At 37.2% G+C, this 72,089-nt stretch overlaps 1 long non-coding RNA gene across 1 annotated transcript; it reads left to right on the top strand.

Moving 5' to 3' along the window:
* The first annotated feature begins 22,632 nt into the window (after positions 1-22,632).
* On the top strand, positions 22,633-70,152 carry LOC309658607. The gene is made up of 2 exons (XR_014262312.1): positions 22,633-40,377; positions 40,688-70,152. It is a non-coding gene; the product is annotated as an uncharacterized lncRNA (long non-coding RNA).
* Positions 70,153-72,089: the final 1,937 nt, after the last annotated feature.

The raw sequence follows: 72,089 nt of genomic DNA, 5'->3' as shown, positions 1-72,089 counted from the left end.
GCATTTAATATTGTCCCAGAGGTCTTTTAGGCTGTCTTCATTTCTTTTCATTCTTTTCTCTTTATACTGTTCCTTAGCAGAGAGCTCCACCATTCTGTCTTCCAGGTCCCTTATCTGTTCTTCTGCCTCAGTTATTCTGCTATTGATTCCTTCTAGTGTATTTTTCACTTCAGTTATTGTTTTGTTCATCTCTGTTTGTTTGTTCTTTAATTCTTCTAGGTCCTTGTTAAACATTTCTTGCATCTTCTCAGTCTTTGCCTCCATTCTTTTTCTGAGGTCCTGGATCATCTTCACTATCATTATTCTGAATTATTTTTCTGGAAGGTTGCCTATCTCCACTTCATTTAGTTGTTTTTCTGGGGTTTTATCTTTTTCCTTCATCTGGTACATAGCCCTCTGCCTTTTCATCTTGTCTATCGTTATGTGACTGTGGTTTTTGTTCCACAGGCTGCAGGATTGTAGTTCTTCTTGTTTCTGCTGTCTGCCCTCTGGTGGATGAGGCTATCTAAGAGGCTTGTACACATTTCCTGATGGAAGGGACTGGTGGTGGGTAGAGTTGCCTGTTGCTATGGTGGGCAGAGCTCAGTCAAACTTTAATTATCTTGTCTGCTGATGGGTGGGGCTGGGTTCCCTCCCTGTTGGTTTTTTGGCCTGAGGCAACCCAGCACTGGAGCCTACCCAGGCTCTTTGGTGAGGCTAATGGCAGACTCTGGGAGGGCTCACACCAAGGAGTATTTCCCAGAACTTCTGTTGCCAATGTCCTTGTCCTCACGGTGAGACACAGCCACCCCCCGCCTGTGCAGGAGACCCTCCAACACTGGCAGGTAGGTCTGGTTCTGTCTCCTATGGGGTCACTGCTCCTTCCCCTGGGTCCCGATGCACACACTACTTTGTGTGTGCCCTCCAAGAGTGGAGTCTCTGTTTCCCCCAGTCCTGTCAAAGTCCTGAATCAAATCCCGCTAGCCTTCAAAGTCTGATTCTCTAGGAATTCCTCCTCCCATTGCTGTACCCTCAGGTTGGGAAGCATGACGTGGGGCTCAGAACCTTCACTCCAGTGGGTGGACTTCTGTGGTATAAGTGTTCTCCAGTTTGTGAGTCACCCACCCAGCAGTTATGGGATTTGATTTTATTGTGATTGTGCCCCTCCTACCATCTCTTTGTCACTTCTCCTTTGTCTTTGTGTGTGGGGTATCTTTTCTGGTGAGTTCCAGGGTCTTCCTGTTGATGATTGTTCAGCAGTTACTTGTGATTCCAGGGCTCTCGCAAGAGGGAGTGAGCACACGTCCTTCTACTCCGCCATCTTGAACCAATCTCTAGTTTTGTTTTCTTGTAATATCTATCATGTTTTGGTATCAGGTAATTCTGGCTTCATAGAATGAGTTTGGAATTATTTACTTCTCTTCACTTTTCTGGAAGAGTTGATGAAAATTGATGGTATTTATTCCTCAAGTGTTCGGTAGAATTCACTAATGAATCCATATAAACCAGGAATTTTCTTTGTGGGAAGGTTCCTAAGAAGTTTCTTTAGCTGATATATAGCTATTGATATTCTTGATTTCTTTTTGAGTGTGCCTTGATATTTAGCATCTTTCAGGGAATTTGATCATTTCATATAGTTGTCAAATTTATTGGCATAAAGTATTTTTTATAATTGTCCCTTATTATTCTTTTAATATCTGCAGAATTTGTAATGATGTCAGTTTCACATTTCTGATATTGGCAGTTTGTATCTTTTCTCTTATTTTTTTTCTTGATTAGTAGTCTAGAGGGTTAGCAATCTTATTGATTTTCCTTAAAGAATCAGCTTTTGAGTTCATCGATATGGTATTTTTCTTCTATTTCATTGATTTCTGCTCTGATCTATATTATGTCATTTTCTCTACTTTATTTGTGTTTAATATACTCCCTTCTTTTCTGTTCAAAATACTTTCTAGCTTCCCTTTTAATTTTTCATTTGACCCATGGGTTATTTAGAAATGTGTTATTTAGTTGGTACATATTTGGGTATTCTGGGTAGCTTTCTGTTATTGATCTCTAATTCACTTCCTTTGTGGTCAAAGTACATATTATGTACATCTTGAATCCTTTTCAATTTATTTAGAGTTGTTTTGTGGCACAAATTAATGTATATAATGTTAAATATGTTGTGTATACTTGAAAAGACTGTATATTTGCTCATGTTGAATGGAGTGTTCTATAAGTATTCATCAGGTTGATAGTGTTGAATCTTTTATATTCTTACTGATTTTCTGTCTACTTGTATTATTTACTGAGAAGGAGGGTATTGAAATATCTAATTTCATTTGTGGATTTGTCTGTTTATCTTGGCAATCTATCAGGTTTTGCTTTGTGTATTTTGAAACTATATTAACAAGAAAGGAAAAGTATCAGAAAGGATACATATGTGGGTGAACATAAAAGTCAGTTAAAAAAAAGATATACAACAAAATAACAATTCTTTGTGATTTTTATAACATGTAGAAGTAATATATATGACAACAATACCAAAAGGTAGAGCGGGTGGTAAAAACGTTTGTGATATCATAAAATATCCAAGGTAAATTATAATCAGTTAGGTGTGCATATTCTAACCTCTAGTGTAATCATTAAAAATAATACAGGGGCTTCCCTGGTGGCGCAGTGGTCGAGGGTCTGCCTGCCGGTGCGGGGAGCACGGGTTCGGGCCCTGGTCTGGGAGGATCCCGCATGCCGCGGAGCGGCTGGGCCCGTGGGCCGCAATTGCTGAGCCTGCGCGTCTGGAGCCTGTGCTCCGCAACAAGAGAGGCCGCAGTGGTGAGAGCCCCGTGCACCGCGATGAGGAGTGGCCCCCGCTTGCCGCGGCTGGAGGAAGCCCTCGCACAGAGATGAAGACCCAACACAGCCATAAATAAATAAAAATTAAAAAAATAAAAATAAAAATAATACAAAAGATATAGCTAAAAAGCCAATGGAAGAAATATAATGAATAATAAAAATATTTGCTTAATTTGAAGAAAGTTAGGAAGAGAAGAATAAAAGACCAAAGAACAGATTAGATAATTTGAAAACAGATAACAAAATTGTAGAGCTAATCCCAACTTTATCAATTATTACATTTGCTGTAAGTGATCTAAACATTCCAATTAAAAGAGATTATTAGAATAGATTAAAACACACCTGTGTTCACACATGCATGACCCAAATATATACTGTTAACAAGAGACACACTTCAAATATAAAGACATAGGTTGTTTGAAAGCAAAAGAATGGGAAATGATATGTCATGCAAACACTACAACCTCAGAGATTTTTTGACTACTTCCTTTTCAAAAGTGGGATTTTCTTGTAGGAAGAGAGGGAGAGGAGAGAACAAAAAATAGAGAAGATGGAAGAGAGAGAGAGAGGGTTTGCAAATTTAGAGGAGAAAATAATGGAGACAGGAGAAGGGAAAGGAATAGGAGGTAGAAAAGAATAGTGAAGGACAGTGGAATATTACTCAGCCATAAAAAGAAATGAAATCGAGTTATTTGTAGTGAGGTGGATTTACCTAGAGTCTGTCATACAGAGTGAAGTAAGTCAGAAAGAGAAAAACAAATACCGTATGCTAACACATATATATGGAATCTAAAAAAAAAAAAAAAAGGTTCTGAAGAACCTAGGGGCAGGACAGGAATAAAGACGCAGACGTAGAGAATGGATTTGAGGACACAAGGAGGGGGAAGGGTAAGCTGGGACGAAGTGAGAGAGTGGCATGGACATATATACACTAGCAAATGTAAAATAGATAGCTAGTGGGAAGCAGCCACATAGCACAGGGAGATCAGCTCAGTGCTTTGTGACCACCTAGAGGGGTGGGATAGGGAGGGTGGGAGAGAGACGCAAGAGGGAGGAGATATGGGGATATATGTATATGTATAGCTGATTCACTTTGTTATACAGCAGAAACTAACACCACTGTAAAGCAATTATACTCCAATAAAGATGTTAAAAAAAAAAAGGATAGTGAAGGATATAATAAGATGGAGAAAGTGACTGCTATAAATTTCACAAGTACTTTCTCTTTGGGCCTCAAGTGTCTGGAAACCCCAGGTCCCACTTCCCGACAGTTCTTCCAGTATCGACCACTCCCTAACTGTACCTTTCCATTTTTCTATGTATTACATTTTCAAATGCCCAACTTTTTTTTTTTTTTTTTAAATCAGCAAGAGGACCTCTGCTTGGTCAGGAAATGTAGTAAAATGCTTTCAAATGTGCAAGTGCCACGAATTACTTCAATTACCTGCCTTCTCCTTAGCTACTCCTTGCTAAGTACTCCATTCCAGACCACATGGCCGACACCCTATCTGCTGAGGGGGTGATTTAATAGGTGACTTCTCCACTACAAGGATTTTGAAACGAACTTCATGAGAAGGTTTTATATTTGAAATGACTGTGAGACTTCTATCACTGGCAGCACAAAGCCACAAAAATATGTGACAAGATTGGGAGCAGTTTATGCAAAAACAAGGCAGTCTCAATTTAAGGCCTTAGATGAGATTTTTTTAAAAACTGAAAAACATTTCTATGGAAAATGAGAAATTGTTTCACATTGTTGTTCCTGGATTGGCCTCAAAATAAAGAAGCATTTTGTAGGGTTTTAAAAGTATCCTTACAATGGAATTAGCTGCATGAATTTTGCTTATATAATGTTTGGCAATAGTTAGTGGACTTAAAAGAAATTAGCATTTTTTTATGATGATTGAACCATAATGTAGCTCATTAGTCCCCCCCGCCCCAACAAATATGTAAATATTGCCCATCAGTGTTGGAGTTGGGAATAGCATATACGTAGCACACATCCCTGTATTTTCCCCCCACGTATGGCCAACATTGATAACTAAGGAGGCCCTCTTTCCCTAGCTCCTTCGAATCCTTCTTCATATATCACCAGGGCTGCACCACCAATCATGTAGACTTGGTATGTGATTTCTTAGCTTTCGTGTGTCTGTGTGCCACCATCTCCTTCAGCAGTCTGGCAATGCCTGTGGACTCTCTCTCTCAGAATAATGCTAATTTGTTTTACTTTTCAGAAAAAAATTAAATGCATAAAGTAAAATGCATAGGATTATTGTGACATGCAATTACCAAAATTTTTAAAGATCTGTAATATGGTGATAAATTTGCCCTTTTATAAATAAGCTAAAAACAATAGCTATCAGTGAGTTTTTATAAAAATTACCTGATTTGAACACAGCAATGAGCATAAATAATTCCTCTGTATGTACAGTTTTTACATGATATAAAAAATCTGTAATTTATACTGTTAAAGTCACTGATACCACTACAAATTTTTTTTCCCCATCCAAGTAAACCCCAAGTTAAGAATCCTAGGAGGGTAATGTGACTGAAGGGTCATGAACTTTAGAAACTACTGATTTTTAGCAAAAAAAAAAAAAGCAATTAATATCCTAGGTAGAAGCAAAGAGAATTAAGTGATTGTTTATGGCATAAGAATTTCCCATAATAAGAAGTAGGTGAAAAAATAATTGAAGCTCAATATTAAAGATCAGTAGTAATGATTAGTAAGATCAGTATAAATAGATACATTTGAGGCCTCTATTCTTTCTCTCTCCTGCTTCTATGAAAGGAGGCAGGCCTTTCTGTTCCAAAGTTGTGGTCTTAATAGCAGCCAAAATCTCAATATGGAACACACTTTGGGATTTGTGGGTATACGGAATATGACAATAAAAATGACATATACCCTAAATGTTGGCCAGATAGTTCTATATTAAAAAAAAAAACTATTTTCCTTCCTGGCCCTGGAAGATGGTTTCTATATTTAAATTTCTGTGTAGACCAACAAGGAGTGGGATGCAACAAGCATTGTTTCATGAAGTCCTTTCTGTCTGCTGGGCATAAACAATAACGTCTCAGGAGGATGGACCGGTGGCCCTTTGGTTTGTATCTCATTTGACCCTTTTAAGAGAAACCAAGGGGGTAAAAGCCTCCAACTAAAATGCAGAGCCTCGGTCAGACCTGCTCTGACACCAGATTCCCTTTCCTTCTCTAGTAAATTGTTTTTAAGGCAACACCTTCTGATTGTGAAATTGGCCTTTACCATATACCATTCAGATGTGAAAATTAACCAGTGGGGATAGATGGAGCTGTGAAGTATATTGAGAACATCTGACTATTAAGAAAGCTGTGCAAAGCAAGGATAATATCCCTTTAAGAAAGAAAGAAAACCTTTCAGAAGGAAGAAATTTGGAAGAGGATATAATTCAGTAACCAAACAAGTCTTGTCAAGTTTTAAAAAGTACAATTTCGCAAATGAATGGTTAGAAATTCAGTGGGGCATGTTCATCAGCAAAATGCTATAACGTGCTATAACGTTTGATACGGTATCCGCTGTTGAAGCCAGGCAGGGGCCTATCATGACCGGTCTAGAAGGGCATACTTTCTTAACTATATTAATTCTCTTAAAACAAAATAATTTGTTTTCCACTTCTGCTTTTCTTTCCCCATTGAAACTGAAAAGATAGTAGATGGAAGATGAGTGGATTAAATTAATTTTCTTTATCTGGGAGAAAAGTTATTAGATGTTGTATAGTTAGAGCCATAGTAAAAAGCATATATGATATGGGGGATTTTGTGTGGTTTTTGGTATACCTTATAGTCTTCCAAGAGAAAGCTGACTCTTGAAATGCAAAATGTTGAGCATGTACTGTTATAAACCATTTGGGAAATTCTGCTGGAAGTATTTTTTGAATTGAGTGGAGTGACACTTATGTTGATTCCTATGCAGAGAAGCCTTGCCAAATCGACCACAGTTTACCACACCACAGAAGTTTTCACGAGCCTGTTCACTCTGCCAGCGCAGTGTATCCCCAGGGAGGCCCATGTGTAGACCACAGAGGCTCCCTCAGCTCACAGATCCCAGGCTTCCCACAGACACACAGGATGCTCGAGGGAGTGGGCACAATTCTTTGCAAGGCAGCACCAGCCGCTGACCCCGTGCATACTGACATTGGACGGCTTGCTCTGGTCCACACACCCGGCAAGGCAGGAGGAGGAAGGGCCATCACTAGGACATGGGTTCTCCAACACAGCGGCAGCTCTCTCCACCTAAAGCACTTTCCCTCAAGCCAGCGCCCGGACACTATGTTCCGGACACTCACTGCCAGTCTCCTGGGGTGGGGGTGGGCATTCTCCTGACTGTCTCATTTTCTATAGAGCAGCTGAAACTTTCTCTGTAACAGGAAAAGGAGAAACAGGGTTTTTGCCAGTCCAGGCTCCACTTTGCCTCCAGTGACACCCAGCACATAGATCTGGAAGTCCTACTGCAGAAGCCGTTCCCAGCTGGTGTTGTTTTGGTCCCGCTGTCTGCAGTGGCAGGCCAGCTCTTAATCATTCACACCTGGGTTCGACACCACGGCCTAGAGCCTGCCCAGCTGTCAAGGTAACCTAGGAGGGGCATTCAGTGTCATGTGTGGGATCTATAAGCAGAGAGGACAGGCCAAGCGTGTGTGCACAAAGTCTTTAATGAGTCACCCTTCTGTATTGTGCCTCTTGGACCTTGCCTTGCTAAGCGCCACTTAGAGCTTTTGTTGGGGAGCCCGGTTGCCTTCAGTTGATCCACATGATGTGCTTAAGGATCACTTATCCAAGCAACATGGCCTCTCTTCACTGAGGTCACAGAACCTCTTACATCTCAGTAACCCTTCCACCACTGAAACACGAGCCCTTCCGCAGGGCAAGTGTCCTTAGAGCGGAGAGCCCCACCGCTCTGCGGGCTCTGCTGAGTCCATGGAGGGGACGAATAGGGTCCAGGCAGCATTGTCCCTAGCCTTGGCACAGGCCTTGGGGTAATGTGATAACCCAGCAGGCCAGCCTGGGGAGGAGGCCCCCGCATACATTACTCAGAAATCAACTTCTGACCTCCTGGCTCCCAGCCCCCATCTCCCAAATGATTTTGTTTAAAACACTAGCAGCTGTGCCATAAATTATTCTTTAGTTAAGGGGTTTGGCTCCTGTGTGAGTTACTGTGGTTTGAGAAGAAAAAGGAAAAAAAAAAATCAGAATATCTTCTTTAGCCAAGATTCAATGCCTAACCAAGGAGACGTGGAAAGAGGTTGGAAACAGCTAATAGAGGAGTGGGGAGGAGAAGTTTCTGCACGTGCTCTTTCACGCTGCACAGCTCATTACTTGTTGGTAGTCAAATTGTTTAGAAGTGTTTTTTCTGTGCCTGAATTTCTCTGGGAGTGGGTTAAGAAGAATATACGTTCTGATGGTAGTTAGCATCGTCTTCTTTGGGTTCTTCTTCAAACCCCTGAAGGTGGTTCTTAGTGAGCCCTGGAGCTGCTTCTCTGAAAATCCAGAAACAGACCAGGGAGCAGAGCTGCCCAGGCAGAGGTTGAACGTGCACTGCCACGTGGTTTTGCAGTGAAAGTTAACTACTTTTGTTTGTGATTTAGCCGACATTTCCCTCTGCCCTCACTGGCTGTTTAGCAGGAAAACAAAAATTAACTGAGGGCCTAAAGCGGTTTAAAGTTTTACTTTTGTCCCAATCATTTACTTACTCTTTTCAGGTAGAACAAAGACTTTTAAACAAAAACGCTCAGTCTTTGGAAAGTCTCTTCCTCCCCAGGTTTCTCTCCTTTCAATGGCGTCTGGCTTTGTGGGTCACTGGGAGGAAATGGCCCTGGCCTCTGGCTCACCCGTGCAGTGGCTTGTAGCAGCCAGCTCCTTGGCACTGTCCTTTGGCCCCCTGGGTACTCTTTCCTTACTGGCTTCATATCTGCAGCTGGAAAGTGCATGGCTTCTTTTGGCTTAGAATGTCCCCACAGAGCCTGGGCCACCTTCCTCTTGCTGATTTGGCCTTCCCATAGCTCTCACGGGCTGTGAAACATCCCCCTCCTGCCCTACCCTCCTCTGCCTTTGCAAGGTCACCTAGCCGTGTCCCATAAGGTCCCTGGCAGCCCACTCTCCCAGCTCAGTGTGTGGGCCACCTGGGGGCTGAGATCAGCTCAGGAGTAAAGCCCGGGGCTTCTCTGTTATATTACCTCGATGCCGTGTCCTTTTGGGGTCCAGCTCAGGTGGCTGTCTGGCAACCTAAGAGGAGCAGCTTGACTTCTGCGTTACCTCGCGTGCCTCCCACCCTTGGGAACAAAGCCTAGAGGGGCAGTCAGGAAACACGTGTTCCATTGCTACTTTCTCCCACCTAGGTTTCCCTTTGTCTTCCTCAGGAAGGAGATGAAGGAATAGGATTTTCCTTTAACCACTTCTTCCTCTTGACTCTAGCTAAGCCTTAAACAAGGGTACTGGGGATATCATCTCTATACTACAGAAGGCCACTACCTGGGCCCTCCAGGATTGCTCTCGATACGCTAAAGAAGGAGACAAAGGAATTTAGCAAAGCTTCTCTTTCCACAAAACCTGGTTTTTAAGCCTAAAATCTCCCTAAGAAATGAAATTTCACCCTCTCCTGCTATGGGGTAATATTTCTCATAGCTTGACCTCCAGGATGAAAAACTGCAGTGAAAGATGCATTAAAGGAAAAGGTAAAAATCATCAGTTCCATATTTGCTGATTTTCATTTTCAGTATTTAAACCTCACATGGCCAGGATTGCCACAATGCACACCTCTAGGGGGATGAGATTGGTGATCTCTGGAACATCTGGTTTAGAGCCATTGAAAAGAGAGGATTCCTGGAGGTAGAAAATCTTTCTAGAATGAGGTGTCAATCAAATTCTTAGCCATGGTCTTCTAATATTGTTTGTTCCTGCAATGGGGGAGTAATCAGGAAAAGGAGAGTTTCATTTAGGTTAAATGACAAGAAGCTCCAGGTGAAATATATTTTGACTATCCTGTTGTTTGACCTTCTTCACCAAGAATGTTTCTACGTGGCACCAGTAACCACAGATGTTTAGTGTTTCATCTTTCAACTGTGCCTTTACTTTAAGGATAAGCTTCTGATGCTTCTGTGTTTCTATCCTCTGCTTGAGTAAACAGTCATTCTGCACTCCAGGTTTCCTTTGGTAGTTTTCCATGAAAGTTTAAAATAAAAATAAAAATAAATGGCTTGCTTAATTGTACGCTTTGAAAGGGTGACTTATGTTCAAGCTCCATTTATGAAATGAACTACCTCTTCCCACTTATTGAAATATCACCTTAGTTACATATTAAACTCCAGTTTATATTAGGATTTATTTCTCTTCACTGTTTTTTATTCCACTAACTTATCTGTCTATTCCAAGACCATAGTCTTTTATTAGCAGTACCTTTCTAGAATATTTTTGTGTCTGATAAGGCAAGTCCTCCCTTCAGTAGTTTCAATGACCAGGGAGAAATGTAGGGGAGAATACCTACTAGGTTGTCTATTTTAGTTCATGAGAAGCAAGATGAGGAGGTGCTGGAGAGGTAGTAAAGGATAAAGATGGAAAGGGCAGAGAGAAGGCAATGGGGAAAAAAAATGGGGACTGCAGGATAAGAGCTGTCCATGAAAAAAATGATATGTAAGATAAAATACCACCCAACTCCTTTTCTTCCTCCTACTCCATAGAGGATGATGGTATGAATATTAGCAGTGAAATACATTACCAACATCACGATCATGTCCAAAAGAGCATCATTGTGTTACTACCACCTGCTGTGGTTGGTAAGGCCCATGAGAAAGTGGCTGAGATCTCTGGCCTACTAGCTATAAAGTGAGTTTGAGCTCTGAATTCAGAGATGAGTGTAATTGGTACAAAATGGTCCTCTAAAAGGAGACTCTTCTTTTCTCCAAGAAATGGACCATACTAAATTATTAACTGTGGAGCTGGACACTGTTTTGGAAGGTTGAATATCCTGATGGACCCAACTCCTTGTTGCCCATTTGTATTGCACTCTAAGTGCACAAAGAGAAAACTGTTTCAGGGAAAAGATTGGATTTTTCCCTTGAGTGAAAGGATCCTTTCTGCCTCAGGAGTTTTTATTTACACCAGCTCTCCCAAGGGTCTCTCCATCTGCTCCTTCTTTCTCACGGCCTCAGTTAACGTTCTATGTTAAGAGTACAGATTTACATAATTGGCTATTCTTGATTGGAATGGATGTATTTTAACCCACTTTGGGGAGCATATAGTAGAAGACCCACACTGTAGATTTTTGTTAGCTTCATTATTTATCTTTTTCTTTCATATCCTCTCTTTTTAAAAAAAAATTCTGGTGTTTCTTTGGTCTTTATGATTTTTTTCCTTGTTTACTTAACTTGATTATATTCTCTATGAAACATTATAGACACACCCTTTATCCTATATAATTAGAATCCTTCATTTAGTGTATAGATTTTGTGTTAAAGGAATTGCATGGGAAAATTTAATGAAGTCATTTTAGTGAAGCAATTAGCAGTTGTTTTTGTATGTGAACCTTAATTTGAAGCTGGGAGATATTTGTAGAAATAAGATGATGTAGGAAAGTCCAAATGCTCATTTTCTTTTTTTCTTTTTTACATCACCTATGAATATAGAATATTTAAATTGCTCCTACTAGGGTATTTTCTGTATAGTTTTCCTCGAACAAAAGTGGATATCGTAGACTATATCTCTTTATATTGATCTTTTGAATGTTTCAATTAGAATCATCAGATTTGCATGAACCAGAGTTCTGGATTGTTAATGCAAAAAACTGTTGAGAATGATGTATGGGACAAAGGTTTCAAATTGTATACCTTTAGTTTTTAAGTAGAGCTGCCACTACCCTCTGAAACTACATCAGAAGATATATTTCAAGCCCTCTTGTTCAGCTCTTCTGAGTTTTTACATAAAGGCTTCTTAACTGGCCATCAGTGAGTAACACCTAGGTCTCTTCCTAAGGTCTTCTCCTAGGTTTTTTACTGTAAGATGTGGGAGAAACAAGAGAAGCATATACTCAACAATGTAATTGTCTTATAGACACAGGCTTTGATTCCACATCTGTAGATTTGATACTAAGGAAAAAGATTCTCCTCCCCTTCCTTTCTCTATTTTTCTAAAGCTGGTTTCAATTCAAGATAAAAAGAAAGTTCTAAAATTTAAGATTATTTTACTATCAAAGGGACACAATAAAACTGCATTTTCATCAAAATTATAGGCTTATATTTTCTTTTTAAATTAAGCTTAAAAAGCCAACCCCCAAATTTTAGCACAGAAGCTCACAAAGGTTAGGGGCATTGTTTATATAGCCAGGAGGGTTAATAAGTGCTGTGTCAATCTGACCTTGTTCATATGTTTTTTTATTTCAAAATTAAATTTTTATTTATTTATTTTTTAACATCTTTATTGGAGCATAATTGCTTTACAATGGTGTGTTAGTTTCTGCTTTATAACAAAGTGAATCAGTTATACATATACATATATCCCATATCACCTACCTCTTGCATCTTCCTCCCACCATCCCTATCCCACCCCTCTAGGTGGTCACAAAGCACCGAGCTGATCTCCCTGTGCTATGCGGCTGCTTCCCACTAGCTATCTATTTTACATTTGGTAGTGTATATATGTCAATGCTACTCTCTCACTTTGTCCCAGCTTACCCTTCCCCCTCCCCGTGGCCTCAAGTCCATTCTCTATGTCTGCATCTTTATTCCTGTCCTGCCCCTAGGTTCATCAGAACCTTTTTTTTTTTTAAGATTCCATATATATGTGTTAGCATACGGTATTTGTTTTTCTCTTTCTGACTTACTTCACTCTGTATGACAGTCGCGAGATGCATCCACGTCTCTACAAATGACCCAATCTCGTTCCTTTTTAGGGCTGAGTAATATTCCATTGTATATATGTACCACAACTTCTTTATCCATTCGTCTGTCAATGGGCATTTAGGTTGCTTCCATGACCTGGCTATTGTAAATAGTGCTGCAATGAACATTGGGGTGCATATTTCTTTTTGAATTATGGTTTTCTCTGGGTATGTGCCCAGTAGTGGGATTGCTGGGTCATATGGTAGTTCTATTTTTAGTTCCTTAAGGAACCTCCATACTGTTCTCCATAGTGGCTGTATCAGTTTATATTCCCACCAACAGTGCAAGAGGGTTCCCTTTTCTCCACACCCTCTCCAGCATTTGTTGTTTGTAGATTTTCTGATGATGCCCATTCGAACTGGTGTGAGGTGATACCTCATTGTAGTTTTGATTTGCATTTCTCTAATAATTAGTGACATTGAGCAGCTTTTCATATGCCTCTTGGCCATCTGTATGTCTTCTTTGGAGAAATGTCTGTTTAGGTCTTCTGCCCATTTACTGATTGGGTTGTTTGTTTTTTAAATATTGAGCTGCATGAGCTGTTTTTATATTTTGGAGATTAATCCTTTGTCCGTTGATTCGTTTGCAAATATTTTCTCCCATTCTGAGGGTTGTCTTTTCATCTTGTTTACGGTTTCCTTTGCTGTGCAAAAGCTTTTAAGTTTCATTAGGTTCCATTTGTTTATTTTTGTTTGTATTTCCATTACTCTAGGAGGTGGATCAAAAAAGATCTTGCTGTGATTTATGTCAAAGAGTGTCCTTCCTATGTTTTCCTCTAAAGAGTTTTATAGTGCCCGGTCTTACATTAAGGTCTCTAATCCATTTTGAGTTTATTTTTGTGTATGGTGTTAGGGAGTGTTCTGATTTCATTCTTTTGCATGTAGCTGTCCGGTTTTCCCAGCACCACTTATTGAAGAGGCTGTGTCTTTTCTCCATTGTATATCCTTGCCTCCTTTGTCATAGATTAGTTGACCATAGGTGCGTGGGTTTATCTCTGGGCTTTCTATCTTGTTCCATTGATCTATATTTCTGTTTTTGTGCCAGTACCATAGTGTCTGGATTACTGTAGCTTTGCAGTATAGTCTGAAGTCAGGGAGTCTCATTCCTCCAGCTCCATTTTTTCCCTTAAGACTGCTTTGGCTATTCGGGGTCTTTTGTGTCTCCATACAAATTTTAAGATTTTTTGTTCTAGTTCTGTAAAAAAATGCCATTGGTAATTTGATAGAGATTTCATTGAATCTGTAGATTGCTTTGGGTAGTATAGTCATTTTCACAATATTGATTCTTCCAATCCAAGAACATGGTATATCTCTCCATCTGTTGGTATCATCTTTAATTTCTTTCATCAGTGTCTTATAGTTTTCTGCATACAGGTCTTTTGTCTCCCTAGGTAGGTTTATTCCTAGGTATTTTATTCTTTTTGTTGCAATGGTAAATGGGAGTGGTTCCTTAATTTCTCTTTCAGATTTCTCATCATTAGTGTACAGGAATGCAAGAGATTTCTGTGCATTAATTTTGTATCCTGCAACTTTACCAATATTCATTGATTAGCTCTAGTACTTTTCTGGTGGCATCTTTAGGAGTCTCTGTGTATAGCATCATGTCATCTGCAAACAGTGACAGCTTTACTTCTTCTTTTCCAATTTGTATTCCTTTTACTTCTTTTTCTTCTCTGATTGCCATGGCTAGGACTTCCAGAACTATGTTGAATAATAGTGGTGAGAGTGGACATCCTTGTCTTGTTCCTGATCTTAGAGGAAATGCTTTCAGTTTTTCACCATTGAGAATGATGTTTGCTGTGGGTTTGTCATATATGGCCTTTATTATGTTTAAGTAGTTTCCCTCTATGCCCACTTTGTGGAGAGTTTTTATCATAAATGGGTGTTGAATTTTGTCAAAAGCTTTTTCTGCATCTATTGAGATGATCGTATGGTTTTTCATCTTCAGTTTGTTAATATAGTGTATCACGTTGATTGATTTGCCTATATTGATGACTCCTTGCATCTCTGGGATAAATCCCACTTGATCATGGTGTATGATCCTGTTCATATGCTGCTGGATTCTGTTTGCTAGTATTTTGTTAAGGATTTTTGCATCTATGTTTATCAATGATATTGGCCTGTAGTTTTATTTTTTTATATAGTTTTGGTGTCAGGGTGATGGTGGCCTCATGGAATGAGTTTGGGAGAGTTCCTTCCTCTGCAAAGTTTTGGAAGAGTTTGAGAAGGATGGATGTTAGCTATTCTCTAAATGTTTGATAGAATTCACCTGTGAAGCCATCTGGTCCTGGACTTTTGTTTGTTGGAAGATTTTTAATAACAGTTTCAATTTCATTACTTGTATTTTTGGTCTGTTCATATTTTTTATTTCTTCCTGGTTCAGTCTTGGAAGGTTATACCTTTCTAAGAATTTGTCCATTTCTTCCAGGTTGTCCATTTTATTGGCATAGAGTTGCCTGTAGTAGTCTCTTAGGATGCTTTGTATTTCTGCAGTGTCTGTTTTAACGTCTCCTTTTTCATTTCTAATTTTATTGATTTGAGTCCTCTCCCTCTTTTTCTTGATGAGTCTGGCTAATCGTTTATCAATTTTGTTTATCTTCTCAAAGAACAGCTTTTAGATTTATTGATCTTTGCTATTGTTTTCTTTGTTTCTATTTCATTTATTTCTGCTCTGATCTTTATGATTTCTTTCCTTCTGCCAACTTTGAGTTTTGTTTGTTCTTCTTTGTCTGGTTCCTTTAGGTGGAACGTTAGATTGTTTATTTGAGATTTTTCTTGTTTCTTGAGGTAGGCTTATATAGCTATAAACTTCCCTCTTAGAACTGCTTTTGCTGCATCTCATAGGTTTTGGATCATCGTGTTTTCATTGTCATTTGTCTCTAGGTATTTTTTGACTTCCTCTTTGATTTCTTCAGTAATCTCTTAGTTATTTAGTAGAATATTGTTTAGCCTCCATGTGTTTGTGTTTTTTACATTTTTTTCCCTGTAATTGATTTCTACTCTCATGGCGTTGTGGTCAGAAAAGATGCTTGATATAATTTCAATTTTCTTAAATTTACTGAGGCTTGATTTGTGACCCAGGATGTGATCTATCCTGGAGAATGTTCCATGCACACTTGAGAAGAAAGTGTAATCTGCTGTTTTCGGATGGAATGTCCTATAAATATCAATTAAATCTATCTGGTCTACTGTGTCATTTAAAGCTTCTGTTTCCTTATTAATTTTCTGTTTGGCTGATCTGCTCATTGCTGTAAGTGAGGTGTTAAAGTCTCCCACTATTATTGTGTTGCTGTCGATTTCCTCTTTTAGAGCTGTTAGCAGTTGCCTTATGTATTGAGGTGCTCCTATGTTGGCTGCATATATATTTATAGTTGTCATATCTTCTTCTTGGATTGATCCCTTGATCATTACATGTGTCCTTCCTTGTTTCTTGTAACATTCTTTATTTTAAAGTCTATTTTATCTGATATGAGTATTGCTACTCCAGCTTTCTTTTGATTTCCATTTGCATGGAATATCTTTTTCAATCCCCTCACTTTCAGTCTGAATGTGTCCCTAGGTCTGAAGTGGGTCTCTTGCAGACAGCATATATATGGCTCTTGTTTTTGTATCCATTCAGTGAGCCTGTGTCTTTTGGTTGGAGCATTTAATCCATTCATGTTTAAGGTAATTATCGATATGTATGTTCCTATTACCATTTTCTTAATTGTTTTGGGTTTGTTTTTGTAGGTCCTTTTCTTCTCTTGTGTTTCCCACTTAGAGAAGTTCCTTTAGCATTTGTTGTAGAGCTGGTTTGGTGGTGCTGAATTCTCTTAGCTTTTGCTTGTGTGTTTAGCTTTTGATTTCTCCATCGAATCTGAATGAGATCCTTGCTGGGTAGAGTAATCTTGGTTCTTCCCTTTCATCACTTGAAATATGTTATGCCACTTCCTTCTGGCTTATAGAGTTTCTGCTGAGAAATCACTCTTAGCCTTATGGGAGTTCCGTTGTATGTTGTTTGTCGTTTTTCCCTTGTTGCTTTTAGTAACTTTTCTTTGTCTTTAATTTTTGTCAGTTTGATTACTATGTGTCGTGGCGTGTTTCTCCTTGGGTTTAACCTGCCTGGGACTCTCTGCACTTCCTAGACTTGGGTGGCTATTTCCTTTCCCATGTTAGGGAAGATTTCAACTATAGTCTCTTCAAATATTTTCTCGGGTCCTTTCTCTCTCTTCTTCTGGGACCACTCTAATGCGAATATTGTTGTGTTTAATGTTGTCCCAGAGGTCTCTTAGGCTGTCTTCATTTCTTTTCATTCTTTTTTCTTTATTCTGTTCCACAGCAGTGAATTCCACCATTCTGTCTTCCAGGTCACTTATCCATTCTTCTGTCTCAGTTATTCTGCTATTGATTCCTTCTAGTGTATTTTTCACTTCAATTATTGTATTGTTCATCTCTGTTTGTTTGTTCTTTAATTCTTCTAGATCTTTATTAAACAGTTCTTGCATCTTCTCGATCTTTGCCTCCATTGTTTTTCTGAGGTCCTGGATCATCTTCACTATCATTATTCTGAATTCTTTTTCTGGAAGGTTGTCTATCTCCACTTCATTTAGTTGTTTTTCTGGGGTTTTATCTTGTTCCTTCATCTGGTACATAGCCCTCTGCCTTTTCATCTTGTCTATCTTTCTGTGAATGTGGTTTTTGTTCCACATGCTGCAAGATTGTAATTCTTCTTGCTTCTGCTCTAAATTTATTTTTAATTTACTTGCTTTTATTAACTTCTCTTGTAATCTTTTTCTCCTCTCTGTTTTTGTGTTTTTGAATATATTGTGTTTTTACCCTATATCTTAAATACTGTTTTTGCTACCTTATATAATTTTTCTCTCTAAGATGTTTTATCTTGCTACTTATTTGTAAGTTTTCTTCATCTTAAGATTTAATTCTCTTAGTCCTCTACCTTTTCTTTATATGCTTTATCTTTACTGCCTTTATCTTAAAGGAACTATGACTTAGTTTCTAAATTGCAAACAAAAAACAGGGTTCTAAACATGGAGAAAACCTGCATACAAAACAGAGAATACTGGCATGTTAAAGTTGAAAGGAGTTAATATTAATATAATATTTATTCAAGTTAAAATTATTGTAGCCATGGCTTGAGATTTCGGATTTTTCAAGTGACAGGTTGTCTGTCTGTGCTTGAATGGAGCAACCCTCAAACTGATTTTTGAGGAAAATCTGGGAGCTGTTCATGGGTTGACCTTTGACTCACTTTCATTCTGCAACAGGGAGCACTATATACTTCTTGGGCTTTCCAATTCTCAGAAAAGAGTAGCAGTGCTAGTCTGAGTCTGTAAGAACTTAGATCTTTCTTATAGCCTCTTTGAAAAGCAATTTGAAAATTTACGCCAGAATTTGAAGTATGCACAGAACAATTCAACATTTAGGAATGAAAAAATATATTTTATGAAGATACTCATAGAAGTATTCAAGGATGTTGTTAAAACACTGTAAGTCATAGCCTAAACTGAAAACAATCTAAATGCTCACTTAGTGCATTTCATTTTATTTAAGGACACACTTTGTATATGTTAAAAAGGATAAGTTGGTCCTCTGGTTCCAGCAACATGAGAGACTGAGCTTCTGAGAGCCCCACTCATTACAAATAGAAAACAATTTAAGATAAAATGTATATTTTAAAACAACTTCAATATATATCTGGGAAAAAATCTGTAGGAGTCAAAAACAAAGAGAAAAAATAAAAAAGCCAAAATGATAAGTATGTGAGGTGATGACATGGTGACCTTGGGAGGATTTCAGTCCAAGACACAGGACTAAATAGTTGGAAATAATAATTTAAAAATACATTTAGAAACAAGAGTTGTAGCCTTGGAACCTGGTTCTATAAGGGCCACCTGATAGAAGTTTCTTTTTTTTAAAAGAGGCAAAAGAAAGTTATATAGATTTAGCAATAATTTCTGGGGAGATGGAAGTATAAACGCTCACAATTGCAAATACTGTTTAGCATTATAAATAAGCCATTAAAAGATAGCTTTATAAAGTTAGATAAGGATTTGGGGGAAATGGTAGAAGTGGTATAAATTTTGAATCTTCCTGAATCTCTTTTTTCTTTTTTTTGGCTGCATTGGGTCTTCGTTGCTGCACATGGGCTTTCTCTAGTTGCAGCAAGCAGGAGCCACCCTTTGTTGCGGTGTGCGAGCTTCTCACTGTGGTGGACTCTCTTGTTGTGGAGCACTGGCTCTTGGCACGCGGGCTCAGTAGTTGTGGTGCATGGGCTCAGTAGTTGCAGCGCATGGGCACTTGGCTGTGCAGGCTTCAGTAGTTGTGGCTTGGGGGCTCTAGAGCACAGGCTCAGTAGTTGTGGCACACGGGCTTAGTTGCTCCATTGTATGTGGGATCTTCCTGGACCAGGGATCAAACTCGTGTCCTCTGCATTGGCAGGCAGAATCTTAACCACTGGGCCACCAGGGAAATCCCCCAAATCTCTTTACAAATGCAGACAAGTAACTAGAATGTCACTTTGGAAAACAAGGGACACTATATGTAATACAGCTAGGAGACAGGGTATTGTTTTTTTTTTTCTTTTTTTTTCCGGAGGTAGTATTTTATTTTTTTTAACATCTTTATTGGAGTATAATTGCTTTACAAAGGTGTGTTAGTTTCTGCTTTATAAGAAAGTGAATCAGCTATACATATACATATATCCCCACATCTCCTCCCTCTTGCGTCTCCCTCCCATCCTCCCTATCCCACCCCTCTAGGTGGTCACAAAGCACCGAGCTGATCTCCCTGTGCTATGTGGCTGCTTCCCACAAGCCACCTATTTTACATTTGTTAGTATAAATAAGCCCATGCCACTCTCACTTTGTCCCAGCTTACCCTTCCCCCTCCCTGTGTCCTCAAGTCCATTCTCTACGTCTGCATCTTTATTCCTGTCCTGCCCCTAGGTTCTTCAGAACCTTTTTTTTTTTTTTAGATTCCATATATATGTGTTAGCATATGGTACTTATTTTTCTCTTTCTGACTTACTTCACTCTATATGACACTCTCTAGGTCCATCCACCTCACTACAAATAACTCAGTTTCATTTCTTTTAATGGCTGAGTAATATTCCATTGTATATTTGTGCCACATCTTCTTTATCCATTCTTCTGTCAGTGAACACTTAGGTTGCTTCCATGTCCTGGCTATTGTAAATAGAGCTGCAGTGAACATTGAGGTACATGTCTCTTTTTGAATTATGGTTTTCTCAAGGTATATGCCCAGTAGTGGGATTGCTGGGTCATATGGTAGTTCTATTGTTAGTTTTTTAAGAAACCTCCATAATGTTCTCCATAGTCGCTGTATCAATTTACATTCCTACCAACAGTGCAGTAGGGTTCCCTTTTCTCCACACCCTCTCCAGCATTTATTATTTGTAGGTTTTTTGATGATGGCCATTCTAACTGGTGTGAGGTGGAACCTCACTGTAGTTTTGATTTGCATTTCTCTAATGATTAGTGATGTTGAGCATCCTTTCATGTGTTTGTTGGCAATCTGTATATCTTCTTTGGAGAAATGTCTATTTGGTCTTCTGCCCATTTTTGGATTGGGTTGTTTATTTTTTTGATACTGAGCTGCATGATCTGCTTGTAAATTTTGGAGATTAATCCTTTGTCAGTTGCTTCATTTGCAAATATTTTCTCCCATTCTGAGGGTTGTCTTTTTGTCTTGTTTATGGTTTCCTTTGCTGTGCAAAAGCTTTTAAGTTTCATTAGGTCCTAGTTGTTTATTTTTGTTTTTATTTCCATTTCTCTAGGAGGTGGGTCAAAAAGGATCTTGCTGTGATTTATGTCATAGAGTGTTCTGCCTATGTTTTCCTCTAAGAGTTTGATAGTGTCTGGCCTTACATTTAGGTCTTTAATCCATTTTGAGTTTATTTTTGTGTATGGTGTTAGGGAGTGTTCTAATTTCATTCTTTTACATGTAGCTGTCCAGTTTTCCCAGCACCACTTATTGAAGGGCTGTCTTTTCTCCATTGTATATTTTTGCCTCCTTTATCAAAAATAAGGTGACCATATGTGCATGAGTTTATCTCTGGGGTTTCTATCCTGTTCCATTGATCTATATTTCTGTTTTGAGACAAGGTATTCTTAAACTACAGATGAGAAGAGGTAAGGACAAAACATGACATTCTGTAATCTGTGACTAGGCAAGCATAAAGAGCAAAACACAGGAGTATTTCAAAATAATCAAACAGGTTCTTACTGGAAAATACCATAGGCCAATTTGAGAACAGCGGCTGAAATGGGAAAAAGTTTTTATACACACCAATCTGAGGATGAGTGCAAGGGATATAGTAAGGTCTGAAAAGGTCAGAGCAGCACTATTGACTTTTAAAACTAAACACAAATCTTTGAGAAACTGACAGAAAGATAATCTAAATTAGGCAGAGCAGTGATAGTAGGACCAGAAAGAAAAGGTTTATATAAAAGTGGAGGAGAAGAGACTTCCCTGGTGGCACAGTGGTTAAGAATCTGCTTGCCAATGCAGGGGACATGGGTCTGAGCCCTGGTCTGGGAAGATTCCACATGCCATGGAGCAACTAAGCCCATGAGCCACAACTACTGAGCCTGCACTCTAGAGCCCACGAGCCACAACTACTGAGCCCACATGCCACAACTACTGAAGCCCATGTGCTTAGAGCCCATGCTCTGCAACAAGAGAAGCCACCACAATGAAGATTAGCCCTTATTCACCACAACTAGAGAAAACCCACGCACAGCAACAAAGACCCAACACAGCCAAAAATAAATAAATTAATTAATTAATTTAAAAAAATGTTTAAAAAATTTTTTTTAAAAGTGGAGGAGGGGAACAGAGTCAAGAGATTGTCAGAAAGTAAGGAGCTGTATCTTTTAACACTTCATTAAAACTACAAGGCAGAGTTCTAGATAAGTGATGCTAGAAAAGTTATAATGGTCCATCCAAACCTCCTATAAGTTAAGGAAAATGAATTTGATTCAATGTAAAACAGTTATTAAAAAAAGATAATAAGGAGTATAACAATGTCCCTACAGAAAACTGAAGCTAGAAAGACATGCCCACAAAATGAATTCAAAATATAACATGATAACCTAGCATTTCAAAACAAGCTAGAAATTAATATATTAAAGAGCAGCATCAATAGAATAAAATGAATGAAAAATGAAATAATATAAGTCAGGAAAGAATTTGTAATCAAAGAAAACAAAAAAATATTATTTCAGAATTGAAGACTAAACTTGAACAAACATGAGAATAAGTGAATAAAACCATTAACACCTGAAGATAAATAGTAAGCAAAAAGAAAAAGAAATGCAGGAAGAGAAAGGAATTCAAGAAAAAGTGAAAGATGAGGATAGGCAAAGAAGGTCCAGCGTGTACATAGTTAGGAATCTCTTAATAAGAAAACCAAAACAATGGAAAAGAGCAAACGTTAAAAGCTATAACTCAAGAAAATGTTTTTGAAATTAAAAATAAAATAATACAATACACTGAAAGAGCTTACCATATATCTGTTGAAATTTGGCATAGGATTATGTCATTTAAAATATGCATAGAGTAGCAAGTCATATTATAGTAAAATTACTGGAATATAAAGAAAAGGAAAATAAAAACTAAGAAAAAAGACCAACACATTTATCAAGAAAAGAAATTCTGATGTCATCAAACTGCTTGACAGTAATACTTTACACCAGAAAACAATGGAGAATCATGTTAAAGATACTCAATAAAAGAAAGTGTGAGCCAATCATTTTCTTGCAGCCAAAATGACTCTCTGATATAAAAGTTTCACCCAAACTGCTATGAATATGCAATAATTCAGGGAATATATTTTTTCCTGAGGTATGTACTAGAGAATGCACTTCAGGCAGCAATAAAGAATGAAAGAAAATTGACAAAAGTGCTGGTGATAAATACTAAAAATATATTTACATGTAGAACTAATACCAAATGGTAGTTATATAAGAGAAAGTGTAGTATGCAGTCGCTACATAGTCTGAAAATTATGATATACCATTACTATCAAAATATAAGGAAAATAAGAAAAATATACGAAAAGTATAAAAAGCTTACTAATTACTTTATGGTTATTATTAGGAGTAATTAATATTATTTCAAACCAGATGCTGAGGGAAATGCAAGGAAAAGAAAAGAGGTTATTATCTTGTAATATTGCTCATAGTGGGGACCAAATAGGAAATAACCAAAAAGTGGAGGTTGTTAAGTATATTATATAACATAAAACAATATGGCAGAGATTGGTTCGAGATGGCAGAGTAGAAGGATGTGCGCTCACTCCCTCTTGCAAGAGCCCTGGAATCACAGCTAACCGCTGAACAATCATTGACAGGAAGACACTGGAACTCACCAAAAAAGATACCCCACATCCAAAGACAAAGGAGAAGCCAGAATGAGACGGTAGGAGGGGAGCAATCACAGTAAAATCAAATCCCATAACCACTGGGTGGGTGACTCACAAACTGAAGAACAGTTATACCACGGAAGTCCACCCACTGGAGTGAAGGTTCTGAGCCCCACGTCACGCTTCCCAACCTGGGGGTCCGGCAATGGGAAGGTGAATTCCCAGAGAATCAGCCTTTGAAGTCTAGCGGGATTTGATTGCAGGACTTTGACAGGACTTGGGGAAACAGAGACTCCACTCTTGGAGGATGCACACGAAGTAGTGTGCGCATCAGGACACAGGGGAAGGAGCCGTGATCCCATAGGAGACTGAACCAGACCTACCTGCTAGTGTTGGAGGGTCTCCTGCAGAGGCGGGGGGTGACCTGGCTCACCATGAGGACAAGGACACTGGCAGCAGAAGTTCTGGGAAGTACTCCTTGGCGTGAGCCCTCCCAGAGTCCGCCATTAGCCCCACCAAAGAGCTAGGTAGGCTCCAGTGTTGGGTCGCCTCAGGCCAAACAACCAACAGGGAGGGAACCCAGCCCCACCCATCAGCAGACAAGTGGATTAAAGTATGACTGAGCTCTGCCCACCAGAGCAACAGCCAGCTCTACCCACCACCAGTCCCTCCCATCAGGAAACTTGCACAAGCCTCTTAGATAGCCTCATCCACCAGAGGGCAGACAGCAGAAGCAAGAAGAACTACAATCCTGCAGCCTGTGGAACAAAAACCACATTCACAGATAGAGAGACAAGATGAAAAGGCAGAGGGCTATGTACCACATGAAGGAAAAAGATGAAACCCCCGAAAACAACTAAATGAAGTGGAGATAGGCAACCTTTCAGAAAAGGAATTCAGAATAATGATAGTGAAGATGATCCAGGACCTCGGAAAAAGAATGGAGTCAAAGATCGAGAAGATGCAAGAAATATTTAACAAAGACCGAGAAGAATTAAGGAACAAACAAAGAGAGATGAACAATACAATAACTGAAATGAAAAATATACTAGAAGGAATCAATAACAGAATAACTGAGGCAGAAGAACGGATAAGTGGCCTGGAAGATAGAATGGTGGAATTCACTGCTGTGGGACAGTATAAAGAAAAAAGAATGAAAAGAAATGAAAACAATCTAAGAAACCTCTGAGACAACATTAAATGCACCAACATTCACATTAAAGGGGTCCCAGAAGGAGAAGAGAGAGAGAAAGTACCCGAGAAAATATTTGAACAGATTATAGTCGAAAACTTCCCTAACATGGGAAAGGAAATATCTACCCAAGTCCAGGAAGCACACAGAGTCCCATACAGGATAAACCCAAGGAGAAACATGGCGAGGCACATAGTAATCAAACTGGCAAAAATTAAAGGCAAAGAAAAATTATCGAAAGCAGCAAGGGGAAAATGACAACATACAAGGGAACTCCCATAAGGTTAACAGCTGATTTCTCAGCAGAAACTCCACAAGCCAGAAGGGAGTGGCATGACATATTTAAAGTGATGAAAGGGAAGAACCTACAACCAAGATTACCTGGCAAGGATCTCATTCAGATTCGATGGATAAATCAAAAGCTTTACAAACAAGCAAAAGCTAAGAAAATTCAGCATCATCAAACAAGCCCTACAACAAATGCTAAAGGATCTTCTCTAAGTGGGAAACACAAGAGAAGAAAAGGACCTACAAAAACAAACCCAAAACAATTAAGAAAATGGTCATAGGAACATACATATTGATAATTACCTTAAATGTGAATGGATTAAATGCTCCAACCAAAAGACAGAAAAAAAGAGGCTCACTGAATGGATACAAAAACAAGACCCATATATATGCTGTCCACAAGAGACCCACTTCAGACCTAGGGACACATTCTGACTGAAAGTGAGGGGATTGAAAAAGATATTCCATGCAAATGGAAATCAAAAGAAAGCTGGAGTAGCAATACTCATATCAGATAAAATAGACTTTAAAATAAAGAATGTTACAAGAGACAAGGAAGAACACTACATAATGATCAAGGGATCAATCCAAGAAGAAGATATAACAATTATAAATATATATGCACCCAACATAGGACCACCTCAATACATAGGCAAATGCTAATAGCTATAAAAGAGGAAATAGAGAGTAACACAATAATAGTGGGGGACTTTAATACCTCACTTATACGAATGGCCAGATCATCAAGACAGAAAATTAATAAGGAAACACAAGCTTTAAATGACACAATAGACCAGATAGATTTAATTGATATTCATGGGACATTCCATCCGAAAACAGCAGATTACACTTTCTTCTCAGGTGCACACAGAACATTTTCCAGGACAGATCACATCTTGGGTCACAAATCAAGCCTTGGTAAATTTAAGAAAATTGAGATCATATCAAGCATCTTTTCTGAGCACAACGCTATGAGATCAGAAATAAATTACAGGGAAAAAACCGTAAAAAAACCCAAACATATGGAGGCTAAACAATACTTTACTAAATAACCAAGAGATCACTGAAGAAATCAAAAAGGAAATCAAAAAATACCTAGAGACAAATGACAATGAAAACATTCAAAACGTATGGGATACAGCAAAAGCAGTTCTAAGAAGGAAGTTTATAGCAATACATCCTACATCAAGACACTAGAAAAATCTCAAATAAACAATCTAACCTTACACCTAAAGGAACTAGAGAAAGAAGAACAAACAAAACCAAATGTAGTAGAAGGAAAACAGTCATAAAGATCAGAGCAGAAATAAATGAAATAGAAACAAAGAAAACAATAGCAGAGATCAATAACACTAAAAGCTGGTTCTTTGAGAAGATAAACAAAATTGATAAACCTTTAGCCAGACTCATCAAGAAAAACAAGGAGAGGACTCAAAACAGTAAAATTAGAAATGAAAAAGGAGAAATTACAATGGACACCGCAGAAATACAAAACATCATGAGAGACTACTATAAGCAGCTCTATGCCAATAAAATAGACAACCTGGAAGAAATGGACAAATTCTTAGAAAGGTATAACCTTCCAAGACTGAACCAGGAAGAAATAGAAAATATGAAGAGACCAATCACAAGTAATGAAATTGAAACTGTTATTAAAAATATTCCAACAAACAAAAGTCCAGGACCAGACGGCTTCACAGGTGAATTTTTTCAAACATTTAGAGAAGAGCTAACACCCATCCTTCTAAAACTCTTCCAAAAAGACTGCAGAGGAAGGAACACTCCCAAACTCATTCTGCGAGGCCACCATCATCCTGATACCAAAACCAAACAAAGATACTACAAAAAAAGAAAATTGCAGACCAATATCACTGATGATTATAGATGCAAAAATCCTCAACAAAATACTAGCAAACAGAATCCAACAACACATTAAAAGGGTCATAAACCATGATCAATTGGGGTTTATCTCAGGGAAGCAAGGATTCATCAATATATGCAAATCAATCAATGTGATACACCATATTAACAAATGGAAGAATAAAAACCATATGATCACCTCAGTAGATGCAGAAAAAGCTTTTGACAAAACTCAACACCCATTTATGATAAAAACTCTCCACAAAGTGGGCATAGAGGGAAACTTAACATATTAAAGGCCATATATGACAGACCCACAGCAAACATCATCGTCAATGGTGAAAAACTGAAAGCATTTCCTCTAAGATCAGGAACAAGACAAGGATGTCCACTCTCGCCACTATTATTCAACATAGTTTTGGAAGTTATAGCCATGGCAATCAGAGAAGAAAAAGAAATAAAAGGAATACAAATTGGAAAAGAAGAAGTAAAACTGTCACTGTTTGCATATGACATGAAACTATACATAGAGAATCCTAAAGATGCCACCAGGAAACTACTAGAACTAATCAATGAATATGGTAAAGTAGCAGGATACAAAATTAGTGCACAGAAATCTCTTGCATTCCTATACACTAATGATGAAAAATCCGAAAGAGAAATTAAGGAAACACTCCCATTTACCACTGCAACAAAAAGAATAAAATACCTAGGAATAAACCTACCTAAGGAGACAGAAGACTTGTATGCAGAAAACTATAAGACACTGATGAAAGAAATTAAAGATGATACCAACAGATGGAGAGATATACCATGTTCTTGGATTGGAAGAATCAATATTGTGAAAATGACTATACTACCCAAAGCAATCTACAGATTCAGTGCAATCCCTATCAAATTACCAATGGCATTTTTTACAGAACTATAACAAAAAATCTTAAAATTTGTATGGAGACACCAAAGACCCTGAATAGCCAAAGCAGTCTTGAGGGAAAAAACGGAGCTGGAGGAATGAGACTCCCTGACTTCAGACTATAATACAAAGCTACAGTAATCCAGACAATATGGTACTGGCACAAAAACAGAAATATAGATCAATGGAACAGTATAGAAAGCCCAGAGATAAACCCACGCACCTATGGTCAACTAATCTATGACAAAGGAGGCAAGGTTATACAATGGCGAAAAGACAGTCTCTTCAGTAAGTGTGCTGGGAAAACCAGACAGCTACATGTACAAGAATGAAATTAGAACACTCCCTAACATCATACACAAGAAAACTCAAAATGGATTAAAGACCTAAATGTAAGACTGGACACTATAAAACTCTTAGAGGAAAAACATAGGAAGAACACTCTTTGACATAAATCACAGCAAGATCTTTTTTGACCCACCTCCTAGAGAAATGGAAATAAAAACAAAAATAAACAAATGGAACTTAATGAAACTTAAAAGCTTTTGCACAGCAAAGGAAACCATAAACAAGATGAAAATACAACCCTCAGAATGGGAGAAAATATTTGCAAAGGAATCAATGGACAAAGGATTAATCTCCAAAATATAAGAACAGCTCATGCTGCTCAATATTAAAAAAACAAACAACTCAATCAGTAAATGGGCAGAAGACCTAAACAGACATTTCTCCAATGAAGACATACAGATGGCCAAGAGGCATATGAAAAGCTGATCAATGTCACTAATTATTAGAGAAATGCAAATCAAAATTACAATGAGGTATCACCTCACACCAGTTAGAATGGGCATCATCAGAAAATCTATAAACAACAAATGCTGGAGAGGGTGTGGAGAAAAGCGAACCCTCTTGCACTGTTAGTGGGAATGAAAATTGATACAGCCACTATGGAGAACAGTATGGAGGTTCTTTAAAAAATGAAAAATAGAATTACCATATGACCCAGTAATCCCACTACTGGTTATATACCCAGAGAAAATCATAATTCAAAAAGACACATGCACCCCAATGTTCATTGCAGCAGTATTTACAATAGCCAGATCTTGGAAGCAGCCTAAATGCCCATTGACGAATGGATAAAGAAGATGTGGTATATATATACAATGGAATATTACTCAGCCATAACAAGGAATGAAACTGGGTCATTTGTAGAGACGTAATGGACTTAAAGGTTGTCATACAGAGTGAAGTAAGTGAGAAAGAGGAAAACAAATATTATATATTAACACATATATGTGGAATCTAGAAAAATGGTACAGATGAACTGGTCTGCAAGGCAGAAATAGAGACACAGGTGTAGAGAACAAATGTATGGACACCAAGGGGGGAAAGCGGCAGGGGGGTGTGTGGTGGTGGGATGAATTGGGAGATTGGGGTTGACCTATTTACACTAATATGTATAAAATAGATAACTAATAAGAATCTGCTGTATTAAAGAAAAACAACAACAATATGGCAGAGTTGAAGCCAAAATATTGATCATATCAAAAAATTAAAAAAGGGTTAATAGACATAAATTTTTTTTTCTGATTGGCAAACTAATAACATCTAACGCTATGTTATATATGAGACACACCCAAAGCACAGAGATTCAGAATGGTTGAAGATACAATAATTGTCAAAGATATATCAAGCACAGACAAATAAAGCAATGGTCAAAATTTTGATGTCTGACAAGGTGGAATTTAAACCAAGAATAATAAAAAAGAGATAAAGATACTTTATAAAGCTAAAGGCTAAAATTCACAATGAAAATATTAAAGTTACCTACATTTATATACTCACAGAAACATCTTTCATTCTACAGGAGATTGAATGGAAATAGTCCAAATTTAATAATATTTTAAAAATTTAACACTTTTAAAATGCAAAACATGATTAGACTGAAAATTAATGATGCTATAGGACAAAGCCAGCAACTATTTTCTGGAAAGGGCCAGCTAGTAAATATCTTAGATTTTTGGGCCATAGTGTCCCGTTGCAAGTACTCAACTCTGACATTGTAGTGCCAAAGCAGCCAAAGATAATACATGAATAAATAGGTGTGGCTCTTTTCCAAGAAAACTTTATTTACAAAAGCAGGCTGGGCCAGACTGTAGTTTGCTAACTAGCCCCTGATATAGAAAACTAAAAAAATCATCAAATATATGTATATGCATATATCTTTCTACGTAATTAAATAGATTATATATAGCTATCTAATTATATATATATATATATTTTTCTAGTGTGTGAGGAACATGCAGAACAACTGAGCCTAATGTAGGCCATAGAAAAATTCATAAATTCCAAATATTAGATATATTACAGGAGCATTTTCTTACCATAATGCAATAAAACCAGGAATTAATGACCTAAAAAACTCACAAAACATTGTAATATGTGGAAACTTATGCCATTAAATCCTACATCTGTAAGACTAAAAAAAAAATGGAAAATAAAGAATTAAAAAACTCAATTCAAAATGTTAAAAATTAAAGCACAAAATAAACCAAAATAAGCCAAGAAAGGAATTAATAAAAAGCATAAATTAACAAGTTAGCAAACAGAAATACTATAAAACCAAAAGCTGTATTTAAAAAAAAAATAGAAAGCCACTGATCTGATCAAGAAAGAAGGGGAGAAAGCATATTTTACACAATTAGAAAAAATAAAAAGTAAATAACCATGAAAAGAGGAAAATTTTAAATAATTTTAAGACTCTTTGGAAACACTTTGGAACTCTATGGAAATACTTCGAAAGCCTAAACTAAGTAGATAATTTTTTTTGATGAAAATTACCAAAATTGACCCTAGGAGAGATAGTCTACACGGACAAATTACCTTAAAAAAATAGGAAAATTAGCTAAAGACACCCCCATGAAAGAGCACCATCTCCCAGTAGTTTCACGGGAGAATTCAACTACGCCTTTAATGATGACATGATTATAACGCTACTTAAATTATTCCAGGAATATAAAAAAGAAGAAAAAAATTCAAGTTTATTTTTATGAAGTAGGTATTATATCCCCAAAGCTAACACAAGATTGCATCAGAAAAGAAACAATAGACTAATCTTGCTTATGAATACTGATACAAACATCTCAAATAAATTTAAATATTAGTGTGTTCAATAATAAACAGAGCCTATTGGTACATTTTTTTTAAAAAGTATGAACAAGTGGGGTTCATTCTAGTAATGCAAGACTGTTTAATATTAGAAAAAACATTAAAAATCTATCACACCAATAGAACTACATTACAAAATCATATGATCATTTCCACAGATGCAGAAAAGGCCTACAGAAAAATCCAGCAACTACATGTTCAAAGCACTCAGTAGAGTGTAATTGATGGATGCATCCTTAATAAGGATAAAATATATCTAAAGATAACCCTACCTTATAATGCAGGAATTTTCCTTTCAAGGAACTCTGGTACATAGGCACCCAAATGTCTATGATAGTGCTGTAGCAAAAAGCTAGAAATAAGCTAAATAAGCATCAAAGTACTACAATGTATTCATTCAACACATTACTGCTCAGTAGTTAATATGAATTAACTAGCACTAAATAGATTGGCTGTGCAGCTATCTGCTAGTTTCTATCAACATGACTTTGCAAATCTACTTAATTTCCCTGGACTTTTGGTGTTCCTATCAGTAAAATGGAGATAATATCTACCCTGCAGTGTTGCAGTCAGAATTAGAGTTAATATATGTGTAAAGCTCTTTGCACAGTGTGAAACATGGCAGGCACTCAGATGATGATTATCTCATAAGTGCACTAACACTGCCAAGTTTACTTAACTAGGTTATAGCAACTGAAATAAATAGAGCTCTAATAATAAGACAAAACTTACCAGATCCTTTTCATTATGTTGCCTTAGCTGAGGCCCACATCTCTTATTGCTTGAATTACCACAATAACCTCCTATCTGATCTTCCTGACTCCAGTCTGTTTCTTCTTATCAAGGCTTTTTCAAACCATGGCTCACATCCCATTAGAGGGTTATGAAATCAATTGAATAGGCCGAGACCAGAATTTTAAACAATGAAACAGAATAGAAAATGTCAGTGCATCACATGCTGTGCAACTCTATTTTCCTTTATGAAACTATTCTTTAGTTCTATTTCTCTGTTTGAGTGTATTAGGTTGCTATGTAAGAGCATTTCCTCTGGGTGACAAAGTTTGATGTATCTCTGTATATGGCCCATTCTCTCTAAGTCAGCTGGAGTGATCTGCAGTGCATATCTACTTATGTCACCTTCCGACTTATTCTTTAAATCTCTCAATAGCTTTCATGGAAAAAATTAAGTTCCTTACACACAAGGCCCTTGGAAATCTTAAACTATTTTCTAGCCTTGACTCTTGTCTATGACCTCCAGATTACCCCATTGGCACCATGGTGATCTATTTGCAGCTCACTGAACAAGTTATACTGTTGGCCTTCACACCTTTGCACATGTGGTTCCCCCACTCTGGTTACCCCTCTCTTTCTGTGACTAATATCTCCTGATTATGCTTTAAAATTTAGCTTATGCCACTTCTTTTAGGATGCTTTCCCCCCTCAGGGCTCCACAAGTGCCCCTATTGTTATAATAATACTTGTACCAAGTAGGACAATTTAAATTTATTAGCCTGTCTTATCTACTAGAACATAAGTTTCTTGAAAACAGGGACTGTGTTTTATTTAACTAGGAATCCTCAACAAACAGCAGAGAACCTGGCATCTCCCAGGACCTCAGTATGTATCTGTTGATTGATAATTGAGTGCTTGAGCCTACTTGGGTGGCAAATGAGAGATCCTGGTACACATGATGAGAATCTTAGGAATATATATATATATATATATATATATATATATATATATATATATATATTTTTTTTTTTTATGTCCAAAATTTAGTCTTTAATTGATATTCAGTTTATTCTTTTTCTGGTAAGGCAAAAAAAAGAAAAAAAAAAAACCCTTTGGAGTCACTGATAGAACTTTTGCAGATATAAATGTGGTTACCCTTTGATATATTATAGTCTTTTTTCTATTAGTTTTAACTAGAATACTATAGTTATGAGACCAATGCTTTAGCCTCTCTCTCTCTCTTTCTCTCCATATATATATATCAGCCAGTTTGCTGATGTCTGAAAGCAGCTAGTTAAATAAAGGTCATCTGCAGAGCTGCTTGTGTGCCAGCTGTCCCCAGTAAACACATCCCTTGCACTATAGCGTGCTTAAGTTTTTGAGCCAAAAGATATGTCAGACCATTAGTTACCAAAGAAGACATGACATGTGGGTAGCGAAAATTCCTTTGGCTAGATTGCATGTGGATCTGATATAAATAAAATATACCGTTACTCTTCAAAGATGGATTTTCTGGGTTTTAGGCCATTTTTATTTCACATTTTCCCTCTCATTTCCTGTCTTTTGATCATTTCTTTATGGCTAACAGCTTTGTAAGAGCACAGATACAGGGAGAATAGGGGGAAATCAAAAATGTGATGTTAAGTTCCTAATATTCATAAAAATGAGTGTTAAGTACTGTTCACCACTCACTATCTGTCAGACACTATAAACAGTGCTGTTACGTGCGCTGTGTATTAGCCTACACCAACCCTATAAATCTCAGTTTGGGAAATTAAACTTTGGCAAGATAAAGTAAGCTGTCACAGTTACATAATTAGAGCTGGTTTCTCATTCTTTATATTTAAAAGTGGCAAAAATATGATTGGAGAGAAGATAGAAGTGAGGGGCTAAATTGGGAATTTGAGTTTATGGTTGATTTCTTCAAAGAAACTTTTTCCTGTCCATGGATTACAGAGAATATTCTGGACAATGGATGTCCTACTGTACTTCACAGAGTTTTTACTTGTCTGGTGCATTTTGCTGTGCCATTGAGAAATTAATAAAAATCAAGAAACAAATTTTATTCATTCATGCATTCTTTTATCCATATTTTAGAGTCTGGAGACAAGAAAAATAGGAAACACTAGAATCAGTGAATTAAGGATTTAGACATGTATATAAAAGTTATAGCATTGTAATCATACGTATAATCGATACAAACAATAAGAGAAAAATAGAATGACCTCTTAAGCCCTTAACTCTTCCGGGAGAAATTGGGGAAGACCTTTTGAAGAGGTGACACTTGAACTGAGAATTGAAGGATGAGTAAGGGATTGCCAGTCGATTCCTTACAACCATGTTAAAGAATGTACAGAGCCTATGGCAACAGTGGCCCAAAAACTGCTGTAGAGAACAAACATCCAGAAAGCTGATAAAAACGATAGTCTAGCTTCCAGGACATTTCCCGTTCCCCGGGCTTTTAAGTCTGCTGAGACAACAAGCTCGAAATAAACCTGCTTCATGAATATATGATGGGAGTTTGATGGTGGGGAAGGAAGGAAGTATTGGGAATGCAGAAGTTTGACAACTTCTGAAGTGCTAGGTGCCTCATCATTTTCATTTTTTCAGATTCTATTTCTTTCTATGTTGAATGAGGCACTGTCATAACAGTGCCATTAACTGGAACATTACAGTTCATTCCCAGGTAATGTGATAAGGATTTGTCCTTCTGTCCTTCACTCCTCCTTAACTGCTTCTGAGTTCTTGACAATGGCATTAATCAGAAGACCAAAGAAATATTATTAACTACCCTTGAAATTCTTGGAAGTACTAATTTTAGGGAGAGCCCTGAAGCCTCTTTCAGCTCTTGTTTTTGCACATGTGAAATAATGGAAAAGAGTAAAATCAAGAATGGAACACATTTTGCTTTTCCAGATCCACTTGGTACAAGTGTAAAAGAAGCCACAGATGGAAGCACACAGATGGATGCCCACTGATCACACAGCTGTTTCTTTGTTGGTACAGAAAACCAACTGTGGGTGGGAGCAATGGAGGAAGAGACAATATTAGAATGCAGTGGCATTTTAATTATACCTACCATAATTCTAATGTTCTGTTCTGTGGTGAATTGTTTGGGGAGTTGTCTTGAAATTAGAATCCAATCCTGCAAACTTGAATCAATTAAAGCAGTACTGTTTGGAAATATACAGAGAAGTGAGTTTGCAAAAGATTTTCCCGTAATCTTGCTTTGTGATGTTTAGACTTCCTCTGCTGACTCTTGGGTTGGAGAGAAGAGGAAAGGGAGAAGGCCAGTATTTAAAGTGCACCATTTCTTTTCCCAAGGGACGTCCATCGGAGAACATCTTTAACTCCTTGAACTGTTTAAACTCTAAATACCCTTACCAGAGGCCAGGGCTGCTGGGGGTGAATCCAACTTGCCGGAAAGAGGTAACGTGACTCTCAGCTAGTGCTGCCATCCCTATTTTCCAGGAATGGAAACTTGAGAGCCAACTAAGTAAGCTACTTACTAAGAGTCAGACTGAATTTCATTTCGTAAGATATTAGGAGCCTGCTATGTTCCAGGCACAGGGGTGAGTGAGAGGAGAGACACACTGTTCTTGCCTTCCTGGAGCTTGTGGTCTAGTGAGGAAAACATACTTTGGACTAATGAATTAATTATGTGATTATAAATGGAATAAATCCAAAGTAAAGGGTTCTATGAGAGCATCTAAGAGTGGAACTAGAAATAGACTGGGGGGCAGCAAAGGCTCTCCTAGGCAATGCAACGCTTGATTACTGAACAGAGTTATGCAGGTTAAGAAAGAGGGCAGAAGAGCTCCAAATAGAGGGAACAGCGTGTCTGAAGGCCCTGTGGCTGAAAAGGGATTGGCTCGTTTGAGGAACTGAGAGAAGACCAATGTGACTGGAGGACAGAGGCTGACAGGAGGCCAGGGAAGTAGGCAGGGACTGGACTAAGAGAGCCTTGTAAGCCACACTAATGATTTTACACTGTATTCTACGGACAATGGGAAGCCAAAGATTTTAAGGAGGGGAGTGACACTCCAATGTGAGCATTTTTAAAAGGTCCATTTGGCGATTGTGCATAGGTTGATTTGGAAGGTGGCAAGCATGAAAGCAGATTTAGTCAAGAGGTGCTGGTGGCAGTGATGATAGAAAGAATCTCACAGGTCCAAGAAAGATTTCAGAATCACGTCAGCAAGGTTTGGTGAATGATTAGGTATGAATTATGAAAGAAGAAGAGGGTATTAAGTTTTCTCAGAGAACAAATGTGTATTTGATTGAGTCATTTGCTGACATTAAGACCCAAGAGAAGGACCAGGCTTGGTGAGTGGGTACAGTGCAGGTAACTTATAAGTTTAAGGTCAGACAGTTGAATTTGGTGTGTCTCTGAGAAACACCCAGGAGAGGTGACAAAATAAAAATGGAAGAGTGGAGGTGCTGAAGTGAGACGAAACTGAATTTGTAATACCTATTCTGCCACTTACGATCTATGAGATCTTGGACAAGTTTTAAAATAATCTTATATATCAATTTCTCCATCTGTAAAATGGAGACAACTATAACAGTACCTCCACTGAGTTATTGTGAAGATTAAATGAGAACACACATCAAACTAATGGTAGATACTTGAGGGTGGGTGGGAGATGAAGTGGTGTAGAAAGGGGAACAGTAGGTCGGCTGATATAACTCATCTTTTTTATCATTTTAGTTTTTATAAGAATGTATATCTTATTAATGTATGTATACTTAGAAACGAAGAAAAGAATAAAATGTGATAATATATAAGAAACTAGGGCTTCCCTGGTGGCACAGTGGTTGAGAATCTGCCTGCTAATGCAGGGGACACGGGTTTGAGCCCTGGTCTGGGAAGATCCCACATGCCGTGGAGCAACTAGGCCCGTGAGCCATAACCACTGAGCCTGCACGACTGGAGCCTGTGCTCCACAACAAGAGAGGCCGTGATAGTGAGAGGCCCGTGCACTGCGATGAAGAGTGGCCCCCGCTTGCCACAACTAGAGAAAGCCCTCGCACAGAAACGAAGACCCAACACAGCCAAAAATAAATAAATAAATAAATAAAACTAATCACATTAAAAAAAAAAAAAGAAACTCAACTAAAAACGTGCACTACGGCACTTGGCAGAGCACTTGGCGAACAGTCAATAAATGTTAGCTTTCTGTAGACATCGGGACCTGGAGCTCAGAGGGAGGTCTGGTGTAGAGGTGTACCTTTTGTAGTCCTTGACATTCTGACAGTAACAAAAGCCATGAGAGTTGATGAAATCATCTGGAGAGAGAATGCTGGGTAAAAGAGAACCAAGGGTTAAACTTTGAGGAAGTCCACTGTTAAAGATCAAGTAGAGGAGAGCGAACAGCAAAGCAGCCTTAGGGGCAGCAGCCAGCAAAACAGGAGGAAAATTCTGCCCATGTGGGTAAGGTGAGCTTACCTTTGAAAGAAGACATAAATCATATGGCATGTTGTTACAAGCTATAATGAGTGGAAAACTACAAAGTGTGCCTTGGATAAATTAAACCGGAGGCTTGAGCAGACTTTTTGGATAATCAGGCAACAAGCTTTGTTGAGAAACTATCTGGTTCTTTATTTTAAATCAAATCTTGGCTTCTGTCCTGGAAACTGGGCCAACCAGTTGGTCATCTGGAAGTTGAATCTGTATTTCTTATGAGACTCTCCATCTATAGGGAGATGCTACTTAAAACTGAGTCAATTTATACAAAATGAAAAAATATCACTGATGTCAGAGAGGAAAGCAAAATGGTACAAAGAAAGGAAGTTTCATTCTGTTCCCTCATAGTTCTGGCCAATGTATAACCTTTAATTTTTTTCAACAAAAATTATTTTGTTTCCTTGACTTATAACTTAATAGACAGCCATCCCTTTTCCTAATTTTCCTTTTTGTAAAATTTCCTCCTTATATTTAGAAAAAAATGATGATTGTCTGACCTTATAAAAAAGAGCTGAGTCTTCATTTTACTAGTTATATATATATATGTATATATATACACACACATATACTATTGTTTTATATATATATACTGCTTCATTTCGGATAAGTGGAAAATTTCCAAACTGAGAGATAGGTTTACTTCTATGCCCTGTTTTTCAATTGTATAGCATTTTACTTTAAGACACTAAAAATGCTAGTTTTATTGGGAAGTAATTAACCCTAATCTCACCATAGAGAGAATGGGAACTGGAAGAAATAAATGGGTCGCAATAAATTTGTAGTTTTAGGTAGCATTCTGAAGGCAAGAGTCCTAGCGCCAACTTCTGCTTGGATTCTGAGCCAAGGCAGTTGAGGGACTAAGAGGAGGATGCTTTAAATAGCCCCTCCCACTTTGCATCAGTTCTGCTTGTTCAGGATGCAGCAGAGCACTGAGGTTAACATCCTGTGTTCAGCACCTTTAACTTCCTTCTAGTGCAGTTTTGAATCCCAAGCAAGTCATTTCCTTCTATGAACATCACTCTCCTAATCTGTGAATTGGAGATAACAGTGCTGCTATCCTCACAAAGTTGTTAGGAAGACTGGATAAGTTAACACAGGCAAAGCTCATGGCATACAGGAAATTCTCATATGTGGCATGACCAACATTCTTAAACATGAGAATTCCCTCCGTAGAATTGTTGATCTGTTTCTTTTCATCTGTCCCAAGTTCATTTATTAAATGTCTTTCTGCTCTCCTTAATCACCTTCTCCCAAACTTCAAGATTGTCTTTATAAAAGTTACAGGTATGGTCCCCAATCAGCAAACTCAGTTATACAAAATAAATTTTTTATTTTCCTCAAACTCAACCTGATTTTTATTTTGAGACTTTATTCTGCTAGGAAGGGTAAAAACACTTTCCATCAACTTGAGATCTCTCTCCCCCCTTTTCCCTCTCCTTTTCCTGGGATTATGTGTAAGTATGTGAAACATACATAATGCCATAGCTTGGGAAGGAGGGGCATTTATCCTTACATGTGCAAGGAGTGGTCGCAGTGTTCATGCTCTGGCCTGGTCCTGGTCTCCATCCATCATCACTAGTCTCACTGGGAGGGTGTGGTTCTTATGTGCACGGTCCCATCTCGTCTGCTGTCTCCTCTAGTTGCATGTGTGCTAGAACATAGGACTCCTTCCCTAAGTTAGGGAAGCTATGCTTTCTTCCCAGACTCTCCTAATTATTTGGTCTGTATCCTGAGCCACTAAGTTCTTCTATGATCTTCAGTTTTTAAAATTTTATAAAAACCAAAGACTTGCACATTATTTCTACTCTCCCACCTGACACACCCCTCATTTGTAACAATGAATGGAAAGCTAATTACCTACTTGATGAGGGAAAAAGGAAGAGACTACCAGAGAGGGGAGGACCAAAGGTCAGTATCACAAATCTATTGCCTGCCCCTCAAGTTTACAGACATATTATGGAAGGTAATGCTTTCTACCATAGAGCACACTGAGGTGATATGTAGGAAATGAAATGTCATGCAGAATTTATGGCATATACCCAGCTCAGCAAGAAGACATTTTAAAAGTTCAGGTTTTGTTTTTCTTAGAATGGACCATGACTGTATATACCAACTTAGTGAATTTTAAAATCTTCCATAAGTAATACAAGAGGGCTTATTACACAGCCCGTGAGGGGAACCTTGAAGTCAAAATCATCACACCTATATCAAAGAGACACAGAGGCCTGAAACATTACGCAAGCTTGGAAAAATAAATCTCATTTCTCTGGTGTTTGAGCTTTGACTGAAGGTCCAACTCCGTGCTTTTTGGCATTGTGAGAATTTCTCTTGACTTCTTCTGGACCCAATGAATTCTGCAGAATTTAGCAAGAGTGAAAAAAATGTTTGCCTTTACCCCCTCTGGTCCACTCATAAATGTGGCTTTCTTGTTCCCCTTGGTTCCATCCTGTGTTAACAGTAATTGGAGGGAAAATAATTCAAAATTTGGTTTTCAGAGGGGACAAAGGGATTGGGAAGCCTTATTTACCTACTAGACAGAAGCAGACCTTGGTGGCCATCTGGTGCGCCATGTTTTTGGGTAATTAACATGCATCCACACTTCTATTTTGTTTCCTTTTTGAAGTGGATCTGAAAATGTGTGCTAACAGACTGTAACACAAAGGAGCCAATGCTAAAAAATGATTATACTCATCCCCTTTCAAAAACAATGCAAAAAAACCACCCAAACTTTGTTTTGCCACCAAAGGCAGAAGCTGCCCTGAGGGCTGCCAAAGACTCTGGGTCCTGTACAGAATTGCTTGTTCGATTTAGTCACCACATTTGGTGAGCAATGTTGGAGGCCTGATATTCCCCCTTCCTTTTCATCAGCCTTGTCATGCAGAGCCTTCAGGGGAACATTTACATGACCGAATGTTCACAGCCACAGTGGCACAGCCCCATTCATGGACTGGATTTTGAATCTGGGATTAGTTCTCACTGGTTAACAGCTTGAGTTTGTTTTTCCAAATGACTTTATTATAACTATAAATTCAAGTGAGTCAACCTACTGGATGGTGGCTTAGTGTGTCTGTGTGCTGGCAATATATATTCGATTAAATCTACAGGGAGAAGAAATGATTCTGCCTGGCATAAAGCCTTGTGGGAGAATTCAACAAATAGGTCACACATATGCAAGTCTAAACAATTTCTTTCTGGAAGATTTTACTTTATAATGTCAATGCAATTGCTTCATCCACAAAATATCTGGATGTATTTTAAGTCAACCTGAATAAGTAGATGAGAAAACTCAGACTGTCATGGTGAACATACGTGAAAACATATATAGATAAAAATGTGCAGCTGAAAAAAGTAGCTCAAGGGTAAGGGTGTGAATTAAATGAAATTTCATTGTAGAACATTAATCTCACAGTGTGAACCTTTAAAACTAAATTGGTTTAAACACAAATTGATATTTAATATTTAGTTTTTAAAAATGTGAAAGGGTTAGCTTGTTTTGGGTGAACACAAATTGGTTACTGACTTAACAGCAATTCTAAATTTAGATTTCATGTAGAGTTATATGCACTAGAAAAGCAATATTCTAAATGCATTATATTCCCCTTTTACACTTGAGAAAATTGAGGTTTAGAAACAAATTACTTGACCAAGTTTACTTATATAGGTATATCTTTTTTTTTTTTTTTTTTAATTTTATTTATTTATTTTTGGCTGTGTTGGGTCTTCATTTCTGTGCGAGGGCTTTCTCTAGTTGCGGCAAGAGGGGGCCACTCTTCATCGTGGTGCGCGGGCCTCTATCATGGCCTCTCTTGTTGCGGAGCACAGGCTCCAGACGCGCAGGCTCAGTATTTGTGGCTCACGGGCCTAGTTGCTCCGCGGCATGTGGGATCTTCCCAGACCAGGGCTCGAACCCGTGTCCCCTGCATTAGCAGGCAGATTCTCAACCACTGCACCACCAGGGAAGCCCCATATAGGTATATCTTAAACTTAAATGGACCCTAGATTCATTTAGCCCCTCCCTCTCTTCCTTTCTCCTTGAATTATTTGATGTCTACTATGATTCTTCTGTTAAGATAGGCACTTGGGTACAATGATGCATAAGACAACAAGACCAGAATAATCACCCTAAAAGTGATTATGTTTCACATAGAAGAGAAAAAACACTGAGCCATAGAGGTGTGGGTATGGGGAGCTTTGAGAGTAGAGTGCCCGAGGTGTGTGTGTGTGCGAGTGCATGTGTGGTATACTGGGGGACAGGAGTGTGAGGAGTTTCAAAGATCCACAGGAATAGAAAAATTTTAAGTATTTTTTTGCAAGCAAAATAAGATATAACTGTTGCATTGTTTTTCCACATGGGCTCCCTTTTACCAATTCCTTTGGCACCAGAGAAAAAGCCACAACTGGGGCTAATTCTCAGTTCAAGATATCTGCAAGTAGAACTAAGGGTAGCCATGGGTAAGTAGGTCATGAGCGTTCAAATCTGCAGCTCCTAGGATCATAAACCTTAATGCTCAAGGGTTTCCTATGCAAAGAAGTGAACAATACAAGTCAGGAAGTTGAGACAGGCAAGTGAGTGGGACCCAAAATAGACTATTCATATTCAAGACAGAGTGGGATCAATGGAGCCAGAATTGAGTTACTGGAAGGAATAATTGACAAATGAATAGTCTTTTGAATAATTGGCAAACAAATAGTCACTTATAGTGTTTTCTGTCTTCTGTGTGAAACATAATCACTTTTAGGGTGATTATTGGTGGGGTTTGAATTGGACCTTGTCAATTGAGATGATTTTTCAGTGCTTATCCTAACCTGATGATTGTCTAGGCAAGCACACAGAGGTGAATGACTCTTCATTTGTCAAATTCTAACCTTAGAGGCTGCCTGTCAACATCATCCCACAGGCAGGGGAGTGTGGCACATATTAAAGCTACCAAAACAGTGGACCAGAAGGGCAAGCACATTTCCAGGGATAGTGCAGAGGCAAGGAATCAGACAGGGAACCAGAAACATGCTTGTTAGGAGGAAGCTCTGCATAAGGTGAGTCTAACTAAGGTGTAACCGTTGTCAAAGGCAGCATGAGGAGGAAGAGGAATGTGGTCCCATCCCTCTGAAAAAAAAAAAAAAGCATCAATGAGTCTTGATTACCTCAGCAATGGGACTTCTCTGCTGTTTCTCTAGGGTAAAGGGTATCTCGGGAAGAAAAAGTATGCTGATGGAATTGTACAGGTAGTGACAACTGGATACAATGGGAGTGCGAGGGCCAGGAGGCCAGCAGGAGCAAATCCAGAGGTCTTCTTCAACACCCTTCCACAGGAGCCACTCCACCCATCCCACCCTATTGTTTCTTCTCCCCAAAATTCTCTGTTCTCCTTTCCTTCTTTTTTTCTCTAAATTTTATGAAGGGAAAGTATGGGTGGGGTGGTATGGAAAGGAGCCCTTTTAAAAACTTTCTGGGAAGGAACCATTTTCTAGGCATAATTTTTCCTAGACTGGTATTAAAAATATATTTTTTTGTTTTTTTCTAAGCCTCATATACTGTGATGAAGCAAAACAGCTTTCTTCTTTTCTGTACCTGCATGTGACAGTGTCCTTAGGAAAGAAAAGAGTAGAGACTGAAGTAATCAAAGCTTCTCTGCTCCTCTATGTCACTTGAGTCCCCTGGGATAGAATTCAAAGTACAGAGATTTATTGCAGGTAATGCTCATGAAAGATAAAAGAAAGAAGGAGAAATATTAAGCAAGGAAAACCTTTAGATCATGGTGTAGGTCTGCTACCTATAAAAGGAGAAGGGGAGAGAAGGAGAGTTAGGTAGGAGGAACTTCAGACTGCACTGCAGCTCTACAGAGTCTTGGCCAGTCCACTGGGGGCTGTGGCACAAAAAGTACCATGGAGCCATCCTACATTGTCGGAAATGGTGCCCTGGTACCTCTGCTGTGCTGAGACATTAGCTAGAGACTGCCCAGGAAGAGCATGTCCTTGGCTCCAATGTTACTGATCACAACGGACTGGCAAGTTCTTTCTTGAAGGCAGATATGGACAGTGCATTTCCTTGGCTGCCACACAAGGCTGGAAATAGGGTACGGTTGGTTGGCCCTGTGGCCATATCCTTATGACAGCCTGAATCTTGTATTGTTATGCATAAAATGCCACTGAAGAAAACGTTTAGTCTTTCCAGTTACTATGAAAGTCCCATAGAAAGCTCTCCTATTTTATATACTATCAGAAGAAAGAATTTTAGAATCTTCTCCATAAGAGAATTAATACATTTTACTTACACATTTAACTCTCACAGTACAAAGAAATTCTTGTAATAATGTTTTAAATCTCTCATCCTGCTCTGTTCAACCCCCTTCATCTTGACTTGACTTAGTGGAGAAGAAACACAGCTGATTTTCACCTACCCTGTAACAAATAATTCCCCTTGCTTGCTTTTCTCATTTAAGTTAAAGTGGCCCAACTGATTTTAACTTTATACAGTGGCCTTATTTTTTTAGAATATATATACATAAATATGCATTATAACATACATTTATTAGTACATATACGATATATAGTGTAGATTTGTATTTATTAATATAACGCACACACACACACACAAACACACATCCCCATAGAATTGTAGCCTGTGCTTTGGTTTATTGCTAATGCTTTGCTAATAGAACTAGTTGCCATAAGAAAAATTCTGAAAGACATATAAGAAACTACAGATGAGTGATTCTTAATGTAACTTCATTGAAAAACTAAGCCATGAAAATAAATACACTACTAATAATCAAATCTGGGTTTTAAGCCAGTTCTGCCATTAACCAGCTGATTGACCTTGGGCATGTCATAAAGCCTTCTCTGTAAAATGAGGAGCTTAAGTTAGATGACATCCAAGGTTTTTTCCTGCCCCAAGTCTTTAATAGTGGTTTCCAAACTGTTCATGCCCTGGAGATCTAGGATTTCATGAAGGAGTTACTGGGTTGAGGGAAGGGATGTCCAAGGGAGGGATTTGAGTGAACCGTGATCCAGGCCTCCCATTCCCCACTTCAGATAGAACAGCTAGGTTTGATTTGCTTTCCAACAAAAACAGTGTAAGATTATCATTTTAAAAAACTTTAGTTTTTGCAAACATCTATCTCTGATAAAAGGCAGGATTAGCTAATCAAGGAAAAGCAATGTGTTTGTTTATTGGCTTAAACAGCTTTATTATAAAATATGATATGCAGAAGATTGTGTAAGATTATAGGTACTTTTGTCTATAAAAGATTTTTTAACATTTGTCTATAAAACAAATAGCCATATAACTCCATCAAGTCAATTGCTGAAACCACAAAATTTCCCTTACATCCTTTACTGCTCTGACTTCACTATGTCCTCATAAGGTGCCTTATGGCATCTTAAGGTAACTATGACCCTGATCTCTGTAGTACTTTTTCTTTCTCTGCATTTTTTTTTACCACCTGTGTATACATCCTTAAAAATTAGATTAGTGCTGCCTGTTCTTGAACTATATGTGAATAGAATAATACCGTAATTACTATTTTATGACTTGCTTTTTCCTGCACATACATTGTAAATTTTGTATACACATCTGTAGTGTATTCAAATCTGTTTTGATGTAGTATCGCATTGTGAGAACATAAACGTTTTATGTATCTACTCTGCTAATGGTGGGCATGGGGGTTCTTTCAGAGAGTAGGTAATTATAAGCAATATTATTATAAGCATATTTTTATTGAGGTATAGTTGACATATATCATTAATTAGTTTCAGGTGTACAACATAATGATTCAATATTTGTATACATTTTGAAGTGATCACGGCAATTAAGTCTAGTTAATGTCCACAACCTTATACAGTTAGAAATTTTTTTTCTTGTGATGGGAACTTTTAAGGTGTATAGTATTTGTCTTTCTCTGTCTGCCATTTTACTTAACATAATGCCCTCAAAGTCTATCCATGTTGTCCCAAATTGTGATTTCATTCTTTTAATGTCTGAATAATATTCTATTGTATGTATACCACATTTTCTTTATCCATTTATCCATTGATGGACACTTAGGTTATTTCCATATCTTTGATCTTGTAATTAATGCTGCAGTGAACATGATGGGGGGGGCATATATCTTTTCAAATTATTGTTTTTGTTTTCTTCAGATAAAATGAATACCCTGAAGTGGAAGTGCTGGAGCATATGGTAGCTGTATTTTTAATTTCTTAAGGAAACTCCATACTGTTTTCCATAGTGGCTGCACCAGTTTACATTCTCACCTACAGTGCACTAGGGTTCCCTTTTCTTCACATCCTCACCAACACTTGTTATTTATTGTCTTTTTGATCATAACCATTCTAACAGTTGTGAGGTGATAGCTCATTTTAGTTTTGATTTGCATTTCCCTGATGATTAGTGATGTTGAGCATCTTTTCATGTACTTGTTGGCCATTTGTATGTCTTCTTTGGAAAACTGTCTATTCTGATCTTCTGCCCATTTTTTAAATCAGGTTGGTTTTTTTTTGCTATTAAATTGTATGATTTCTTTGTATTTTGAATATTAACCCCTTATCATATATATGATTTACAAATATTTTTCTGCCATTCTGTAGGTTGCCTTTTCATTTTGTGAATGGTTACCTTTGCTCTGCAGAATCTTTTTAGTTTTATATAGTTTCACTTGTTTATTTTTGCTTTTGTTGCTTTTGGTATCAAATTAAAAAAATTATCACCAAGACCTATGTCAAGTAGTTTACCACCTATGTTTTCTTCTAGGAGTTTTATGGTTTTAGGTCTTATGTTCAAGTCCTTCCTCCATTTTGAGTTAACTTTTGTGTATGGTGTAAGATAGTAGGCCAGTTTCATTCTTTTGCATGTGGCTGTCAGTTTTTTCCAACACCATTTATCGAAGAGACTGTTTTTTCCCCATTGTATATTCTTAGTTTCTTTGTCAAATTAACTGACCATATATGGGTGGGTTTATTTTTGAGCTCTCTATTCTGTTTCATTGATTTATGTCTGTTTTTATGCCAATACCTTTCTGTTTTGATTACTATAGCTTTGTAATATAGTTCAAAATCAGGCAGCATGATGCCTCCAGCTTCACTTTCTTAATATTGCTTTGGCTAGTGTGGTCTTTTGGGGTTCCATACAAACTTTAAGATTGTTTGTTGTATTTCTGTGAAAAGTATTATTGGAATTTTGATAGGGATTGCATTGAATCTGTAGATTGCTTTGGGTAGTATGGAAATTTTTAACAATATTAACTCTTTCAATCCATGAACATGGAATATCTTTCCATTTATTTGTGTCTTCTTCAATTTCTTTCATTAATGTTTTAGGGTTTTCAGTGTACTCTATGGGCATTTTATAATGTGAATCCTGGTATACATAAGCAAACATATCTTTAAAGTATATATGTATGAGTGAAATTGCTAAATTTCAAAATTTGAAACTATGAAATTGCTAAATCATAGTGTTTACATACATTCAGCTTCACCAGATAATGACAGTTTTCTAATGTTGCTGTAACAATTTACACTCCTACCAGTAGAATAGTTCCTGATGCTTATATCATTGCCCATGTTAAGTATTGTCAGACTTTTATTTTTTCCCAATTTAATGGATGAGTAGGAGTGTCTTATCATGACTTAAATTTTTATTTTCCTAATGTTTGGCACCTTTTCACTGGGTTACTGGCTATTTGGACTTCTTCTTTAGTGAAGTGCCTATTTAAGTCATTTGACCATTTTTCTATTGAGTTGTCTACACTTTTCTGATTGAATTATAGGTGTTCCTTATATATTCTGAAAAAAATCGCTATGTTTTAGTTAATATATGTTTCAGAGTTCTTCAACTCCATGATTCTTCTTTTCACTTTTTTTGTGATGTATTTCAGTGAGCACAAGTTTTAATTTTAACTAGGCCAAATTGATCAATCTTCCACTCTACTAAAATTTCTGTTTACTTTAAAATTTTTTTCCATAGATCCCCAACAAACTAAAGATAAAAGAATAATTCCTCAACCTGATACAGGACACCTATAAAAACCCATAGCTAACATCATACTTAGTGTTTAAAGACTGAATGCTTTCTCCTTAAGACCAGGAATAAGACAAGGATGTCTCTTCTTGCCATTTCTATTCAACATTGGAGGTTCTAACCAGGGAAATTAGGCAAGAAAAAGAAGTGAAAACATCTAGATTGGAAAGAAAGAAGTAAAATTGTCTCTATTCACAAAGGATCTTATATATAGAAAATCCTAAAGAATACTCTGAAAACTAACAGAACTAATAAATGAGTTCAGCAAGATTGCAGGATATGATCAATATATTAAAACAATTTTTTTCTAACACTACCAATGAAAAATCTGAATATGAAGTTAATAAAACAATTTTATGAGCAATACTACCAAAAAATAAAAATAAAGTTCTTAAGAATAGATTTAACAAAAGAAAGACAAGATGCATACCTATAAAACTTTATTAAAAGAAATTAAAAAGACATAAATAAATGGAAAGATATTCCATGTTCATGGATTGAAAGACTTAATATTGTTAAGATGGCAATACTTTCTAAACTGATCTACACATTCAATGTAATCCCTATCAAAATTTAAGTTGCATTTTTTGCAGTAATTGACAAACTTATCCTAAAATTCATATGGAATTACAAGAAACCAAAAATTGCCAAACAATCTTGAAAAAGAAGAACACAGTTGGAGATATCACACTTCTCAATTTCAACACTTACTATAAAGCTATAATAATTGAGACAGTGTAGTATTGTCATAAGAATAGATATATAGATCACTGTAATAGAATTGAGTGCAGAAATAGATCCTTACATTTATGGTCAATTGAGTTTCAGCAAGGGCGTCAAGACCAATTATTGGAGAAAGAACAGTCTTTTCAACAAATGGTGCCAGGAAACTGGATATCCACATTCAAAAGAATGAATTTGAGTCTCTATCTCACACCACACACAAAAATGAACTAAAAATAAATCACAGTTCTAAGTGAAAGAGCTAAAACTATAAAACTCTCAGAAGAAAGCCTTAGAGTACATCTTTATGACCTTCGCTTAGGCAGTGGTTTCTTAGATACAACACCAAGAGCACAAATGACAAAAGAAAAAATGTATAAATTAAACTTCATCCAAATTAAAAACTTTCATGCTTCAATGGAAGCCATCGTGAAAGTGGAAGACAACCCACAGAATGGGAGCAAATATTTGAAAATCATATATTTGATTAAAAACTTATATCCAGAATGCATAAAGGACTCTTACAAGTCAATAATAAAGACAAGCCAATTAAAAATATGGACAAGGAATTTGAATAAGACATTTGTCCAAAGAAGATATAAAAATAGCCAATAAGCACATGAAAATATATTCAACATCATTAGTTATTAGAAAAATGCAAATCAAAACCATAAGGGGAAAGCACTCCACAATCACTAAGATGGCTAAAATAAAAAGATAGACAATATCAAGTGTTGACAGATTTGTGGAGGAAATGAAACCCTCATATATTTTTGGTGGGGATGTAAAATGATGTAGCCACCATGGAAAACAGTTGGGCAGTTCTTCCAAATGTTAAACATAGTAATATCATATAACACAACAATTCCACTCCTAGGTAATGAACACACAAGAGAAATGAAAATATGTCCACAAAAAAATTTGCACATGAATGTTCATTGAAGTATTATTCATTATAGCCAAAAAATGGAAACAACCCAAATCTCCATCACCTGATGAATGAATAAACAAAATGTGGTATATCCAAACAATGGAATATTATTCATTCATAACAAGGCATTAATTACTGATACATACGTACTGCAATGTGGATGAACCTTAAAAACATTATACTAAGTGAAAGAAGACAGTCACAAAAGACCAAATATTGTATGATTCCTTTTAAATGAGATGTTCAGAATAGTCAAATTCACAGAGACAGAAAGTAGACTATTGGCTACCAGGGGCTGGGAGGAAGAGTAATGGGTAAAGGGTGAAGAGGATTTTAGGGGTTAGGAGTTGAAAATATTCTAAAATTGGTTAGCGGTGGTGGTTGCACAACTCTGTGAATATACTAAAAGTCACTGACTTGTACACTTTAAAAGAATGATTTTTATGGTATGTTATTTATAACATAATAAAGTTGTTACATAAAAAGAGAATCTTTTTAAACCTCAGGGTTGAAGGGCAATTTTCATATAGTTTCTTCTGAAGGTTTTATATATTTGACTTTCTTTCTTTCTTTTTTTTTTTTTTTAACACTCTTGTAACAGACCCACATACTCTAGTCTTATCTCTGATTTACAGAACCCAAATCTGGATTAGGGCCCAGGGATTTGTATTTATTTATTTATTTATTTTTAAGGAACTCCTTTATTTATTTATTTATTTATGGCTGCGTTGGGTCTTCGTTTCTGTGTGAGGGCTTTCTCCAGTTGCGGCAAGCAGGGGCCACTCTTCATCGCGGTGCGCGGGCCTCTCACTATCGCGGCCTCTCTTTGTTGCGGAGCACAGGCTCCAGATGCGCAGGCTCAGTAGTTGTGGCTCACGGGCCTAGTTGCTCCGCGGCATGTGGGATCTTCCCAGACCAGGGCTCGAACCCGTGTCCCCTGCATTGGCAGGCAGATTCTCAACCACTGCGCCACCAGGGAAGCCCCAATTTGGCTTTCATATTTAGCTTTTTTATCCAGCTGAAATTGATCTTTGTATATGGCATGAAGTAGGTGTTCATTTAAATACCTTTTCAAACAGATATTTGTCCTGGAACTATTTATTATGAAGTTCATCTTTTCCCACTGATCCTTGGTGCCAGTTCGCTCATAAATCTAGCGTACATTTATTTCATGGGTCTTTTTCTGAGCTCTCTATTTCGTTCCATCATCTATTTGCCTATTACTCTGCCAATTATCGTTACAGCTTTATAATATTTTTCGACATCCCATAAAACATGTTCTTCCACATTGTTCTTTTTTCTTAAAGTGTATCACTGTTATTCTTAGTGTTTTCATATTATATGCATTTCTAAATAAATTTAAGAAGTTGTCAAGTTAAAAAGCAAGCACATACACACACACACACACACTTAAGTGCACTAGGATTTTTACTACGATTGCAATGCATTTATAAGTCAATATGGGGAGAATTGACATCTTTTCAAAATCTTCCAAATTATTTACATGATAGGTCTCTTGTTTATTTAGGTCTTAATATTTCCCAATAAAGTTTTATAATTTCTTATCTAGAGGTCTTACACACCTTTGATAAGATTTACTCCTTGGTTCTCAGCTGACATTTTTGATGCTATGGGTAAATTAATTCTTTAAAAAAATTTTGTTTTCTAATTGTTGCTGGTATACAAAAAAAAAACAGTTGACTTTTGTATATTGAATTTTGTATCCAGTGACCTTGCTAAATTAGCGTATTATTTGAAGATTTACACAGGATGATTTTGGATTTTCTATATGCTTGATCCTATCATTGGCAAATAGTGACAGTTTTTCTTCCTTCAAATTCTTATGTTCTCTTAAAATTTCTTGATTCACTGGGTAGGATCAATGTTGCATAGAAGTGAAGACAGCAGGATACTTTGTCATATTCCTAGTACCAAAAGAAAAACTTCCAATTTTTCACTATTAAATAGGACATTGAGTCATATCTAGGTCTTTACTGTAAACCTGAGGAAATAGGTTCTTGTGATCCATCTCCATGGAGAGAAGTTCTCTTACAAGTATCCCTACTCTGGACAGAGCTTGGGCTTCTGAACTCTATCTCTCTGGCCCAGCTGGAAGCAGAGTTCAAAAGCTTGATTTCCAGACAAAAGTAGCATTTGAAACTTCAGCATTCTCCTTATCCTTTGATTATAGACTTTCAACCAAAAATTGGCCAAGAAGTTCCCCTGTATCTTTTTAGATTTGTATTGAGAGTCAGAGTAAAGTCAGAATAACACATAGAGATGATGATAAAATTTAAGATTATTCTAATCTTAATCTGTGGGTTTCTGATATTCTATAATAATGATAAATGAAAGACACTCTGGGCTTCTATTGGGTTGGCCAAAAAGTTCGTAACATCGTACAGAAAAACCCAAACGAACTTTTTGGCCAATCCAATACTTTCTTTTTCTTCCTGTGAATGATATGCTCCATATTCCATTTTCTGGCCAACTATCAGCTAAAACATTGAATCTCTTCTTTCCAGGATATAAGTTCCTTTCAATTGGGATGAAACACAGGCAGTAAAAGAACCATCCCAGCTACGATTCCTTATGGGAACTCATTAAACTTTTCTAGGATAACTCTACACGTTATAAAAGGATAGGAGGTCTAGGTACACACCTAGGTTTTTTTGTTTTTTTTAAAGTTAAAGTTGCCGATAATGACAGCAGTCAGACCCTTCCAGAAAAAAGTGCTTAGGGCTGCTATGTAAGACAACACCGAGCTGGATAAATCTTTGGCCTATCTGAGGATGGTATTTTTTATTAGAATCTAGCCAGGTTATCACTTCCAGTGCTGTCATATTTTTCTTCAAATAAAAACATCTCTTTCTAAGCACTGCTTGGTCTCCTGGCTGCATGGTTTGACTTCTTAGTGTAGGCTGTCTATGTGTACTTTGCCTTTTCACAAAGGGCTCCTGTGTGTTTCTTCCCTCTACTTGATAGAGGATTTCCTCATGTCTATACAGAAGCAGCTGTGATATTTGTAGTGCATGGTTTAACATTAAAAAAGAAGAAAGTAAGCTAGTTTAATGAGAAGAGACACTAATAGCTTTATAGTAGCTTGGTAATGTTTCCTCTTTCCCCAACTCCCATTGTGATGCCAGGAGGCACCTCCAAATAACAATGATGATGACTGATGATATGGCAATGTCTTCTGGGGCCCATCTATCACATACAAACTCAGTTCAGTGCTGCTTCACTAGTGCTAGATGTGGCCTCTGAGACTGGCATTTGGCTGTGCTCCAATGCCCTTTTCTGGCTTCTGTCCTGGTACTTTATATATGATCTGAAGGTATTACTGATAGAATTTGTCCAGGAGTTATATATGATATCATGCTTACTAACCTAATTTTCCTGTGGTCAGTATAATATAAGAGAAAACCCTAAAAATGAAATGACTGATGATTACATAACTAAATAACATCCTAGAAATAGCTTTGCGCGCCTGTGTTTGAGATGAGAGCATATGGTTATCTCTGATTTAGGTTTGCTTCTGAGAGTTAATTTAATTTGGAATGAGAGATCCAGACTAACATTTAGAATCAAACATATGATTATAATTTTAGAATTAAAAAGAGACATGATTCAATCGCTTTTGTGTATTTTGGAGATAAGGTGTTTCAAAGGAGGTAGAGGAAGATCTTGACTTGAGATGTTTTGATACAAGCAGATGTGATGGATTAAAATTAAGGATGGGTTTTATTCACACTGAATGAGAGTGCATTTTCCATGGCTGCTGTGTTGATTTGTGCAGTTTGTTCTAAGCACTTTGAAAATCTACTCTTTCCGCCTTTCTCTCCTAAAACCAATCTAGGTGGATGGAATATATCAAGCTACATATCAGTAAAGAAGAATGACTCTTGGAATATAATAAGACTATAAAATAGCTTCATTTGGGAATTTCACTATATCTAGGTTTATAATAAGAAAAATTCCAAAGCAAAATAACAAATGACCTCAGTGTAAATTTTAAGCCCACATCTTCCATGATTTGCATATAACAAAACAAAAACTGGAGGAGAAAAGGGTCTTTGGGATCCTTGGAGTTAATAAAATTTGTGTCCTGGTTACATAACCTTGCTGTTTTCAATGAGCTGTGAGGAGTCTGGTGAAAAATTCAGGAAAACTAAATTAAATGAAATGTTCTAGAAAATGAGCCAGGACATTAGACTGGATGCGGATGCTTTCTGTTCCTAAAATACCTCATCTTTATTTTTATTCCTCTCATTCTTCAGCTAGTTTGTAGACAAAAAATATTTTCTTGTAGAAATGGTTTTTCTCACTCAAAAAAATTGGATATTCCCAGTTGTGCAATAATAATTAAATCAATAATATGTAATATGTATTGAGCATCTTCTGTATACTAGATATTATTATTAAATATTTTACATACATGGTTATGAATCCTCACAGCAAATATTAGGTTAGCTAGTATTTTCTCTATTTTATAGACTTGAGAAACAGAGGCTCAGAGAGGTTAAATGTTTTGCTCAGGTTAATACAGCTGGTAAGTGGTAAAGTGGGGATTTGATTAGAGATCTGATTGATTCTCACTCTACAATGCTATACTGCCTCTCCTAATAATATATAATACTGTTTATCGGTTTACAGTAAACAAGTACATCACACGATCTTGGTTAATTCAATAATAACCTTGCAGAGGTTATTTCTGCTTTAAAGTTGAGGAATTAAGAAACAAAAATCCAGACAACTGAGTGATGTGCTGAGTTTACTCAGTTAGAAAGAGGCACAGTTTGGACTGAACTTAAGTCCTCTGCATCTTTATCCATGTCACTTTCACCATACAACCTCAGCTTGGCCACAGGTTTACAAATCGGCAGGAAATATTAGGTATGAATGCAATTTCCAAGTAGTAAATGTTGCTGTTCCTTCAAAAATGATCAAAAATATTAAAAGGAGGAACCACTTAGCAAATAAATACTACTGACCTGTTTCTTCATTTTGCAGTCAGTGGAATTTAAGTTTAGTTCAATCTTTGGTTCTAGTCAAAGAAGCACACCAAGTGTATGTTTAAGAAGACTTCCTTTTTTTTTTTAACATCTTTATTGGAGTATAATTGCTTTACAATGGTGTGTTAGTTTCTGCTTTATAACAAAGTGAATCAGTCGTACATATACCTATGTCCCCATATCTCTTCCCTCTTGCATCTCCCTCCCTCCCACTCTCCCTATCCCACCCCTCTAGCTTCCTTCAAAAGCTACGTTCCTGTAGCGAAGAAGCAAACAAAGAACAGAGAGGAGTCCATGGCTCTAAAAAAAAATTTTGCAGTCCTCGGATGCAGTGTATAAAACCTGAAATAAATACATCTGAGTTTGGAAAATCAACTCTTGAGAGTAGGTGGCACAACTACACAGGACTGTAACTCAGCAATTGATGTTTTCTGGTTGAAGGACAGCGGTGTGTGTAGTGAGTGCTGTTCTAGAGGATTAGCTTGGATGATCAGTAAAGCCATAGATGTCTTATTGAGAGTGAATGTTGGTTGTATGACCGGGTTCCTCTTAATGCAACTGTTGGTAATTGTGTGTGTACAGGGAGAAGTTTGGGTAGAGGGAAAGAAAAAGGAAACAAACAGAGTAGAACTATGAAGTGAGAGAGAGAGAGAGAGGAGAAGACCTCTTAAAGAAGACAATGTGCATTATTTGACCTTGATTTTACCTCACATTCTTCTCAACTTGCTGAAAATGGAAGGCTGCTGTTGCTGATGAGCTGTCAAAGTCAATTATCACTTTACTAGATTTCTCTGTAGCTTTTTGAATCTGTTGACCATCTTTCATCTTTTGATCAAATACGTTTCCCTTGGTTCCTTCGTATCCTATTTCTTCATTTGTAATCTCCTTTTCAGGCTACTTTCATCTATGTATTCCTTAAATGTTCTAGTTCTCCCCAAATAAATCAGTAATATAACAAATCCTGTATACTTTATGACATAAATTCAAATATCATTTGTAATAATAAATGTTAATGGACATACTCTGCTATTAAAAGACACAGACTCTCAAAATAAAATATAATAAAAACATTAAAAATAAAAAGAAGGACAGAGTTGTATTAGGCAAATGCTAACAAATCAGAATTAGGAATTGCCATGCTAGCATAAAAATAAAATTTAAGTAGAAATTACTACAAAAAACTAAGAGCATTATATTTTTGTATTGATTGAAGATAAAATTTATGATGCAAATATAGCACTTACCACTATCAAATGCATTTTTGTGTATTTGCTTGCTTGTTTTACTGACAGACCACTTTACTGGAATGTAAGCTTCACAAGGACAGGAATATTGCTAGAGATTAAGGAGAAGTTGCCAAACACAATGGAGCACAACTGTAGTGAAAGATTTTTTAACTCAGTCTTTGATTACATAGCCAAAAATCAAACAAAATGAAAAGAGATAGAGGGACTGAATAATTAACAAAGTTGGTACATCAGATGTATCTTGAATGATGTCTCTCGCAGCAGAGAATTAACTAACTTATTTAACAAACACATATTAAGCACCTGCTAGTATATATGGTTCCTAATATCATATAATTTGTGGTTTGTCTAATACAGTGCCTATAAAAACACTTACCTTTCTCATCACTGCCTCATACCCCACATACTTTTGAGGAGGAGATTGTCTTAGAGAAAGTGTCTCCTGCATCCAATCATAATCATTCGCTGCCAGAAGTGAGTTCTGACCATAATATTCACTGATGACTTGCTTTTTATGTGAAAAATGGTAAAATGAATAAGCTTTAAAGTTTAGTGTCTACATGCAGAAAACATGGAAAACAAACTAGTCTGAGACTCTACAAAAACTTAGAAATGAAGGAGAGAAAAGGAATGTTTTAAAATCAGACATTTAAAGGTTGTGGAAAAATGAGAAACCAGCATGAAAATTATAAACCATTCACAAGGGAATGGTTTCAGTAATCACCTCAGCACTAGGCCGATTTCGTAACAACCCATTTTTAATAGAAATTTTAAGATTAGACGTAATTCACACTTATATATTCAAAAGTATGCCCAGAAGGGAACTTTTGGCATGCTTGACTTGCAATTTTTTTAAGATGACTAAAATAGTTTCTAAAATAATTTGATTCAATTTCATAACAAAAAGCACATAGAGAAGAGATAAGGCAAACATAAAGTAACAGTAAACATTTGGTATAGACCACTGTGATTCAAGGTAAACAACATTATGATAATAACTAAAGAATTTTAAATCACAGAATACCATATTCGTCGGCAATGTGAAGTACCAACACATTTGTTGGATGATAAATACAATAAGCATAGGTCAAAAAAGGATTTCTGAAATTATGCAGATTCGTGACTCCAAAAAAATAACTTTACATGGAAGAAAACATAATTTTATAAGGACTTTTAAAAAATTCCCCCCAAAATTGAGGTATAATTCTATTATAGTTCTCATCTAATAGAAAGCGAGTTCATAATTTTATGATTTGATACCCTGATCCCCAAACTGAGATGAAAGTCATTCTTTTTTTCAGTTATGCTACAAAACTCTATGTATTGCGGTGCTTGGGCTAAGTTTAAATACCATATGAATTATTGACGATTGCTTTACTGCATCGTGTATCTAAGGGTTTTAAAAAGTATGCCCCCCTTTGGTCAAAATTGTTATAGAAAATTTTAAAATTATTGGCTAGCCAAAAGAGTGAAATAAATTATTTTCATTAATTAAAAAAAAAAAAAAAAAAGCATATACCAGGGAAACTGACCTAGTCTGAAGGAGATCAGAATTTTTTTCTGAGGAAATAACTTTTTAGCATGAGATCTGAAGGATGTCAGAGTTCAAGTGAATAGTGAGAGAAGACTCTTTTGGGTATGGAAATAGTGTGTGCAAAGGACAGAAGTTTGCAACTGATGTATTTCTAGAAGTAGCCATTTTCATCCCTATTGTTAAATTGCAATGATTTTTATATGTTAGATATGTTTTACCTTTTTGATTTTTAGCCAAAAACTTGGGACTTAATTATTAGCTTCTTAGTGACCTGCCATTTATTTGAAGATGTTGACATTTGCACAACAGTATTATAAAAAAGGTGATTGCGCATTTAACAACCCAGTATTACCTCTTTTGTCCTTGAAAAACCCAGCCAAAGGCGTCATCTCACTTTTCGCTGTTCAAATCATGTGATCTTTTATCACTTAGCAGAGAAGCAGAGAAGATGTAAGATGTGATTCTTTGTGCCAGCAGTGTTCTATTTTACTCTCGTCTTTTCTAAATAGTATATTAGATAACTTAAACCTCTTTATCCCTCTTTTTTCCTTACAGGTAAACATAATTCACTTGTTACTCTCCCAATTTTATTCTTAGATAGATTTAAAACTCAATTTGTATTTTGAGCTTATGAACAAATGCTGTTAATTGATAGAAAAGACAAATTGGTTCCCTAGAAGAGTCTTGTAATTTAACAATAATCTAGCCCTAGGTAGCCCAGAAGATTTAAATCCATTTTTTCATTGCTCTAAATTTACTTCCAGGAAGGAACTTAGCCCTCAGTATAAAAATGACTCAGTGACATATCAGTATAACAAAATATAAAATACCTCCCCCCATTCTCAGGGAAATTTGTTGAACCTTGTGATCATAGGTATTTTTTGTTTTTCAGCTTTGATAATAGTGAAGATGCATTCTTCTCCATAAGGACATTGTATAGAAGAGGGAAGAATAAAAATATTGTGTTCGGTTAGAACTCTGAGTGTTCTGAAATACTGTAATCAAAGTATATATGGTCACAATAGCATAGAGTAATCATTAAGTAAAAACAGGCCTGTGTGGGTGGTCACTCCGGATGATTCATTCAGGCCTGGGATGAGAGGGAATGAGCATAATCAGTATTTACTGAGCTTTCTTCATCTCCAGTTATCACTGTGCCAGATTACCTGAAATGACTTCTAACACTACCCTTCTCCACATAACACAGGCATATTCAGAACTTCAATTTTCTTAACTTTGTAAGTCCAAACAGAGAGGAATAACACATGATAATTGAAATCAGTTCAGGATTAAGGAACATAACATTATATGTTGTTTGCTATTGATCTACTCATGCCAATGACCATGTTTGAAATCATCAATTTATGATCTAGTGGACAGATTGACCATCCCCCAAATACCAAAAAACCCACTGCAGATACATAAATCGATAGATAGATAGATAAGTAGATAAATACATACCTACAGTAGTCCCCCCTTATGCAGGGTTTTACTTTTCATGAAAGTTCAAACATATTAAACAGAAAATTCCAGAAATAAACAATTCATAAGTTTTAAATTGTGTGATATTCTGAGTAGTGTGATGAAATCTTGTGCTGTCCCCCCATCCCACCCGGGATGTGAATCATTCCTTTGTCCAGCGTATCCCACCTATTAGTCACTTGGTAGCCAACTCAATTATCAGATCCCCTGTCAAGGTATCACAGTGCTAGTGTTCAAGTAACCCTTATTTTACTTGATAATGGCCCTAGTGAAAGAGTAGAGATGCTGGCAATTTGGATATGTCAAAGAGAAGCTGTAAAGTGCTTCCTCTAAGTGAAAAGGTGAAAGTTCTCAATTTAATAAGGAAAGAAAAAAAATCAGATGCTGAGGTTGCTAAGATCTACAGTAAGAACAAATCTTCTCTCTGTGAAATTGTGAAGAAAGAAAAAGAAATTTGAGCTAGTTTTGCTGTAGAGCCTCAAACTGCAAAAGTTACCACCATAGTGTGTGGTAAGTGGTTAGCTGAGATGGAAAATGGATTACATTTGTACAAGGTATTTTGAGAAAGAGACCACATTCACATAATTTTTATTACAGAGTATTGTTGTAATTGTTCTATTTTATTATTAGTTATTGTTAATCTCTTGATATGTCTAATTTATAAATTAAACTTTATCATAGCTATGTATGTATAGGAAAAAACATAGTGTATATAAGGTTGGGTACCATCTGTAGTTTTAGGCATGCACTGGGGGTTTGAATGTATCCCAATGGATAAGGGATAACTACTGTATGTATATGTCCACTACTTCTAGTAACTCTCAAGACAAAAAGGATAAGAAAATCAGCCTTTTGCAGTAAAACTTTACATTTCAAAAGACTGCATTTCCTAGACTTAGGACTGACTTTGTCTGCAAGAGTTCAAGGCTCAGAAATATATATTCAATTCTGTAACAGGATCTGTGTATTCCTCTAGGTTACACATTGCATAGGAAAACTTTTTTCAAAGCCTAAATATACTCATCAACCTTCTTTCATTTGGAAAATACTGGTAGAGGAAATGTGTTTTGAATTTTTTTTTTTTTTTTTTGGATGTTCCCAGGAGGCAAAGACCCTTCGACATCTCATTTCCAATTCCTTGGAAAGAGAAATTGGAGTCAGTCTTTTCCAGGAACCAGGGATCTCTATTTTTAGCCTCTGCTGATTAAGACCACGTTATCTAAATAGGAAGAATGTGAACTGAGTGTACCTTTTACTCCCGAACAGTGATTATGGGGTTTCTATGATACCGATGGGGAATGTGTTTGAACAGACGTGTGGACAGTAAATCACCTTTATTTGCGTTCACTGAAGAACATTGTTGGGTCAAGCTGGGTCAACTTTTCTTTGATTTGTGCTTTTATTTTTTGCGTTTCAAGGGAAATTCAGTTAAAATGAAGTCTTGTGTCATAAAAATTTCATTTTGCTCACATGGATCTTTGATATTTATTCAAGTAGTAATAGTGGGGTAGAGAAGAAAGTTAATTAAGGCTAAAAAGAGAAAAACAGGAAATTAAAACCTAAGTTAAAGCGGAAATCAGCATCCTGATGGAAGTAGATCAGATGCAGGGAGTGAAAAATAGTGAATATGACAGGAGGATGTAGAAGAGTGAGCTGAAAGGAGAGTAATGGTTAGATTCAAATCAAGAGTTTTGTAGAGAGGGGAACTGGAAGGGCATGGCAGCAGAGGGAGATCTTCTTATAGGGAAGGGATCAAAAGCCTAAATGTACCAGAAATGAAAAGCAGAGAAGTTACCATTAGTAAAATACTGATGTGCCAGAATTTGATAAAGAGACTTGGAAGAATAAAAATTATCTGGTTGCAGATTCAGAACTAGGTTTGGCAATGTATGCCCAGGACAGTAGGAGCAAAATGAAGGAGAAACAGCTATTGTGTAGATTTCAATGACAAGATAGAATGATAGAGAATGAGAAGACCCCAGGTCTTTCAGAGAAAAGGCAAAGCAGATTGCCACTCTCCCTGTGTTGAGGCAGGTGGTATTTATGGAGGAAGAACCACCTTAGGAGAGGATAGCTGAGTCAGCAGGAGGAAGGCAGATAATAGCCAAAGCACGTGGAGGGAACAGTACCTGATTTTCTACCACATCTGTTGGCTACCTTACATCTTATTTCTTCCTTTTCTCCTGAGAATCCAAATGCTCTCTCCCCTCTCTGCAGGTTCTTTAAACAGTGACAACTTTAAAAGACTCCAGATGGCTTTGAAAAAACTTGAAAGTCATCCAACGTGCACTGCAGGCCTTTGTAGACACTCCATGTGGAGCCAGTCTGAAAACCTTATAGTTTTTCTGTTTGGATTATGTCTTGGGAATGAGCTGCAATTGCAAGCACGCACACACAAAAATTAAAAGTAAGCCAACCCCAGCCTATGTGTGCTCAGAAGCAAAAAGCAACATGAGTTTTTGCAGCCACATTGGGCTTGGTGTGCATCACTCTGTACCCTGCTTGGCCTCGCTGTGGGCAGAAGGCAGAGGATACAGTGATCGTGGAATAACTCATTCCCTGCTTCTCAGATATCAGTTTATAACCCACTCCTTCAGTGGATTTACTGTGCTTGCATAGGAAATTTAACCCAGCGTGGTTTCATTGGGAACGTATTAGAAAGGTTCATAGACTCAACCAATTTTGCCTAGCTTTCATCTAGAACTATTTAAAATACCATTATTGATTATCTATAGAAAGCCAATTTCTGAAGCGAGTTTTGTTGAAATGACTTTAATAAAAACTAACAAGTGTAAGCAGCTACTTTCAGAGGATGGGAAGATTGCATAAAACTGAATTTTAAATTCTGTTTTTTGAGGAACAAACTGAAGAATAGGGTAAAGATTGTTTGGATTCACTGGCTTCTTGGAAGGAAATAACCCGAAGTTTTAAGATAATACAAAAATGCAAGAACTTTGAAGGATAAGATAAATTCACATGTGGACTCACATTCTAGAAAAAGCAAAGGGTGTGTGAGAGAGTGAGAGAGAGAAAGAGAGAGAGAGGGAGAGATAGAGAGGGCGGGGGAGAGAGAGAGAGGGAAGAGAGGAGGAATAAAATGTTTGTTCTCTTGATATGCTGACTGATTTATAACGAGATGATTTGTGCTAAAAATATATTTTTCAGGCCATCCAGCCCCACTGTCAGCAGTCAGGTTGGTAGGAGGAACATGTGGGGTGGATAGAAAGGTCCAGGTGTTACATGAGTGTTACTTTTGATCATGTTTAAGTTTATGGGGAGTTATTTTATTTTTAACACCATTGCAACACCAGTACATCTTGTGTCTCATCTATAAATATGAGACAGGAGGGCTGGATGGATACTTAGAGTGACTGGCTCAGTTGACACAATTGACCCAGTTGAAATATCCTTGCTTTGGGGTAAATTTTCAACTCTTTCCAGGATACTAATGACAGATGTCAGGATTTTTATAACAATTCTAATCATTTAGTCAAATGAAAAATTGCAGTAACATCTTCCAGTCACCATGGAGGCTCTTTGCACTCCAATTACAAGTGTCATCAGAAATCCTTGAAACAATTGTCAGGTCATTGGGGAGATACAATGTGACATGATTGCTGCTTGTTTTTTTTCCAAACCCACAGCAAAAAGATTTTCAAAGGATTAAGGGCAGCTTGCAGATTCAAAGAGGACTGAAATCACATATTGGTTATTGACAGGATACTATTATCATCAGGAAGGTATTTAGACACAGGCAGGAATTTCCACATATAATACAGAGATAAAAATCACCAGTAACTATGGCTTTTTGAGCAATCCACTGTCTAGTGGTACATGAATCTAATAGCAAGAGGGAAATCAAGAAATTTGCCATCGACTTTTGTGAAGCAAGGATAGTGTTTTTCTAACTCCACTCACTTGTTTTCCAACTACACAATTTCTGCAACATCTAAATTACTTGCACTGCTATTTATTAAATATTTTCTTTAAATCGACTCACTTTTGCTTACCTGAACGAAAGAACTGGCCTTCAGGAAGGAGTTAGATGGTGAAAAAGGGATTTCAATTTACCTATAAATATTGTAATTTGTAAGGATCAGTTGAATTATGTTTATTATGATATGTGATTCAATGTGAAAAATGTGTACTTGTTGCCTGAAAAAACAAAAAACGTTGGCACGGAGTTTGTGGCAATTTTTTATAAGGGATGGGAATAAGGATCTGATGTTTTTATCCTGTCAAAGCCTGTGGAAGACACTTAACAGCACATCTCCTCACAAACATCACTAACTTGTCATGGGTCACAGTAACCGATATTGTGGATCTGTACAAAGTGATGAAATGGACACACCCCCAGCAATGAAGTTCTGCTTACCTGTGTGGCTAAGTAGAACACAAGCCTTTTTTGGAAAGCTGAATCAAGGCAACAGGGTGGGCAGAGGATGTTCCCTGGAGCAGGATTCACGAGGTGCATTCCACAGGATATAACTCTGTGGGTTAATAATAGGTAGAGAACAAATGTACGGACACCAATGGGGGAAAGTGGCAGGGGTCGTGGTGGGATGAATTGGGAGCTTGGGAATGACATGTATACACTAATATGGATAAAATGGATGACTAGTAAGAACCTGCTGTATAAAAAAATAAATAAAATAAAATTCAAAAATTAAAAAAAAAAAGGTATATAAAAAGAAAAAATAAAGGAGAGAGGGAACAGTGGTCAAACTAGTTGGAGATATCCTAGGTTCAACAAAGTCAGGCAGCCTATTGTAAAGTACTGATAGGCTAATATGCTAGTTTTTCCCTAGTGTATTACATGACAGAATCTCCACCCGGCCTGCCCCCCCCACCCCAGGATCTGACAGGACTAAAGATCAGGCATGCTCACTTTGGAAGCCTTGATGTATCCCTGTGGGCTGCCGGGGAACTCTTCCAGATGGCTTTCCTGGGATGAAACCTAGATTGCTGGCTGTTTCTGAGCAAAAGCATGGAGTTAAAGAGAAAAGTCAAGGGCTATGGCTCTGTTCATGGGCAGACTCCACCAGCCGTGTCTCTGGGCAAGGGTAGGCATTTTGTGCAAGAAGTGCCATCTATATTGTTGCCTGCTAAAATGACTGATTTAGTAAAAAGAATAGTGAACTATATTCCGAGTCCCACCTTTCCATGACCTTCAACAGATACTGATACTTTTCTGGGCCTCAGTTTCCTTCTTGTAAACAGAGGGGGTTAATTAATCAGTCTTTGAAGTCCCTTCCCACTCCAACACTCAACAATTAAATGGCCTTTGGATGTCTGTTCCAGCCTTATTGTTATTTTAGTCTAAAGGACAAAAAGATAAGACCCAGATGAGGGAAGAATAGCTAATGATTTGGAGCTTGGAAGTTACCTGCTAAATAATGATTTTCGTACCTAGGATGCAAAGCCTTTCAAAAGCCATCTTCCCTAATGAGTCTGTAAGTAGACATCTGCAGACAACATGCAAACATCTCTGAGGTTTGTGCCCAGCATGTGAGAGCAGAGCCCCGTGGTACTTGTTTATGATGCTTTAATTCTTGTAGTAATTTTTTGGTTCCTTAGCAAGGACAAAAAATAAGTTTTAATTTTTCTCATTTGAGTGTTCCTTGAAATGGTATCTTTGATCTATAGCCAACAGGATTCTTGAATTTTAAATCGAAGCTCCTAGTGACTCAGACTTTAATTGGACACACCTCTTGGCTGAGACGATGAATAATTAGTCCATTTCACATGAGGGAACTATACACCCTCAAGCCCTCAAAAAAATATTAAAGCAGAGATGGAGAAGATGTAATTTATTATAATAACTCTCCTAAAGTTACAAAAATACAAGGATAGCAATTTACCATGCTGTTCTCACTATTATCTCCTTCTGGCTCTTTATCCTGAGCCTCCCTATGATTCAAACTAAAGAAGTTTCAAGGAAGTGAGGGTGTCATAAAGGGATGACTGCTTCGTGCAAGATGGGGCAGTAACTCAACTAGAGGCAAAATCAGGCTTGGTTTTCTGACTCAAACTAGAATTGGCATTTAGAGCTCTAGGTGCTAGTGCTAAATTTAGCACTAGTTAACAAGATGATATTACTTGCCTGTGCTTCAGCTTTCTGGTGTAAAATAAAGGTGTTAGAATAGAAAATCTGGGACATCCCTTCCTGTTAAAAAAAAAAAAAACAAAAACATTTATTTTCATATCCAGGGAGTGGGATTAAGATGGGAAGGAAAGAGTCAATTAAACATCCATGTGGACGCAGGGAGTGAAAGGGAAGTGGCCTAGCCTGGGCTTAGCTCTTTAATGGTTATTTCTGAGCACGAAGGCAGGGCAAGGCCCTGGGAGGGGCTTTAGAGACGGATAGTAACATTCCTTTGGTTAAAGCAGGTAAATGGGCCTTATTTCTATTATTATTCACACCTTACCTATGTTTTCCATATCCTTGTTATATAGTCACTACTTACTACACATTAAAACCAAATTAAAAATATATAAATACAAATAATAAATAAAACAGACTCTTTAAGAAGAACAAAAATGAAGCACGCTTTACCTTTATGACGGAACGGAATACTTTTTAGTTTTCTCTATGGCGTATCCTACCGTTATGACTTATCCTGATCACACATGAGATGGCAGCTGCTTACCTGTCAGGCTTCATCTCCCACCTGTCTCCCCTTAACCATTCTCTCAGCAATATTCGATTCTCTAGAGGCTCTCACATATGTCATACTTTCTAATGCATCTGTGTCTTTCCGTGCGTGGTCATTCTGTCTGGAACGCCTTCCCCGAGCCTGTTCCAAGAATTCCTACCTATTCTTTCAATTTTATCTCAGATACTTCTGTGAAGCTTTTTCCCATCTTCCCCTGGCAGACTTGGGTGCTCCTTTGGCCCCACGTAAACGTGCCCTGTGTATCTCTGCATTGAAGCTGTCGTGTATCATACTGATTAGCATACCTGGTTCCTGATGGATTGTAAACTCCTGGAGGGCAGAGATTGAATTTCCATGTGTTCACAATCAACCTGGCTTTCTGTCTATCCATATTCATCTGCCTGTTCTATTTATCTGTCCTCGCCTTCTCCATGCATACCTCAGGTGATTTCAAAATATGGTAACTGATGTGTAGTAGTAAATACATGTAGAATAAATCTTCTTGGTGCAAAGGAAAGAGATGCCCTGGAGGAGCTGAGCAGTGGATAAGGTGCTATATAAGCAAAGGTGAAAGTACTTTTTTTTTTTTTTTTTAAATGTGACCTGGGCTGGATATTCTGAATGCTGAGGCTGGTGGAGGGTGTGGGTAGCCGGCTTGGTCACCATTATTATTTGGGGATAACTGAGGAGCATTCAGAAAGTATCTAGAAATTATGACTTGGGTACCTGAGCTCTAGCTATCACCCTCTTTTGATGGAGGAAATCCTATCTGTTGTTACTTTTCGTTATATTGAATCAAGTATAAAATTATTCACAAAACACGTTTAAGTCTAGATTTATCAAGACTGTAGTTAACGTTTAAAACAATTTTACCTTTCAAGTTTCAGGAAAAATATCTCATACATACATACACACAAAAACCAAAATACACCTGTTTTTCTTTCTTTTCTCCCTCCTTCCCTCCAACCATCTCTTCCTTCCTTTCTTTCTTTCTTTTTTTTCTCCAGAGGGACTCTATTTTCTTCCCAAGCACTCTCCCACCTTCATTTTCCATTGCTTCTTTCTATGTCAAGTCCCTTGAATCTAAAACCGGGTTATCCCTGGTACCATTCTTTCATTCATATTGTGCTAAACTCCTAGAATTCCCTAACATCTCCTTACACAAACCCTATTTATCCTTCAAGGACTAGTGCAAGTTCACTTCTCCTATCAAGTTCCCCCTGGTCACTGTGGTCCTTATTGAGTTTCTACCAGTGTTACTGGCATCTAGCCTCTACATGCTGACTTAGCTCTTTCTTCCCTTTCATCCTGTGCCATTTACTCCTGGTTCATTTTTTATGGGTGGTAACTTGTCAGCTGGAGAGCAAGTACCCTGAGGCCAAAGCCCAGCTCTTACATACACGGTTTCTATATCCTTGTAGCCCCAGTATAGTGTTAAGCACATACTCTTGACTTGATAAAATAGTTAATTGATGATTTGGTTAATGACAGGGAAATCACCCACTAAGATTCACTGTCAGCATGATAATTAAGTTCTGGTTCAAAGTCTGACTTCACAAGTGCATTTTGTGTCCCATTCTTTGAAACAGGCAAAGAGAAAAAAAACATGAAAATGACTCAACTTCTGAAATTTTCAGCTTTGAGAAGTGTTCATTTTTAGAAGGAGGAAGAAGGTAAGAGGTGAACTCTAAGGGAACCCAGGCTTGCACTTTGAGGTCCAGGATTAAAATAGTTTCAACACTGTGCATTCTAAGAACTAGCCAGAGGTCAGAAGTTTCCTTGGCATTTGAGCCAAGCTGATCATAATTTTGCATTTCTTCACATAGAGTCACCACTCAGATTTATATAGCGTTCTTTTCTTTCCAATTTAGAAAAAAATAATTTCATTTAATTTCTTGTTAATATTTATAATCATTTAAAATTTTAATATCACCTCAATATTATTCATTCTGCAGTTAAGATGTTTTGCTTATAAATCTCCATGTATGTCTTAAATCATTTCATAGGGTTAGATTCTAGAGGTGGGATTTCTGGGTCAGAGCACATAGACCTGCTTAAAGTTCATGTTTTGAAAAACAGAAAGAAAATCATGATTTTGCATATGATGGCGAGGATGAGGAATATTATGGCTTTATTTTTATAGATTTTTACCCCCAAATCCTTTCTCCTTGTTTTTTTCAACTTAATCTCCCAATTGCATCATTTTCGCTTAAGTGCATTATGTGGAAACAGCCTTGTCAAGATACTACTTTGTATAGGATGCTGTGTAACGCATTTTGACCACTCTGGGTAATATTCAGGGCAGTTCAACCCAAAACTCCTCTACATTTCCTAGAATGGTTCTTCAATCCAGAATTTTATGAAGATGGAAGTAGGATTAGTTGATGATAAATAAACCCACAATCTAATGAAAACTCTAGACCTGACTATAAATTTAAGCATAACTATTCAGGATAATTTGCAATTTACAAATATATATATATATATATATATACACACACACACATACACATATACACACATACACACATACATACATACACACACACACACACACACAGAGCAAGGACTGCTATGAATATACATTCCATCCTCACTAAAGAATTGCTGAAAAACCCCAGTCTGGTGCGTCTTAAAATAAGTGATCTCAATTATATTCCCAGTCTGAGTGCCCTGAGGACCTCAAGGGAGAAAATTGTGTGAGGTTCACATAGGACCTATACAACTCTCAAAGTTTACTTTAAGCAGGTTTAGGCACCATCAGTTCCATTGCTGGGGAGATTTTGCTTCTCTCAGTGAGCTCCTGAGCTGCCTGTCTCTGTTTTCCAGTGAGGAGTGACTTGTCTCTGCTGGGGCACCCACCCTGCACTTCTCTGGCTCTGTACTCTGAGTACACTGTGTTCTCTGGCTGGGTTCTCCTGGGTTCTGCCTTCATGCATTCTGGATTAAATTTTGCTCTGGTTAATCAAGAACATAATTTTCCATTGTGGGTATGAGCTGAAAATGGATTTTTGCCATGATGTATAAACTTGGATACCATAACGTTACCCCTTCTTTGTGCTCCCATAGAACCGGGGGGCACATCTCTGCTGTCATATCTTTTTAACATCTGCCTCACCCACAAACTAAAGTGCAAAGGACTTCTTTTTTGTTTTTACTTTTTTTTAAATCTATCTAGCACTTTGCTCAGAGGATACAAAATTTTGTTAAATTATTTGTTGTTAAGCTACTGTCAAACAGTTGAAATATTTACTTAGCTATTTCTGCTCAGCATTTTGCTGTTTAATTGCTTCATCTCCCTCTTGTGGATTGTAGTTATTCAAAAAATATTAAGTATTGACTCAGTGCCAGTAATAAATTTTAGTCTGCTTGTGTCTTAGCGCATGGAATGCTGTTACTAATCTACATGTAGAAACTGCGTTTTCAAAACTCTAATTCAGGAACATGGTGTGACTGTAAGCTTTTTTCAATTAGCAAATTTATTTCTATATATAGACTTACAAGGATATCAAGATTAATTCAAATTTTGATTTTCATTTAATGAATTTTCACAGCTAAATAAATACATGTAAAGCCACTGGGACTATATCCATAAGTATGGATGCAATTATGCAGTGATAAAAAACAAAACTCAAAAAATCAAAAAAAAATGTAGTGGCTTAAAACAACAGTGTTTATTTCTCATTCATGCTACATGTCCATTTGGGTTGCTAGGGCTCTGTTTCATGTTGTTTTTCACTTAGTTCTGCAGGCTGATGGAGTCTCTACCATCTGAACATTGCTAATCCACACAGGGAGGCAATGGTGAAGCACGTGAGTTCTTAAAACTTCAATGAAACAGAACATATTACTTCAGCTTATATTTTATTGTTCACAGCAAGTCACATGGTTTTCTAAACTTCAAAGAGTAGGGTAGGGTAGCACAATTCATGTGCCCAGAAAGAGAAGAAGTATTTGGTCTACAGAACTAATGACTCTCCCAGGCCGTAGTCTGTGATCAAAAATTCAGCTCACTTTCCTTCCCTCTGCCAAGTGACTTAATGGTACCATTTCCGGGGAAAGAAAGACCAACCATGGAAGTACTCATAACTTTACAAAACGGTGTGGATGAACCAAGTGCAGAGTGGCCAGGGGAGACTGAAATTCAGTTTGAGAGAGTCTGATGGTTCAGTGGACAAGAGACTGAATTCCAAAGAGGCAGCCTGGTCTTAAATCACTGGGCTGGTTCTTTGGGTTTAGATAGGCCAGAGGTTTAATACAGGAATTCAGACAGAATAAGCATTGATCCCTCACAAACATAATAATGAATTAGAGCAGAATAAGTGTCACGAACCTGTAAGTATCACCAAATAAAACTTTGGATCTCAGAGCATGCTCATTTGTTCTTTTATCTCTTCAGCTAAGGAGGATAAAAGAGGGCTCATGTACATTGTTTGGAGGCAAGAACATAAAACAGAGACTCACAGTGTGTTTGCTTTGCCTTAATAAAGTCTAGGAATTTTTATGGAGGCTCTTTTATGTAAAACAATTATTCTTAGACTTTTTGGGTCACATACTCCATTCAGAATCGGATAATAGAATTCAATAGAGGAAGGCTTGCCTTTTCAATAAAGGAATCTTGATCTGAACCTCATACTTTGTACAAAAATTAACTCAAAAAGGTTCATATGGTTAAAAGGAAAATAAAACTATAAAACTTGTAGAAAAAAATGGGAGAAAATTCTTTGGGATCTGGGGTTACATGAGGAGTTCATAAACTTGACACCAAAAGCATGATCTATAAAAGGAAAAATGGATAAATTGGAGCTCATCAAAATTTTAAAAAATTTACTCTGCAGAAGATTCTGTTAAGAGAATGAGAAGCGACAAACAAGGAAACAATATTTGCAGATCACATCTCTGACAAAGGACCAGTATCTAGAATATGTAAAGAACTCTCAACACTTAACAGTGAAAAACAAACAAAAAAATCTAATTAGAAAATGGGCTTCCACATGAAGAGATATTTTATGAAGATGATATACAGGTGAAAAATAAGTGCATGAGAATAGGTTTAGCATAATTACTTATTTAAGAAATGCAAATTAAAACAGCAATGAGATATCACCACATCTGTCAGAATGGCTATAATAACAAGTAAAGACAACACCAAATGCTGGAAGGGGTTCAGAGAATCTGATCACTCACTCATACATTGCTGGTGGGAATGGTACAGTGGCTTTGGAAAACTGTTTGGCAGTTTCTTATAAAACTGGCCACATTTATTAGTTTGTTTGGGCTGCCATAACAAAATACCACAGACTAAGTGGCTTAGAAATAAACAGAAATTTATTTTCTAGTAGTTCTGGAGATTCGAAATCCAAGATCAAGGTGTTAGCAGGCCTTCTTTTGAGGCCTGTCTCCTTGGCTTGCAGATGGCCACCTTCTTGATGTGTCCTCAGATGATCGCTCTTCAGTCTGTGTGTCGTCTGTATACTAATCTCCTCTTATAAGGACATCAGTCATAATGGATTAAGGCCCATCCATGTGACCTCATTTTCCCTTAATTACCTCCTTAAATTCCCTATTTCCAAATACAGTCACATTCTGAGGTACTGGGGGTTAGGGCTTCAACATATGAATTTTGGAAAGACACAGATCAGTCCATAGTACCATGCAACTACTATATAACCTAGCAATTGTACTCAACCATTTATCCCAGAAAGAGTAAGATCTGTGTTTTTAAAAATCTGTACATGAATGTTCATAGTAGGTGTATTCCTAATAGCTAAAAACTAGAAACAATCCAGATGTCCTTCAATAGGTAAATGGTTAAACAAACTAGTACTTCCTATACCATGGATTATGACTCAGCAATAAAAAGGAATGAATTATTGACATACATACAATGTGGAAGAATCTCCAGGGAATTATGTTGAGAGAAAAAAAAACCCAATACCAATTATACCATATGATTTTATGTATATAATATTCTTTAAAAGATAAAATCATAGAATGGAGACTAGTGATTTCCAGGGATTAGGAATTGGGGTGAGGGTGGGGAGAGGGAGGTGTTTGTGGCTATAAAAGGGCAACAAGAGTGATTCTTGTGGTGTTGGAAGTGTGTATCTTGACTGTACCAATATCAAACAGTTTTTGCTGCGTGTTTATTTTGTTTTGCTCTTTTTTTCTTAATGAGTCTTGCTAGGTGTTTATTAATGTTTTTGATCTTTCAAAGAACCAATTTTTAGTTTTGTTGATTTTTCTCTATTTTTTTTTTTTTGGCCTATTTTCTTTGTCATTGATTTCTGCTTTCATTTTGATTATTCTGTTGAAAGTCTGTCTCTGAGGGAAAACTCTGTGATGGATTTTTGCATGCAGGGTATTTATTAGAGATTAGCTCCCATGGAAGGGAGGAGAGTGAAACCTCATTGGTCAGAGGGAGAAATCTAACTGTGATGGCGTCTGGAGAATGTCAGACAACCCTATGGAGATCTTGAGGCGTATTTAGGCTTTCAGCGGTGTCCTGCCTTGGTCGGAAATGTCTGAATGTTATATACTTCCACTGCAATCAGTTACTGGATCTGGCTGCCCAAGAAGGGCATGCCCTTGGGTGAGGAGGTTCTCTGCGACTGAGGCAAATCCTGAAGGAGTTGACAGCCAGAGTCCATCTGCTGATAGCTGGGGCAATCTGTCTTCATTAATATTGATGGGGGATCTGAGTGGCATGCCTCTGGGTTCTCCACAATTTCCTTCCTTCTTTCTTTGATAATACTTTTTTCTTTTATTACAGTTGAGGTGATCACTTAGATCATTATTTTTAAGACTTTGTCCTTTTCTTTTTTTTTAATTGGCTTGCAGATGGCCAAGCCAATATTATTGGAGTATAGTTGCTTTACAATGTTGTGTTAATTTCTGCTGTACAGCAAAGTGAATCAGTTATACGTATACATATATCCACTCTTTTTTAGATTTCCTTCCCATTTAGGTCACCGCAGATCATTGAGGAGGGTTCCCTGTGCTAATGTTTTATATTTATATATGCTTCAACAGAAAAACAGAACTTTAATTTTCAAATTAGCCTTTCAATAGAGTTAAATGTTGGCTTGGTTCTAAAAGACCATTATTTAATTCAAGCTGTCTCACCATGTATTGATTTATTGCAAACCCCCTGCAAGTGTCCAAAGGCACACCATCTTTCCTTTTTGAAGGATGTAAATTAGAAATGGCATACAGTGGGTTCATAAGAAATGCTGTGGACTGATAACCTTAATAACCTTGACTCTATAAAACTCTGAAATAACCCAAAATTTGATCCAAAGTACAAGTACATTGAAATGGCTGGCTGAAGACTGAAGCAAGTCTTAGGTACACAATTACTGTGGATGAGTCACATGGATGGAGTTATAGAGAAATACATATGTTTTTCCTGTCCATTTTACACCTGATCTGGAAAGCATAATGATGTCTTTTATTGCTCCATGGTTTTCAAGCCAGCATATTTTCAAATCACTCACTCTTGCTCTCAAAGTAAATTGTTTTGAATTTTCAAGAGAAAAAAATGTCTTCAAATCTAAACAGGCTTAGCACTATGGATTGGGAGTGAGTTAGGAGACTATTTCTACAGAATATGCTGTCCATACTAATCTAGCAAAGTTGGATAACCTGAAGAGAGCTTAAGAAAATCTGAAACCTTGTGAAACTGGATTGGAAGTAAAATTCGTTGAATTAGAACCTTAGATCCACGTTTCTGTAATATAGTCATTGCTCACATTTATTTACCTACTATTAAAA

Source organism: Balaenoptera physalus (assembly GCF_965194825.1).
Source record: "Balaenoptera physalus genome assembly, chromosome: 3".
In the NCBI taxonomy this organism is placed as follows: domain Eukaryota; kingdom Metazoa; phylum Chordata; class Mammalia; order Artiodactyla; family Balaenopteridae; genus Balaenoptera; species Balaenoptera physalus.
Note: the sequence above shows the minus strand (reverse complement) of the source record. Positions and strands in the feature narration are given on the sequence as shown.